The sequence below is a fragment of the Pyxicephalus adspersus genome, chromosome 2 (assembly GCF_032062135.1).
Source record: "Pyxicephalus adspersus chromosome 2, UCB_Pads_2.0, whole genome shotgun sequence".
NCBI lineage: Eukaryota > Metazoa > Chordata > Amphibia > Anura > Pyxicephalidae > Pyxicephalus > Pyxicephalus adspersus.
In genome coordinates, this window is record NC_092859.1 from 14,422,878 (window position 1) to 14,483,825 (window position 60,948).

At 39.9% G+C, this 60,948-nt stretch overlaps 1 protein-coding gene across 1 annotated transcript; it reads left to right on the plus strand.

Annotated features, from left to right (window-relative positions):
* The first annotated feature begins 6,268 nt into the window (after positions 1-6,268).
* On the plus strand, positions 6,269-53,672 carry S1PR2 (sphingosine-1-phosphate receptor 2). The gene is made up of 3 exons (XM_072399626.1): positions 6,269-6,851; positions 44,225-44,323; positions 46,550-53,672. Exon 3 carries the CDS (start codon positions 46,659-46,661, stop codon positions 47,700-47,702), a length of 1,044 nt encoding a protein of 347 aa, XP_072255727.1. The 5' UTR covers positions 6,269-6,851; positions 44,225-44,323; positions 46,550-46,658; the 3' UTR covers positions 47,703-53,672.
* The last annotated feature ends 7,276 nt before the right edge of the window (positions 53,673-60,948 follow it).

Below are 60,948 nucleotides of genomic sequence, written 5' to 3' on the forward strand. Positions count from 1 at the left end.
AAAATGTCATCTATGCAAAAATAAAAGCATCCAAATCCATCCATAAGAATCTGTATAACAGATGGGACGCTGGAAAGTTTAACTTAAAGCTGAACTCCAGTTGCACCAATGTGAATCTGGCCTGGTGAGGGTGAAACTTGCTAAGGGCAGAGCCGGCATAAGGCAGCAGATAGGATATGGAATATGGAATTCCTTTGGTCTTGGCACAATGTTGTCTGGCGGGACAGCAGATCAGATTTTTCTCTGTTGGGTTTAGGCCAATGCCAACAGGCTGTTGGGTTTGGCATTTTCATACAAGTGTATGAAACGGCATGACCTTTTTGAACCAGGTCAGGTGCAGGTCAGACAGCGGTAAACTACAGGTCAAGTACAGCTGGTAATGATGTCTGAATTATATCTTAATTTGATGCATCAGCATATAATGAAAGCTAATCAATAGATACCCCAATATTTATGGGTCTCCTCCACCCTCACCTTACCGGACAGCAAAAGCAGGAGCAGCAGACTTATTATCCAATTTTTATTCTCCTTCTGCAAACGCTAAGCACCTGGCCATCGTATGATCCCTGTACTGCAATGCTTTTTAACCGGGGTTTCTCCAGAGGTTGCTAGGAGTTCAGTTTGTGGCTCTCAGGTCATTCGAAGTGACAACAATGATCTTTTTGGCTATCTGTAAGGAGGACATTCTTCCCACTGGCCACCACACTAATATACTGTGAGCTGTGGATATAGTAATCATAGAACGGATTCCCTGAAGACATGAAAGTTATTTCAAGGGTTCCCCATGTAAAAACTTCAGGAAAGCCAACAATAATGCAAAATGCTAGACACCCGACCATCATGCTGATCCCTATAATCCGATACCGATGGAGACCTATGCACCGTCCAGCAGCGGGTCACACATTTGCACCAAGATCATTTAACAAATATCTAAAGTACACAACACCTACAATGGATTGCAATTTAGCTAAGGATTACCAAACCACTAAGCCATCAGATAGTAAAACAAGGCAAGGAGTAAACAATGACATCATTTGATGACTTTGCTGCTCCAGGAATGTGGCTGTACAATGACCCAGGCGGGTCATCGGCCCATCATGTGGCTGTCCAGCCTACCCCGAGGCCGCCTGAGATGTCAGCGACACTTCCTGTGCCGAGGCTTCACAGTAGCTCTGGCAGGCGAGACATCCGCATGAACTGAAATCAACTTGAATGTTTATATCATCGTCACTCATTTATAAACTGACAAAATGTTCTTCTTGTATTTTCAGCAGAACAATAAATTAGATTTTGATTGCTAATAAAAAAAATAAGCTGGAAAGATAATGGTGCAACAACTTCCGCTGTGTCTTGCAACACGTACAAAAGTAAATCCGATCAATGAAATGTCATGCTTTATTGTGTTATTGTGTTTTTTTTTTTTTTGTCTTTTTATATCTGTAGCTTCCATTTAATTAAAATCTGGTGCTTTTGCAGTGAAGATTCTTTGTGGTATTGTGTTGGGGTGACAACTGTCTGCCAGTTGTACTTCTGCATTGTTAGCGTGTCACATGTCCTGATAGCATCTAAAAGTGCCTGAAACATTCCATAGCCAGCTGGTCACATGACAAGAAGGATTCCTCTTCTACCAGGGTGAAAGGTCCTCAATGACACTATTCATTCCTAAAGCTTCATACACACGTCAAATGAATGTCATCCAAGAGGAAAGGTTGTGCCCATCTGACATGTGTACAGTGCCCCAGATGGTGTTCATCAATCCACCATGGTGTATTGATGAACAACTGAATGGAAATGTCCCATGTGCGTTCTTATATTGGATAATATACTGTGTTCCTATACTGGATATATAAAGCCAGGTACACACTTGCAATAATTATTGTTAGAAAATGAACGACTAACAATTATGCACAATTATTTTGAACGATCGTATTGTGCACAATTCTGTCTATGTTGTAACAAAACGATCGTTCAAATATAATCCACCAATAATGTACACACACTGGATACGATTGTTTGAACGATGCAGGAAGTCACATGTAAAGGAGAAAGTGTATCACAGAACAATCCACCATCACTGAATGACCATACACACAATTGTTGCTCAATCAGATCCGCCGGGGCGGTCATTCGTTTCCAGCAACAAACCTCGTTCGTCAGCGTCATTGTGCACTTTTTTTGTTAACGATTATCGGACAATCGGTCGTTAGTCGTTCGTTTCCAACTATAATTATTGCAAGTGTGTACGCAGCTTTACCCTTCCTGTGACTCTGACACTAACCCGATTATTAACCCTCCTTCTAACACTTACACTAAGCCTGATATATTCCCCCATAGTTATGACACTAACATTTATAGTAATCCTTTTTGTAACACTAAACCTTATCTTCTCTGTAATCCTAACACTAATTGTCATTCTCACTATTACCTAACACTATCCCATAACCTTCCTTTAACTCATACCCTTATATTAACCTTGCCTGTAATCCTAACACTAACCCTAATATTAACCCTCTCTGTAACACTAACCCCCCAGCCTCATATATTCCCCCTCTGTAGTTGTGACAGTAACCTTTATCTTCTCTGTAATCCTAACACTAACCTTCTCTCTCCCTGTTACCCACCACTATCCAATACCCTTCCTCTAACTCATACCCTTATATTAACCTTGCCTGTAATCCTGACACTAACCCTAATATTAACCCTCTCTGTAACACTAACCCCCCAGCCTCATATATTCCCCCTCTGTAGTTGTGACAGTAACCTTTATCTTCTCTGTAATCCTAAAGCTACGTACACACGTCAGATTTTTATCGCCCGATAATCGGCATCGGCCAATTATCGGGCGAAAATCTGCCGCGTGTACAGTCGGTGTCGTCCATTACAACCGATCCTAATGAAAGGGAAGGGGAGAGCGCGCAGCAGGGTGCCGCTCCGTCGCTCTCCCCCTCCCCTCTCCATAGAGCATTACGACAGCACCGTTCATGCATCGTGCACTCCCTTGTCGTTGGAAAGGATCGTGAAAGATCCTTTCCAACGACAAAAATTGGAAGTGTGTACGCAGCTTAACACTAACCTTCTCTCTCTGTTACCCAACACTATCCAATACCCTTCCTCTAACTCATACCCTTATATTAACCTTGTCTGTAATCCTTACACTAACCCTAATATTAACCCTCTCTGTAACACTAACCCCCAGCCTCATATATTCCCCCTCTGTATTTGTGACAGTAACCTTTATCTTCTCTGTAATCCTAACACTAACCTTCTCTCTCCCTGTTACCCACCACTATCCAATACCCTTCCTCTAACTCATACCCTTATATTAACCTTGCCTGTAATCCTGACACTAACCCTAATATTAACCCTTCCTATATCACTAACAATACTCATTCCTAATTCACACTTTATAGTTTATTTTTCATTATCCTCAGGGCAAACATTCCTGCCCTTACTGCACCAACTAAGACCCTGATTTATTAAAGTTCTCCAAGGCAGGAGAGGATACACTTTCATCAGTGAAGCTGGGTGATCCAGAAAACCTGAGATGGATTTCTTCAAAGTCCCTTGCTATTTGCTAGCAAGTGTTTTGAACCATGGACCAGATCCATTCCAGGAGTGCTTGATTATCCAGGTTCACTGATGAAAGTGTATCCTCTCCAGCCTTGGGGAGCTTTGATAAATCAGGGCGTAATACTTTATAATCTGTGGGGTGCTGGGACTTTGTGGTTGTATAACCGCTGTGTCTGGATAATAAAGTGTCACTGCGGCCCTCAGTGTTCCCTATAATAAAATCTGATAACTGCCGGACTTGTTGTTTCATCCGGGATTTGTAGGGACAGAAACAACCTTTAGCACCCTGAGAACCATCCCCCCTGCCGGGCTCAGAACTTGTTCATCTGGTCCAACCATGGGTCAGCGTTTGTTGCTTTTCATACCAAGCTTACATCAGATTGACCTTTAATAAAGAATTTTCTATTGATGATAGAGATAAATTAATGATCATAGCTGTGCAGGGTTAGGGTTGTACATGGCCCCATATAATATTAGGGAATATGAGGCACCCTAAGTGTAGCAGCAGATGTCATCCCAGGTGTTAAGGTCAGTCCGTGGTGTTTTGTATATTCAATAAAACAAATAGAAATCAAAAGGATAAAAAAAGATAGACTATCATGGGAGAACCTGGGTGATACAGCACAGCTGGACTGGATTTCATTTGTCATTTGTTATTGAATGGCTATTACTTTAAATCCTGGACCAGATCCATTCCAGAGTTGTTGGATCACCCAGGTTCTCTCATTATAGTCTATTTTATGCAATCTCTAGGGATTTTATAAAAACAGGCTCATTGTATAGGAACATATATAAATTTGGGGGTACCTAGATTTTGTGTTTATAAAGTGATGGTGGTAAATACATTATTATATATTGTAATAAACAATTTGTTATTTAAAATAATAAATGTTCTAGCTGAATTTCTCAGAAGATAAATACCTAGGTCACTGAGGGGGTAAAGTGCATGTCTGGACAAAATGAAACAAAGTATCTCTTCATTACAAGATCATTTCCTTTTTTTTTAATGCTGCAGGTACAAAAAGTTTATCTCTATTGAGCATGTAACTTCCTGTGTGAGCTGACAACTTTCCCTCTGCGGCATGAAAATCCCAAGCAGTGTTGTCACCCCTACCAGACATGTTTCATCAGTTTGTTTCCAGCAACGTACAGAAGCTGAAGGCGTATAGATGCACAGCAGGCATTTGGTGCCCTTGGTGCAGATTCACTCTGTGACGCTGTTACTATTGTTCATCTAGGAAGGAATATCACTCAGTTGTTAGAAATGTCGGCAAGTATTTTAATGGTTCGGGCTCATGGAAGTTGGGATTGCACGGTGGCTCAGTGGTTAGCACTCAGGCTTTTGCAGCACTGGGTCTCAGGCTGGGGTCCCAGGCAAGACAATATCTGCATGGAGTTTGCAGGTTCTCCCCATGTTTACACGGGTTTCCTCCCACATGCACATGCAAACATGCACGTAGGTTAATTGGCTTTCCCCGAATTTTCCCTAATGTATTAAAAACATATGACAATGGTAGGGACATTAGATTGTGGGACAGCTAGTGACATAACTATGGACTTTGTACAGTGCGGCGTAATATGTTGGTGCTTTATAAATGTTGTATAAGAATATTAATTCCGTTCAATAGAGGAGGGAGGACGAGTGAGCCGCAACATATTGCACTTTTCTCCATAGAAATGTTCATCAGTTATTCCTGATCGATCCTTTGAATTGATGCCACCCCTGAGCCACGGGTAGCATGGTGGCTCAGCAGTAGCACTCTTGCCTTTGCAGCGCTAGGTCCTAGGTTTAAATCCAGGCCAGGACAGTATCTGCATGGAGTTTGCAGGTTCTCCCTGTGTCTGCGTGGGTTTTCTCCCAGTACTCCGTTTCCTCCTACATTTTAAAAACATGCAGTTAGGTTATTTGGTTTCCCCAAAAAATTGACCCTAGATTGTAATAATGACAAGTGACTATGGTAGGGGCATTAGATTGTGAGCACCTTTGAGGGACAGCTAGTGACATGACTATGGACTTTGTACAACGCTGCGTAATATGATGGCGCTATATACTGTGTAATAATAATAATGAACGAAATCAAAAGATCGCTGTACACTTCTTAGATTTTCATCCAAAATGAGTACGATCGTTCATCTCGGATGAAAATAATCCGATTAACGTACAAAGCTTTATTTTGCTTTTTCATGATGCGTTGAGTATTTATTGGTTTTGGCCGTCCCTTGAATAAACACGTCAAAGTTATTTCTGCATCCTGATTTATTTTTATCATAAAGCAAAGTCTGTATATTTCTTGCAGTTACAGACAGGCGCTATCTGTAGAGGACAGGGAGTCCCCGGCATGTTGGGACTTGTGGTTCCCCTGAAGCTGATGAGCCATAGAAAGCTATGGAGGTGACTAAATCTGCTTTACACCACCCTGACTTTGCACTACTTTACACCACCCTGACTTTGCACTACTTTACACCACCCTGCCTCTGTAGCTCCCTGTGCTTGGGCTTTGCATGTAGTGAGATATAAACTAAGCAAGTTTTTGTTCTGTGAAAAGTCAGAAGCTCAGCTCAGAGGTCTGGAACCATCCCCCTTCCTCATCATAGCAGCTGCCTTGAAATTGTAGTTTCCATAATTAGTTAGATAGCAAAGAATAGTGAGTGTGTGCCTACAAAGAGAGGGGGAGGCTAAAAGAGTGAAGAGGAGGAGACAGACAGGGAGAGACACACAAGGGGAGTGAGATCTGAATTCTCTTCTGTCCTTCTGTCTAACTCTAAGCTATTGACCAAAAAAGACACTTTTGCCTTATTCCACTGCTTCTTTTTTTTCCTCTCCTAAGTTTTTTTTTCCCATTTGCTGATTTTAGTAAGAGCTGCCTCTCAGCCACCCCTCCCTTCCCTTCTTCTCTCCCAGAAGAGTCCCAGAGCCAAAGAGAAAAACATCTGGATTTTGTTTTTCAAGAAGAAGAGGGGGAAGGAGTCAGAGAGGGAAAAAAGCAAATCATGGGTGTAGTGAGCACACCCCAAAAACCCCCTACTTTGGCAGTGGTGAAGTGGGAGAGGAAAGGTTGATGGGTGTAAGATGCTGGCTTGGAGCAGATCGGGGATTCTAATACAGAAGAAGAGAACCTGTCTGCGTGCGGTGAGGGTTACAGGTCTCTTCACCAATTGGATCATATGCTCAGGGTAAAAGAGAAAATTTGCAGGTTATTTGGGCTGTGGAATTTACAAGCCTGGACGTTGCCCTGGTCTGCGGTCGCGCGCAGTGGATATTCTGCAGAACGATTAACAAGGTAAAGAAAATGTAATAGAGAATGTCATACGATTGTTCTTGACTTCTATCTGCGTCCGGTATGTCTTATCGGTCGTCCAAAAATTTGCTTGAGGGGTGTATGTATGTCACCTGGTAATTTTATTAAGAACCATAAAATTTGGGAATCAAGAACAAGGGCAAAGGTGACCTTTGGGGTTCCAGGGTTAGCCATAAACATGCTCAAGTCTGACCAAAAACACAAAGATAAAGGAGTTCTCCCAAATGTATCATTCTATGCTGCTGTGTATCTTACCAAATCTGCTGACCGGTTGCACATCTTTGTTTCCTTTACTTTTTTGAATTTATGTTGCAAAATCTCTTATATATGTTGGCTTTGATGGTTGTAGTATGCAATTGCAGAACTGTGGCTAAACCAGTCCCAGCTTTGGCTTTTATCGGCTAGCTTTAGTTTCTGCACTATATTAATGGGATACTTCTTCTTTAATAAATCATTAAGCTTTAAACTTTAAGCTATTCATATATATTTCCTTATTTCAAAGCACAGATTGCATATATAGTTGCACATATAGCGGCGTTTATTCTTAAACATGTTATCATATAATATGCAATAGTATGGCTATAGAACCCATGCATACTCCAGAAGACCAAAATATCCCTAATTACAATGGAGTAGTGTGTTGGTCTACAAAGGAAAGAACTTAACGATCGCTTTAACAATATAAACCTCAAAGACAATAGCATTGTTCAAGTCCAAGCTTAAATGTTCTACCGCAGCATTTATAGAAAGCGCTTGCCACCGTTTCTTGTATCCTGCTCTAAAGAAAGAATTGCCTGTGTGTTGTCACATTCACCTCTGCTGCAGAACTACTAATCCCAGCATGTCTGAGAAGGCTTGTACAGCCGCATGCCTCCAGGGCATGGTAAACATTGTATGGTATTAGGTAGTGTGCACCTGGGTGGGCGGCTCATGGATGCACACACCTCCGACGTACCTGAGTTACACCTATGAAATATTAGAAACAACAAAATGTGGACTTTAGAAGAGATTTCCAGGGACAATCCAGTTTTGTGTTCCTGGAAATGTTGCATTCTAATATCGACCAACCCAACGGCTAAATATAAATGGATTCATTGTGTTTTGGAGCATGAATGTGCTCAGCCTGAGCCTTTTATTTCTCCATCTGGGTAATAGAAGATTTAAGGAGCTCTGAAAAATACTTTTCTTCTACAATCTTTGTATATGTTATTATTATTATCATTACACAGTATTTATATAGCGCCAACATTACACAGCGCTGTACAAAGTCCATAGTCGTGTCACTAGTCAAAGGAGCTCACAATCTAATGTCCGTACCATAGTCATATGTCATTAATACAGTCTAAGGGCAATTTTTAGGGGGGAGCCAATAAACCTAACTGCATGTTTTTGACTGCAACTTTTCTATTGGAATCCTTTAAGTTGTTACCCCCCCTTATGCGGCTGGGTACTGATCTCCTGGTCACTACAGAAAGGCTTGGGTGAAGGACATTGACTAGCTGGCTTAAACAGCAATATTGGTATGGTCCATCTATCCCATGCCAGATCTAAGACCAGCTGCTAGGATTCCGCTGCTAGGATACTTATGGACGTATGTATATAACTCGGAGAGGCTGAAGGTAAAATTCTGCTTATAAGACTTTCCAGGAATTTGTTATTGAAATGAAATTCATATAACTAACAGGTCATCAGAATTAATGGGAACCCTTGCAGTCCTATGATAAAATATAAAATTATGAGAAAATCAGTTGGGAATACAGTTGAGAAAGAACGGGCCCCCATGGCAAGGAATTATGGCATTATGAAATCTTTAACATCCAAATGGTCAAAGCTGTGATTGATGCGATGATCATCAATGACGTGACAGTTCAGAAATACCTGCGCTGTGGTTTTGTAAACAGCTAAAGGCGGACTATGGGAAGATCACAGCCATGAGCAAGTTGTGCTCAGCTAGAAGAACTAAGATGTTTGGAAGGAGGTATGCAATATGGTGGCCAAAGATTGTACCATAGGATCTGTAGGTTATAGACTGAATTACAAGCGGGATATGGAGAACGGCCCATATGTTTAAACTTTCGATCCCATTTCACACAATGAAGAAAGATAAAATCTGGTGGTTTCCACTGACCACCAAGGGACTTTGCTTGAGCATAGTGCAAAAATCTAAAGACTTTTAATAAGATTGCAGTTATTATCTTGACTAATAAATTTCAGCCTATTAGAATGTGTATTTGAATGTACTTGAAGTTTGTAATTCCACATTCAATGAAATTGTAGAAGTCAATCAAATTCATGGGTGAAAAATTAGTTTCTGATGAATACTTTATGCTGTTTTTGGATTGAAAGTGGTGGAGCAAAACTTGCCAAGTGTAAGGCCATCAAACAACCCCATCCACGTTATTAGCATTATAGGGGTTAAGACGCATTACACGCAGCTCAATCATTTGGAATGGGATGGAAATGAACCGTAATGCATGGACCGACATACGGTCGTAATTGTTTTTTACCATTGTGCACCCCAACACACTACAAGAAATGCATTCCGCCGGGTGCCTTTTAGAATGAATGGAGCCACACATGGGTTCTTTGACTTTCATACCTCCTGGGATATACTGAAACATTAATAAGATCACAGGCATGATCAAAGCAAGATGGGAGAGAAAAAATGAAAAGTAAGGAAATAATAAATAATTATACTTTAATTATGTGAAAGTGGAAACTTCGTGTTTTATAGATACACAAGTTATAGGAATATACGGCTAATTACCTTTTTAATGTATGATAGTTGTATCATTTTGTAGTTATATGCAACACTGTAAGCTATTGGATCAAATGGTGTTTTTATCCAGTTCCCTCCCATAGTTCAAAAGCAAGTCGTAAGTTAATCAGCTTCCCTCTAATTTGGCCGTAGTGTCTGTGAACGTTGGTAGGAGCGTAGGTGTGTGAGCTGCCTTGTGGGAGGAACTGATGGAAATGGTATGATATGTTGTAGCTGTATACATTTGGGAAGTAAATAAGAAACTAATCTGCCTGCAGCATGTTATATATATACTACAACATCATGATAAGCATGGTATACAAAAAGCAAGCAATAGGATAATGACATTATAGGGAAGGATACTGTAAGAGCTGCGGTTACATGGAAAGCTTTACGATGTAATAGGAGAATTTTAATGGAAAGGCTGTGCTTAGACATTGGGCTTGATTTATTAAAGCTCTCCAAGGAGAGGATACACTTTCATCAGTGAAGCTGAGTGATCCAGCAAACCTGGAATGGATCTGGTTCAGGATTCAAAACATTTTCTAGCAAATAGAAAATAACTTTGAAGAAATTCATTACAGGTTTTCTGGATCACCCAGCTTTATGAAAGTGTATCCTCTCAAGCCTTGGGGACCTTTGATAAATCAGGCCCATTCTATACATTTTTCTGTGTCCAGTGTTTTTAGAGCACCAGTATATTGCACTAGACAACCAACCATTCACTACAGTCCATGGCTACCATGAAGTTTACCAACCCTACAATCTCATGTATACATTCCAGGGCCAATTTCAAGGATCCCATCACCACCCCGGCACAAGAAGAACATACAAGCTCTATCCATCTAGAAGCATTCTGCACATCTACACAAGCCATTCTCAACCCAGGGTTCCTTCATTTCCAAGTCTCCATTTTTATAAAGCACAGTCTACCTTCCATTTTGTTGTTTTTTGCACATTTGTTGTAGTCCTTTTACTTGGCCAATACCACTACTTCAGTGTTTCTCAACCAGGGTTCCTCCAGAGATGGCTAGGGGTTTCTTGAACAATTTACTCTTAGATCACCCACCACTGGTTCCAGTGATCTGTTTTGGTAACTGTAAGGGTGGCAATCTTCCCAAAGACCAGCAATGCAAGAGCCATTCATCCCATTGACCATTAAGTTATTCTACCATGAATTGGGCAAAATATTGTTAGTTCCTTGAGACCCGGAAGTTATTTCATGGGACGCCCACTATAAAATAGCTCAGAAAGGCTGATCTAATGTGGTATACCCCAGTGTCCATTCTATTCAATCCAATGTGAATGCTACTTATGTACATGTTCCAACATTTCCATAAAAGACTCAGTAATTCATCCATTCTACTGGAACTATAAGCCGATCCGTCCCAACTAGTTGAATGTCCAGGTAACTGCCCACCTTACGTCTTGTTTTCATCCTATCCACTCCAATGCCCATGCTTCTTATGCCCATTTTGCGTTATTTTATATAGGATTATTTCACGTTATAGTCCATTGTCCACTCTATTCTTACCTCAATCTGCACATTGTGATTGTTATGTTCCCAGCATAGGGAAAACACATTCTATCCCTCAAAGATTTCCTATTCCCAAACCCCCTTCTAACCCCATTTTACCGGTTTTCCTACCCCCCAGACTGCTCTTCTAGCCCCGGTACAGCTGTATTTTAACATAAGGGTTAAAGAAAGATGTGACATTGCAGCCCACATGTTTCATCTCCTGTGCATGCATAACTTTTCAGACCAGATGTTCTCTATCAGAGGAGCCACAAAGGTTCGGAGTCCTTTCTCACACACCACTAGCTAGAAGCTTAACCCTTTCTGCTTGTAACTTCTGACATATAGCATCATTGCAGAGCTTTAAGACTTCCGCAATCACTGCAAATATTTGAGCCAGAGAAAATGCCTTGCAACCGTACTATGTGAGGTTTCCGTTCACAAACAGATTGGTTCTAAGTATATTTTGGCCATGTTTTTAGAAACTCAATATATACCATGGTCTAGGATTACAAGGCTACCAAGGGTGGAACGTAGCCACACACCCCTCATGTTATTGATTGTCGTTAATACAGAACTGAACTTTGCTAGCATCTTCTGCCATCTCGATTGGCCCATGTGCAATAACGCGCGTAGTGTACAACCCATAAAAAAGAGCGAGAGAAGCCTTTATTGTAGAGAGGACATAGTATGTTTCTTCTGCAATAAAAAAACTTTTTCTTGTATTTTTTTCTATTGCCTAGATCTGTTTTGCCATGTTTCTATATAAAAAATAAAGTTCCAGACTGACCCCAATACTACCAGTTGCTTTCCCTTTGGACATTTCTGAGTTTGTAGCATGAATTGTGTTCTTTTCTATTTGCTGCCCCCCCCCCCCCTACTTTGTCCATTACCTAGGACCTAAGTCTGGGAGTTGTATAGCAGTATCCCTTCTCTTCTTTATTGGTCCCATGTATATGGATGCAGAATGAAAAAATTGGCTAGCCAGCTGATCTGGCATGGGGGCAAAAATTATAAATCTGTCTTTATATACACCTTAAATGGATATCCCACCCATTTGTAAAGGTTAATCGTTGGGTCAGATTAGGAGTATGACAGCACTTACTTTTCCTTACCCCAGTTGTTCATCCAATGATCCCAGATTTTGGTCTCTACTATGCCTCTTTACTCTGATGATTGATAAACGGTGCTGTTTGTATTATGTATGCACGGGAGCCCAGTGGCATCAGGTTAGTACTGTTGGGCAAGCAAGTCTACTACAAAATTATAACAATTTAAATTTTTTTAGTAAATCCCATCTAATAATAAAATCTTTAAAATGACCTTGCAACTAAAGGGCCACTTCTAAACACAAGGTAACTTAAAAATGAGTGACTATACTATTTTGGGCATATAATGCATTGAAAAGTCATCACTTTGCTGCTCCCCAGTAGGTACAGATATGTCACACTTCAATGTGTAAGAATATCTGCTCCCTTTCTACACACAGGGGCTCCTCCATTGGCTCCTACTCTACTTTAGGCCATCCAAGATGGTGGTATGAGATAGGGATAGCAAGTATTCAACCCATTATAAGGGTTGAATACCTACAGCAGTTTTTCAACACAATGGTGGAAAAAGGTAAATTCACTCTTATTCGACAGGCTGCCTTGTTTTTAGATGTTGACATAAAACCTTATAGGCCACCAAAAGGTCAAGTCTTGTTAAGTTAAGTTAGGACCTTATTTGAAACTATGATTTAATTTAAAGAATGCTAAAAACACTCTTCTGTGTGAATGGAACATATGTACATACCTAAGCAATCCATTATTGCCGGCACCAGTCTGTACCTAACTTTGAAAATCAAGTTACGGGGTAGCGCCCAGTTATTCATGTCATCAGTTTGTAGTCAATAAGAATGAGCTGAAAACCCTGTATTTTATGGCCTGGTGATCACATGGCTTTGTTGATAAATAAAGCCATGTGATTACACGCAATAGTCTGCCAGAGTTCTATATGGCCTGTTGGTTTATATTATCCGTAACTGAGGTCTATAGTAAGGCTTGTAAATTGCATGTGTGGTTCACCTAACGTCAACCAATAACTGAACTTGAGTGGACTGACCCTTTAACCAGAATGTTACAAAAGAATCAAAATGTGGCTAACGTAAGCTAAAAATACAAAAACACTGCCTGTATTCTTAGCTGACCCCTCGTATTTGTCATTCAGCTCAATGAATCCCAGATTTCTGGCTGCCTGGTTGATAGTAGAATGGAAGTCAAGCAGGTTTGGCACAAACGTGAGTATACTACATCATCACCGGCCACTAATTTCCTCCTGTTCCCGTACTGGCAACACTTGATTCACTTAAGAACGCCTTATTTATATTTTGATTAGAACCATTTCAGAGGGATGTGACTAAGGGAGGAAAACAAATGTGTTCCATGCCTGGAAAGGATTCAGATGCAGCTGTCATGGAGTCTGTCACACACCCTGCTAATATTTCATCTCTAAAGCACAATGTGTATTCTGGCTAGGAAATCTCACAATTAGTTATGCTCACAATCAATTCAGAGTCTTAAAGGGTCTAAACCAGGCATAGGCAAACTACGGCCCGCGAGGCGTATACGGCCCAATAGGGATGTTTCTCCGGCCCTTTGGGGGTCAGCAGTTCTGGCCGGTGCCACCCCGAACAGGGTCAGGAGAAGGACCCCACTTGGGGGGGGGGGTTGCACCAGCCAGAGTCGCGGAACACGTCCCTGGATCTGAGCCTGTGATGGCAGAGTGGGCGGGCTGTCACTGCATATAACCTGCCTACTCTTCCATCGCAGGCTCAGAGTGGGCCGGGTTATGCCATCATGACGTCACGTTCAGTGGCTTCATGATGGCAAAACCCTGCCCACTCTACCATCGGCCCGGCCCCTCTGTCAAATTTTATTTCAGATTGTTGCCTTTGAATAAATGAGTTTGCCCATCCCTGGTCTAAACTCTAGAGAAGTGTTTCCCAAGCTGGGTTTCGTAAAATCCTAGGGTTCCTTCAAAAGTTGCTAGGGGCTCCTTGAGCAATTTGTTCCATTCAGGTCATTTTAAGTGACCTCAGTTATCTTTGTGGCTATCTGTAAGGGTGACATTCTTCCCAACAGCCAGCAATGTAAGAGTTATTCTTGCCATTGATCTCCATGCTAATATACTATGAGCTGTGGATATAGTAATTATAGGACTGGTTTCCTGAAGACCTTAAAGTTTTTTAAATGGTTCCCCATGTTAAAAAGGTCAAGAAAAACTGCTCTGGTCTACATAAAAATCATTCATTGTCTGACATTTCTTGGTACTGCTGCCTATCACTGGTTTCACCAAATAATCCACAAGGGATGAAAGTGGACCTTCCACTACAATGGAAGGTCTTCTAACACTTTTCTATATTCCCTCCCCAAGTTACTTACTTTTAGTACTAAAAAGAACTTGAATTATGCTCACATTGACCCTGCCTACTGCATTGCTGGGCGTGATGTCTTTTTGATCTTTTCTGCAATATAGAACTGCGGAAATCCCAGAAGAAGACACCAAGCCCTTTTCAAACGTACCTGACTTTGGCAGGGTGGCCAGGAGTGCAAGTGGACCTTGTATTTTAGTTTAGGGTGCACTTAATCAGTTAAAATATATGTAAACCCAAACAATGTTTAAAGATTTTAGTTGATGACTCCCAGTTGTGCACCTGCATTGTTACCCTCTTCCATGGCATCCAATGGAGATAACAAATAGCCATTAGAACGCACATGACCCATATATGGTTTACTGTCAACATTGGGAAATTACCTTTATTGCAGTATATGTGACTGCAAAAATCATGAGAAGTTTTTTTCATTTTTTTAAATTGTAATTGTTTTTAGTACATGGTGCTTTAGATAATTAAATGGCCTTCAGTTGGGGTTCCCATCTACTTTAACAAAACCAAAATATCTTAGTGTGGCCCTTGTGCATTGCTTTACATATGACTGAATTCCAAATGTTGTCTAGACGCCTCTCTCATACTCCCTGCTGTAAGACCACTCATGAACTTTGGTTAAAGAGGACCTGCCAGTAACTTTAAATGAATTGCTGACATGTCACAATAACAGTGTCAGTGCTATCATTTTAAATAAACGTCCTTGTAAGAATAAAACATAGTCCTTGAGATACTTGTAAAAAAAATCACTCAATAAAGAACCATCAGATAAATGCAGTCAGCAGTGTGCAGTATACACTTTGAGCCAAATAATGTTTTCTCAATTGCTCTGAAAAAGGGGAATTGGGCATTTCCTTTTTCAATGGTTTACAATTTCATGTAAGCTGAAAATAAACTTTTGTTGTGGTTAGAATGCTGACAGTGGGTATTTTTTGTCTGACATATTCTGTTTAGAAAGACACTTTGCCTAAATGCTGAGCTTAAATTTCATTCTGCTCTACGTGCATAGGTGAGGCCTGGCTTAACAATAGATCATTGTAACATACGATGGCTCAGGAAACTGTCAACATTAAGGAAACACACAAAGACGATATCTAAAAAGAGAGCTGAACCAGAAAGGGTCACTAAGATCTTCTTAGTTTGTAACGCCGGAGGAAGGGTGTGATGTCATTTTCAAGTGCTGCTTAAAGCAGACTGAGATTTTATGTTCTTCGGTAGGATGGCTTCAGTTGGCCATACATTGGTCATGCATGACCAGGTAATTAAATAGTATCTTCCTGATTTCAATCAGTTATTTGGATTTCCGCCATGCTTCTATCAACCAGCACATTCAACATTCATCCAGGAGCACTCCCTATCGACCAGAAGCCAAAGGTGTCGCTCCCCACTGTTCACAATACCAATCAGTAGACCTGTTTTGTTATGGTAGATGGCGGAGGATGGTGGTTGTTGGGTAGTGCTCCTTTCTGAATGTCCATCTATATACAGAAAGATATGGCACCAAAAGTGGGGCTTTTTATATACCTTAACCAAAAAAAAAGCATATAAATACATTTTCAGAATTACATTTTCAAAATAATAACATACACACATACCCAAACAAACAGATCAAAGAACGGTATGGAGATTGGTCAAGGCACATATATTGATCAAAGAAACAATGGGCCTTGACCAATCTCAATACCATTCTTTGATCTAATAAAGCAGACATTGTTCTGCGAAACGCATCATCTATTTTCTTGGTATATGCCTTTGATTGGTCTACACTGAATGTATAAATATTCTTTTTATGTTTGGTTATATTGTTATTTTGAAAATGGTATTCTGAAAATGTATTTATATGTAATATTAATACTATACTAAAGGGATGGTTTAACTGTTTTTTGGTTGTGGTATATAAAAAGCTCCACTTTTGGTGCCATATCTTTCTATATATTGATTTATAGGGGTGCTAACCACACCAAAAGATTTAGATCTGGTTCCCAGGCACTATTCATCCATACTAATAATGTCCATATAACAAGGAATAGACATAGCTGATGTTCGAACTATATATTGATCATATATCAATTGAGAATGCCCTCATTTTTAGGTTTGATGGCTAATATCTATTCAAACATCTAATATTTCAATAATATTGTATAGTGCATGGCCATATTTTAGGGTGCATCCTCTGGTGTATTGGTTTTTGTGTAGTCAGCTCTCCTATATGTGTCTAAGGCCTATTTGTAATCCCTCAGTTGGCAGTCCTAATTCTCAGCACACCCACACAATATTCTGATCTTCAGATCATTGAGGGTAGGGATGAATTAAACCGCAAAACCATGACGGAATGTGCACATTTATTGCTATCCGCTCTTTTTTACAAATTAGCCCCTACGAAGCCATAAGGATGGTCAATTGTTTTGGAACCCAATGCTCCCAACCTTTTCTGATTTGGAGGTCCCTCATTTGTGGCCCAACCCTCTATCTCTTCTTTCATTCTCGGAAGTCCAACTCTTTAGCTCTGATGTAGAGACCATTCTAAGAAAATAGTACTGTACTAAAAAAAGTGATATACTACAATAAACTTTTCACCCAATATCTCAGTTTTACATATTTACTTATTTGATAGAAAAAATATTTTTGGTTAGGGTAACTGGGGGCATGGAAGTGGTGTGTCAGTGGTGGCTCAAATACTTTGTGGTACTTAAAGTTGTCATCTCAAAAAGTTAAGAGCTTTGGGAACTCAATAAACCTGATTTATTAAGTCCCTCCAAAATTTGAGGGGCTAGACTATCATAGGAGAACCTGGGTGATCCAGAAAACTAAGAAGGGATTTCTTAAAATCATTTGGTATCATTTGGCAGATGTTTTCAATCCTGTGCCAGGTCCATTATACGTTTGCTGGATCACCCAGGGTCACCCATGATAGTTCTCCAGCCTTGGACAGTGTTGATAAATCAGGCCAAATACCTTTTATATGTCTAAGATCATGGACGGATTTTACTCTATTAATCATGCAAGAATTCTACAAATCAATCACATTACAGATTGTAGTAACAAATGTGTCTTTGAATTACATTATTAGATGTGGTCATTTTTTTTTATTCACGGTTAGTGGTCTAGATTGTACTAGATTGTAAGCTCTTCGGGGCAGGGTCCTCTCCTCCTGTATCACTGTCTGTATTAGTCTGTCATTTGCAATCCCTATTTAATGTACAGCGCTGCGTAATATGTTGGCGCTATATAAATCCTGTTTAATAATATTAATAATAATAATAGTCACCATTACCGGTTTTTGTTCTGCAGCCTTTAGCCACTTTTCATGATTTTCCCATGTGACCCCATCGAGAAGTCAGTTTTCTTGCAGTGTATGAGTTAAAAGGGGAAGACAACTGTGTAGAGATAAGACAGCCGTCTGCGTGACAGGAAGTAATAGAGAAGAAGAACACAGTGATAGGGGTAGTGGGGAAGACACATGCGGGATATGTGTCTGTACAGATTGGCCTGCTAACACTCACGTAGTATGCAGCAAGACATTACAAATTAACACTTTATATTGTGCAACAAGTCTTATGAGCAGATAAAGAACTTTGTGTACCATGTGAATTTTTTATTCTTTCTTACAGCATTTGGATAGTCATACCAGAGGGCACCGGTCAGTCTATGTTATGGGGCCCCGACGTTAGGTGTTTATTACAAATTTTCATGTGACTGCACAATGACTCTCAAAAAGCCCTGTAGCAAGAAACCCTACGTGAGGAATGGAAGGTTGACTCTCCTTGGTTTATAATTACTTGAACCGTCCACCATGTAAAACACATGAGCATGGATAATGTCCATAAACATCCACATTCACCTTCTATGCAATCACTACAAGCTGAAATTACTGAAGTGAGAGGATGGTTTGTCAAATCCTAAAATGATGGCCTGGAACTCTATCTGTTTGATAACTGGGAATTTCCCCTAAGTTGCTATATACATTTATAAATACTTTTCACTTTTGCAGTCCACTTCCTCTTGCATTAAAAAAATATCCCCTTTACGCTCCGGTGCCCTCCACAACTTCTACTTCCATGCAATATTATCGGTGCACTAATTCACATTTATGTGCAATAAAAAAACTAAGAATGGCTCACTATGAGTTAACAAGAGCCTTTTTGTCATTTACACCAGTAGCTTTTATTATAAATGAATACAGAGCAGGATCCCAAACCTGTAGATTGCACATGAAGAAACCATCTTCCTTTGTTTAATCTTCGGAGTTCTTTGATGATCAGACACTGTGCTCTGTTTATTAGGTCCGTGCAGAGCTCCTGATGATACAAAGCAGGTGACTGTCAAGGATTCCTGCTGGTTACACAGGGAAAGCTTCAATCTCCTGTTGTGATTTATAGGACAGGTTAAAAGATGGGCCCTGTCTTCTGTCTAATTTGGACTCCAAGTTGGTAGCCTTGGCCCAGCCTTGATAACGAAGAGCCAGAACTCTTATTTTGCTGGAAGTACCAGGTAGCTTCTTTCTTTCAGGAATCTTTGTTTTACAAAAGGAGAAGTAAAGCTGTGCAATGTTCTACTATTTGAATTGTAAAAAATCGAACTTTTTGACCATTGGTTTTTTTTTAACCTTATTGACTGTGATGTATACTGTGCGTACTTTGAGCTTTTATAGGATCGCGCTCATCAGCTTCAATTAAATACTGGCTGTGTTGTCCTATAGCAGGGGTCAGCAAACTCCGGCCTTTAGGCCAGATACGGCCTAGCTGGTAGTTTGTTCCAGCCTAACGCCCCCTGGCCGATCCGTCCTAATGCTGGCCGGCAACCTGTGGCTCCAGAGCCGCGGGTTGCTGGCCTGATCTGCCAGGGGGGCGTTAGGAACTACCGGAGCTCTGGTGCCACCTCCTTGCTGTTGCTCCTCTATTTACCGCGGCCGGCATTGATATTCCTCTGGAGCGGTAAATAGGGAATGCTCCCTGAAGGGAAATCCCTCTCCTCTGCAATGCATACAGAGGAGAGGGATTTCACTTCAGCAAGCGTTCCCTGGTGGGGGCGGAGCCATTAGTCCGGCCTAGTGTACTCCTGCCCACCCCTGAAATGGCCTAGTGGCCATAAAAGTTTGCCTACCCCTATAGCATGTAAAGTGCAAATAAACCCTTGTTTTCTCACTTGTCCCTGTTCGGTCACGGCACCACTTTTTTCTTTCTTCTTTGTGATCGTTGGCCATCTTGATTGGCTGGATCAGGATGATGTAGTTACCGCGTAGGCGTAGAGGAGCTCATTCAGTGTCAGCAAGTGCAGGGGAAGCCGGGATTTTCCAGGAACCCTAGAAAACAAAGCTGATTTGCACATGCACAGCTTGAAATAAACAGGCAGGTAAAAAGGATTATTGCCGAAGGACATTGGACATTGCCTGATCCAACATTTTAAAAGTGGAACTAGTAAAGTTATGTCTTAAATAATGGATGGTTCCAATGAACCCAAGTGGGACTTTTACTTGGTCTTACCAAAATACATTTGGGTTGACTTACTAAAGGGATATATTCTGTTCACATTGTAAAGTATCCGCTTTCAAGGGATATTTCATGTAGCTTTAGTAAGAGATGAAGCTCTTCAATCATGTGCAAGGAAAAAGTGATTAAGTATTCTTTGCAAAGTCAATTTTCACCGCATTCACTAAACTAAGTGAATCGCAAGGTGATAACGAACCTTGGTAAGTGAATAGCTTAAAATTCCTTTAGTAAATCGTCTCCGTTGGATCACAACATGTTACAGTTACCTGCACTAGTAACCAGCTGGAGAATGAAGGAGGGAATACATACTGAATGAGAGATGAGGAGGGCCATGGTTGCTGTGGGCAGTACAAATGGATCCTAATTTAGAGTCTTGGAGAATAGAAGTCTTCCTGTTCAGTACCACCACAGAGAAGATTTCCACACACTGGTATAGAACCATCCATCAATGGGTTTCCAGGAACTGACAGTGTGTATTATAGTATCTATCCTTCTGAACTCTCTCTTATGGGTTTTATTGGGAAAAGTAATTGGTGCTGATCCCAGATTGGGTTATGATTGACTAAACATTAATAATTTTATTGTGTGGATCCTCAGCACTGCCTCTGAGAGAATTGGATTCTTCAATAGGGGATCATTCATGCTATGTGCAGTGCAGCACGGTGTCTCAAAAATTCCCATACACAGGATATCAGATATTGCATGGAAGGAGAAGTCTGACATTCTGATTATATGTGATACGACGCAATACTCCTTCCATTCCTGACAGGTTTTTGTGCTGCCCCATTTCATATAGTGAATAGGGTCAGCGTTATAATAGGTGGCTATACATTGCAGTCTAATGGAGGGCAACTGCATGCACTTTAGTGTGAACAAAGCCTATGAGTCCATTGTCACTTTTGTATTTATTCTTAAATGAACCTTGCCAACGCACCGGAGCTAACTGTGGCCAAGCACTGCTATGTGTTGCTGTGTGTTGTGCTTTTTGGAAGTTGGGAATCACAAAGTCTGGCATAAGGCAGCTCATTCAGATAAATGGGTCCTAAGGCAATGCATGCCAAAGGCAACTGGCTAGAGCGGGAACAAGTCCTTAGAGAAAGGTCAAATCTTTTTGGTTGCCACTATCACAACTCTTTATACAATGTAATAAAATATTAAAATGTTGTGTCAGTGTTTTCGGTGCTGCTGTGCAGATCTTTAATAGATGATTCTGGGATAGGCAATGACAAGAAAGGAAATTATTATTTATTATTATTATTATTATTATCTTGTATTTATATAGTGCCAACAAAATATTATTACATACTAATATTACTTTACAAAGTCCATAGTCATGTCTATATCTGTCCCTCGGAGGGGCTTACAATCTGATGCACCTACCATAGTCATATATCATTAGCACAAAAGACAATTTTTATACATGCACCCTACACTATACATTACAGCGCTGCGTAATATGTTGGCGCTATACAAATCCTGTTTATTATTATTAATGATACTATTAATAATAATAACAACATACATTGTAAGCCTAAAAAAGCCACCAGGAGCTGGGAAAAAGTTTTCAGCAAAATAGACTTTTCATATTTCTTTTGTAAAAAAACATCAACTTCCTTTTGTTTGGTTCTGCTTTAAGGTGACAGTTGAAAAAGTTCACCTATCTTACACCTCGTTCATGGAGAATACAACTCTTGTAGAACTGGAAGAACAACCCACTGTCCTTACAATAACATTTAGAGATAACAATGCTATAATAACATACATCCATCATTCACTGAATACCACTAATGACATAGGGGGCAGATGTGTGAAAAGTGTGCTATAAAACAACTTCTACTGGCTCATAGTGACCAAGCCACGTCCTTTTGTCATTTCTGCAGCCCAGGTCTCAAAATAAGGAATTCTGGCGATAAAGCAACAAAACAGTTCATTGTATACTGTTTATACATCAGACCATAGTGATTGATGTTTACTGTATTAGATATGAATGTCAGCTTTAGAACAAAATATCTTGTGATTATAATGGATTTATGCTGCATTCTAAGAGGGGTGTGCAGAACATGTTTGACACATAATGTATATGATAAATACATTTTTGTAAAATATTAATGGAATTAATTGAGCATTAGCCAGAAATGAAAACTCAATAAAGAGGATACAATATGCAGCAGCCTTTACAGAGTGCATAGTACACAGGAGTATATAATGTACAGCGTTGTTTACAGAATGCGATGGTCAGAAGAATATAATGCAATGCATACTTTACAGAGTGCAGAGGTCAGGAGTAAATAACTTAAAGCTCAGTTTACAGAATGCAGTGATTGAAAATATATTGTATATTGCTCTGCATAGTTTACAGAGTTCATTGATCAGAAGAATACAATGTAATGCATAGTTTACAGAATGCAGTGATTATGAGTATACTATATATTGTACAGCACAGTTTACAGAGTGCAATGGTTAGAAGAATATTATGTTATGCACAGTTTACAAAGTGCAGTGATCAGTAGTTTATAATGTAAAACACAATTTATAGAATGCAGTAATCAGATGTATACTATATATTGTACAGCACAGTTTATAAAGTGAAATGGTCAGAAGGATATAACGTAATGAACAGTTTACAGAATGCAGAGGACATGAGTATATAATGTAATACATAAATTACAGAATGCAGTAATCAGATTTGTACTATATATTGTACAGCACAATTTATAAAGTGTAATGATCAGAAGAATATAACCTAATGCACAGTTTACAGAGTGCAGAGGACATGAGTATATAATGTAAAGCACAGTTTACAGAATGCAGTATTCCGATTTGTACTATATATCGTACAGCACAGTTTATAAAGTGAAATGGTCAGAAGAATATAACATAATGCACAGTTTACAGAATGCAGTGATCAGGGGTATATAATTTAATACATAGTTTACAGAATGCAGTATCCGATTTGTACTATATATTGTACAGCACAGTTTATAAAGTGAAATGGTCAGAAGGATATAACGTAATGCACAGTTTACAGAATGCAGAGGATATGAGTATATAATGTAATACATAGTTTACAGAATGCAGTATTCAGATTTGTATTATTATTATTATTATACAGTATTTATATAGCACCATCATATTACGCAGCGCTGTACAAAGTTCATAGTCGTGTCACTAACTGTCCCTCAAAGGAGCTCACAATCTAATGTCCCTACCATAGTCATACGTGGGTATTGTAGTCAATTTTTAGGGGGAAGCCAATTAACCTGACTGCATGTTTTTGGGATGTGGGAGGAAACCGGAGTACCCGGAGGAAACCCACGCAGACACGGGGAGAACCTGCAAACTCCATGCAGATAGTGTCCTGGCTGGGATTCGAACCTAGTGCTGCAAAGGCCGGAGTGCTAACCCCTGAGCCACCGTGCTGCCCTATATATTTGTACTATATATTGTACAGCACAGTTTATAAATTGAAATGGTCAGTAGGATATAACGTAATGCACAGTTTACAGAGTGCAGAGGACATGAGTATATAATGTAAAGCACAGTTTACAGAATGAACATGCTAAACACATAGGATTGTTTGTCAAAGACATGTAGAGCAAACTGAACACTCTGCCAGGGTCATGACATTTAAATACACTGTGTAATGTAACTTGTTCTGCCTTCTGTGTTATGACATACTGACAGTGCCCCTCCTGACATACAGACGCCGGAATGACCTTGCCATGCAGGTATGTGGAAAGACTGGAGCACGGTTGTTTTTTTTTTACATCATTTCCATTACATTACAAATCCATCTCTTTCAATGAATGGACAGTTTTTCTTGTAAATAATACTAATAATTCACCTTATTTGTCAGAGAGGAGATATTACTCTTGTGAGTGTTTCTGCTATTGTATTAGGTGACACAATGACAGCTTTTATCATACTGCCTGCCAGAAAGCAGTAGAGGAATTATAAGCTGTGTCTGACGCATGTTGGCCAGACAACAATAGCGATCAGGGTCAGTTCTCTCTAGGAGACCAAACCCTTCTCATCCACAGCCTTGTTTATTATTGAAGGGCAGAACAATGGGCAGCAATGCTGGGCAGGGGGACTGAACTCTCAGCTGGCGCCTCCATCACACTCCTGTACTGATAGAGGGCTGGAATAGGGGACATCACTACTACTGATGTATCTGTGATAAGGAAGACATTATTACATTCTGAAATGATCAACAATACACAACATATCATCCACTATGGGCTAAATGACTGTTAGAGCTCCGCACGTTACTGGCACCGGTAGAACGTTTGCCAACTCATCCTGAACTGTTTGTAATAACTGTCACTTAGTCTGTTGGCTCAAACTTCCCATTGCTTCATCATCTCTTCCTCCTTCACTCTCACTGGTCCAGGTGGGGTGGTTACAGCAATTTGACAAGCCAGAGAAAGAGATATATAAAGTACGGGGCAGACAATGTATAAAGGCATTGGGGCTCATTCAAATACCAATGCAATCTGCTTTAATGCGTGTTGAAGTGCATTGCATTACGAATCCCATTGGGATGTCAACGCACCTTGACACAGGACATATAGGGAGCACTGCAAAACACAGAATATTTGCATCCATGCATTGTGGTTGAATGTAGTGTGCTGTATGTGGGTTGGGCGCAACTAACATCCAATGCCAACATAATGCAACACGCATATGCATAAATATGCATTGCTTGTGAATTTTAACAGTGTGAATTGGGGTGTGAATTTTAATTATTGGTCCACACCAGGCTAAATGTCAGAAAATTGTTGTGATACGATTATGGAACATGACAAAATTGTAAACCCACCCCCATAGGAGAAATATATGTAAATGCCAGACTGGCCAATATTATTACATTGTGATACCCCCACCACCACCATCACTTTCTTGAGCATAGTCCAAAGATTGATTGTTACGTCCAGAACAGCTATTCTTGATCGGGGTTCCCCCAGATCTTCCTATGAGTTGCCGAAACTGTTGCTGATTGACTTTCCATCTGAAGATGCCTAGATAGTTCTGGGGCCAACACCACTTGGTAGAGCCAGCTGCATGACTCTAATGATGTTTTTATTTGTCTATAAAGGAGGTGCTGTGGCCATCACTATAAGAGGAACATTCCCCATAACCCAAAAATTATTTCAAGGGTAAAAAAGTCGGGAAAGGTTGGTTTAGAATATATGGGATCCAATACAAAGTTTTGCTAATACTTACCGAGGGTCCCAGGGCAGTTGGGTATCCAGTCCTTTTCTTTACAGTGCCAAAATGTAGTCAGGGCCGTAAATTCGGGTCATCGTTTACAATGCACAGCCACTTATAGATACTGAATCTCTTTTTACTCAATGCCATTGGTGAGAAGAACAGAAACCTAACCTAAAAAGAAGAGTGACTTTGGGGACTGGTTTTCAGAACTAGAATCAGTAAAAGGCTTCTGGATTAGGGGAAAAAAAACCCTGGAAATACAGCCATTTTTATCTGTATCTGCGTTTGCTGGTGTATCAAATTTTGATGGCCAACCTGGACTTTAATGTTTGACGATTTGTTCATTTTTCTTCTAGACGACAGACTGGCTTTAATATCTCCACTTACACCCTCACCGTCTCAGCGTGTTAAGATGACACCAATATATGGAATAGATTTCAAAACTTTGCCTCCTTACAGCGAGCTAACAATTAAAGGGAACAATTATTCCAAAGGCAGACAGGATAGGGATTAGTGCTAAGCGATTTAGCGGCCTTTGCCTTGAAGTGTTCCTGTGAATCGCCTCCTCACATTTCTTCTCAATTGGCTGAGCACAGCCTCTCCACTTCTCTTCTTTTCCCTTGATGTTCCCAGTATATAACAATATGGCAGAGCTGCAGGAAATGGGTCTTCTCTGTTTTCGCATAGAGAGGACAGAGGCTGACGGAGCAGAAACTTCATTGTTTTACCAAGGGATACGGAACAATCTCATCCTTTGTTTTGTGTTTAATGAGGTCCATTAAGGCCTTGTCCTCCCCCCTTCTGCCAAGCTGATCTTTTTCACATTTACTAAAGCCTGTCAGCCTCATGCAAATGGAATTGCTGTCAAGTGGTACACCTTTAACCTCTTCTGGAGACAAACGGAAGGGTTGTTTGGGACCACACACGGTGCCATAATACCACCAGGCTCAGTTTCCCCTTTGTGGGTCACTGGTCATTTTGCAATGTAAGCAGGTATGATTTTGTAAAATACCTTCCAACTTTCTGTGATAGGAAAGAAAGACATGTTAAAGCAAAAAATATGTGGGCACTGGATATGCCCGTTGTTATTTAGACCATAAAAAATGACTGGTTAAACCCACACTTGCTTTTTTCATCCACAAACTTTCCTTTATGCTGTCTGTTATATGTATAAAAAAAACTAATAATTTCCTAGATTGTAAGCTCTTCTGGGTAGGGTCCTCTCCTCCAACTGTGTCACTGTCTGTCATTTGCAATCCTGTTTATTGTACAGTGCTCTGTTTTATGTTGGTGCTCTATAAATACAGTTTATTAATAATCTATGTATTTGGCCTGATTTCAATTTTACTTGAAACTATCACCATCCCTAAAAAGGGTTCAATAAAGGTATCCAAAAATATCAAAATATGGGACTTTCACGGCAGTTAGATCTTATTGAATTATTGCATTTTATTTACATCACTTTAAAAGAAGTTTATACATGCCTCTCCCAATATAGCAATTCAGGGGGAGTTAAATACCATCGTAACATACATAGGCTGAGTACATTGTACACATTACATATGTAGGGATCATCCGACGCGTTTCGCAGGCAAGGTCCGCTTCCTCAGGGATGTAATTAGTACAAGCAAACAATGTGATGTGCATGTACTTGATGCATCACAGATGATTGCGGTCTACCTGTGTCTGAAACTGTATGTCACCTGGTATGGAGTACCACTTGTAGATGAATAGCCTTTTGTGCTGATACACCTTGTTTGCTTCTACTAATTACATCCCTGAGGAAGCGGACCTTGTCTGTGAAACGCGTCGGATGATCCCTACATATGTAATGTGTACAATGTACTCAGCCTATGTATGTTACGATGGTATTTAACTCCCCCTGAATTGCTATATGGGGAGAGGCATGTATAAACTTCTTTTAAAGTGATGTAAATAAAATGCAATATTTTTATAAGACCTAACTGCCCATATTTTGATATTTTGGATACCACAATTAATAATAAAATTAGTAATATTAATAATAATAATAGTAATAATAATATTAATAATAATTTAAAGAATGGATAAAAAGGTTTAGTGAAAAAAAGAGTTTTGGTAGTTACCAGTACATCAGACCAAAAGGAGGGACAGAAGGATTTGGTTGCAAAACAGGGATCAGTTCCTACAAATAAAGAAAAGTTGGATAATAAAAAAATATAATATATAGAGCTACACATCCTACAGTTTTTGAGCACTAAAATGTTGGTCCGTCCAATGACATCATTGAGTGAGGTCCATACATTTAGCGTTAAGTCCTCGGCATTAGGAAGAAAGTCATTGTTTCAATCTTTTATGACGCCATTTTAATATAACAAAGGGACAGATAGCCAATGTTTTGAGGTTGCCCAGGACCCCTTCTGCAGAGACAGTTATTTATTGGTTGGAGGAGACTGTAAACACATGTGCACATAGGCCTTTTTGCTCCATGAAAGCTGGCTTCACCTACAGGTCTTATGAGAGGCAATATATATGAAATGCAAAGTGGAAGGGGCAAAGGTCAACATCGCCTATCTTTTAGGGTCCATTGAGACTACTGATGTCATGTTTATATGTACCATTTTGGCAAGGTACAGTATGTGCATTATATTGTGCCATGGTGTGTTGCATGGTATTGCAACTCTGGCTGTTGTTACACCAGGATTTTCATGATTGTGCCACTTCTTACTCGGCATTTTTCAATCCAGGAGGCAGACAGTGATCCTAAATCCTGGATAAAGATGGCACCATTCCATTAGAGAGAGGAGCTTTCCATCTGAAGATGCCTGGATAGCAAGCATTGTCGGGAGGAGTACTGAGATCCTTGTAAGAAGTAATATATATCTTTTAGACATAAGGTATCCCTCATTTACATCTCAATGTATACATTATTTTATGAAGTCCTCCCATGCCTGGCAATGCAATGCACTGACTCATATCTTTGTGAGTGAATAAAAGCCTGGTGAACACCGGCTCAGTTACAGACCAACATTCTGGATCCCATCTCCAGACACCAACCAGTATGTGCTTGTTGGTGATTACACTGGCTTGGTTGGTAGGACGCTTTCTCGGCACAGGCTCAGACATGGTGCGTAGGGGTTAATCTTGTCTTCCTGTGGTAAGACATGAAACTTCTGCCAAAATATAAAAATGAAAATGTGAGACGTGCACTGACAGCTACTGACAAACCACATCACAGAGAGTAACAGATGTGAAGAACATCTGAGATGTGTGAGTCAGGTCTGCTCGGGTATAGAAAAACCGTGACGACAGGGAAATATCACCCACTGGTTTATACAGGGGTGCACGGCTGTGTATACATTGACTTCTCTGCCATGGACAACCACTCATAGGGCTATTATTGTACATTTATTTACAACATTTAGGCATTTTACAGATTGAAGGCTCAAAGAACTTGCTATCACAACCATTATGTATTCCAGGATATATTCAATCATTGGGTATTTAGAGAAAATTCCAGATGATTTAACACCTAGAATGGTATTTCTTAAGTATTTTAAGACAGGGGAACCCTTTAAATAACTTTCAGATCTTAGAAAACCCCAGCTTTAATTACTATATCCACAGCTCCTAATATAAAAAATGTCACCCTTACACATAGCTAAAAAGATCATTGGTGTCAGTGGTAACTGACCTGAGAGGTACAAATTGCCCAAGGAACCCCTAGCAACCTCTGCAGGAACCCTGGTTGAGAAACACCTAAAGAGATAATTGGCCTTCACTTCAAACAATAATCATGATTAGCAGAATAATTCCTGCATGTAATGGGGCGTGAAAAAAAAAACACATTCTCTAATAGAGAAATGCCTCAATCTTTACTCAGTCTTTGTGTCTTGACATGCACTGAATGCCAAAGGGAGATGGAAAATGAGAAGAACTTTAAAATTAGGAATTAGGTGGTTGGAAAAAAAAAAAGTTTTTGGAGCCGGATCCTTCTGTTATGCTCGTTCCATCCCCACCCCTGCACTTTTTAGGTTTAATATAATATGTGAATTTCAATGTTGACCAATAAAAACACAGTTAAAACCAATGCCTAAAAAAAAGTAATGTGATTAGCTCATTTTGTTGGTGTTTGATTGTTGTACGTTCTCTGAAAATTGCTAGGCATGAATACTTCTTGTTACCTATGGATCCTGAGAGAACATGGGAATGGAACAGACATTCAGAAACTAAAAGGCTCAAATATGGTCAAAGTATATTGGATAAAAAATTTCAATATTCATGAGGACTAGGGAATTAAAGGTCTTAAATTGCAGAGAACAGGGTCTAGGATAACACTGTAGTAGTGTCCATTCACTTTTTTTCACCTAATGTGTCCATTCACTTTTATTGCTTTAGCTGGTAAGCCCTGCCCATGAGGAGTATGTTTTTTCAAATTCAGGTGCAGTCTAGCTTGGAGCCTTTTACCAGGCCTATGGGTGTTTTTCCATTAAAGATTGGTGAGAAAGGATCTGTCCATTATAATGCAGTTTAAAGTGACACTATTTATTTAACCTTTTTAATATGAAAACCCTGTCTTGCAATCTTGCAAGCCTAGAAATCATAAAATGCCCATAAGTACCTTCGTTCATTTGTATTTCAACCTTTGTGCAGCCTCAAACTTTTGTTTCCTCGGTGCTGCTTCCCTTTCTGAAGATTGTACACCTAAAACAAAAAGAAATCTTATGATTCACCATTAATCATTTTGCTTGGAGGAGGATAATAGGATGTAATACTTTGGAACATCTGAACTTATTGGCCGAGAACACATTTTCAGAAGAACAGCTTGGAAGGGTGGCTACAATGGGGCTTCATAGGACACCGTGAGGCATTGTAGCCACCATCAAACAGGAAAAAGGATAATTAATAATTTTTATGTTTTTCTATTAAATAAAAAACCTGAAAAAGCAAAGCAAGTTGTTAGGAAGGGAAGTCAGCAACAACAATTTTTTTGCAGAATAAGGGTTTAATAAAAAAGGAGTGGACAGAATTAACGGGTGCACTAATAGGTATCACCAAGATTCTCACTGAAATCTGTGTCTGATACCATGCATTTGCAAGAGTGCAAGATTTTTTTTTGTTCCAAGCAAACATCGCACACAGGCTGTCAGACTGGATCAGGACTGGCCTGCCCGTTAACTGACCAAGGCTGCCAGACTGGATCAGGACTGGCCTGCCCGTTAACTGACCAAGGCTGCATTGCTGACCACTGCACTACCACAAAGAATGTCACTGATTGTGCCAGAGTTCACATAGATGGGAAATACACTCAATGGATCTGTTAACTTATGTTCATCCTTTCTTAATAAAGAGAACAATGAAACCTTGTTCCAGCAGGAAACAAATCACTGGCCTCTCATTGAGGATTCTGTGGTATCTTTAAGATACAATCTTTGTCCAATATAGAGTTACCATGTAACTAAAGAGAGCATCCAGACATCTCGATGGTCTGATTATAACATAGCAACTGTGCAGCTAATTCAAACACTCCTCAATGGCATGAACACGGGAAATATTACACTTTAATTAATGATGCATGCTTTCTGTAATAAGTGTAGCCATAAATGAAGATATATGAGCTTCTATGTTCAACTATATCCAGAATATCTGCTGAATATTAAAGGAGGACAATAACAAGAAAACTTTGTATTCCGATATTTATAAAGTTAGCACATATAACAAAATTATTGATCTTTGAAAAATATTGGCCTCTAGCAAATCGATATGTAAGGCTACTTAGTTGACAAAAAGATCCAAGATTCTTGCCTCTCATGGGACATTCACCTCAATGGTTGATTCTTGCCTTGTTTGGGACATTCATTTCATGTGGTGATTCTTGCCTCTCATGGGACATTCACCTCATGGAATGATTGTTGCCTCTCATGGGACATTCATTTCATGGGGTGATTGTTGCCTCCCATTGGACATTCATCTCATGGAATGATTGTTGCCTCTCATGGGACATTAACCTCATGGTGTGATTCTTGCCTCTCATGTGACATTCATCTCACGAGGTGATTGTTGCCTCTCATGGGACATTCACCTCATAGGGTGATTCTTGCCTCTCATGGGACATTCACCTCATAGGGTGATTCTTGCCTCTCATGAGACATTAACCTTATAGGGTGATTCTTGCCTCTCATGGGACATTCACCTCATAGGGTGATTCTTGTCTCTCATGGGACATTCATCTCATGGGGTGATTCTTGCCTCGGATTGGAATAAATATGGGTGCCAGTCATTTTAGAAAGTTTAAATAAAGAAATAGTTTATTGCATATGGCTCTACTAGAAGAAGAGTGAGGTGCAGATCTGGACAACCCCAAAAATGCTAACAGTCCAAATATCGGACTAGATGGTGACCTCTTCTGAATCTTTCGGGCCTCTTTTTGTAACTTTTGCCAACAGCAGCCAACAGTTTTTGAAAGACCACCCAGAAGGAATATCTGTGCATCTTTATTTTCTCAGGGCCCAAGGTCTGGAGGAGTGAGAGCTCTTCTTATGGTGACATCTTCACAGGACAGAAGACCATGATGTGCCCCAAGTATTTAAAGCCTCCTTAAAAATAAATAAATTTACCCAAGCAATGGGGCCGCATTTGCACTGCTAGGGTTACATTCTTGTATGTTTAGGCACCTATAGGTTAAACAACCGATCAGATAGGCAGTGGACCACAGAGGGAGTGCATTGTTTTAATTAGTGGGCAGACCAAGAGATGCACTGAGAAAAAAATGAGTAAAGCACAACAATTTTAAAGCACTGAAAACAGAAATCAGAATCTGAAAAGAGCACCTAGGTACTAATAAAATGATAATGCACCACTCAGTATGAATTCCTTAAGATTGCACTGTAAGAATATCTTTCTTGCACCCTGGACCATGTTTGCACCTCCACTCATTTGGCAGCCAATCACAAACCTCATCCCATAGCAAGAGGGGCCACCCTGCCAAACCTTTTTCTGCTCTGTTGTACCTTCCATGTCAATAAGCCAATCAATGAGGTTGCAAAGAGTTAGGATGCATGTCAGGAGAAGAAAGGTAGAGCAGAAGCAGCAGCTGCATGAATTACTGGGGGGTCTGTCATATAGGATCTATCACTTAGGCCATATCATATAGGATCTATCACTGAGGGTCTGTTACTGGGGGTCTGTCATATAGGATCTATCACTGAGGCCATATCATATAGGATCAGTCACTGAGGGTCTGTTACTGGGGGTCTGTCATATAGGATCTATCACTGAGGGTCTGTTACTGGGGGTCTGTCATATAGGATCTATCACTGAGGGTCTGTTACTGGGGGTCTGTCAATGGGGGGTTGGTCACTGAGCGCGTGTCACTGGGGTCGGTCACTAAGGGGTTCTACCATCTAGAGTAAGGAGTCTTTCACTAATAGGTCTATTATTCAACGGTCTTTCATCGAGGGGGTCTGTCATTGCAGAGGAGGTGTTTCTTTTATGGGTCCTTTACCAATGGATCTGTCATTATGTTAGTTTCAAAATTTTTGTATTTTATTTTTTAGGTAATATGCAATTGTTATGTGCTGAGTACATTTTGTTTTCAATGCACCAAACTCTTGCTCAGAATGTTAGGTGTTGCTCCTTTCATTAATTTTAGCCTGGAGGTGCCATGAACTGGAAAATTTCAGGAACAAGGGCAACCCAATTTTTATATAACATATACCTGGACACTTTGTATTTAATTATTATTCTCCTAAACAAATTGCATGCATTGGATAATGTAATATTGCTTCTAGGTTTGTGTATTACACCCAGACAATAGCTGATATTTACCAAAGCTGGAGGGGGTTGTTGAGTATAATCAGGAGGAGTGCTGAGTATACAGAACATCTATGATAAAACTGTAGAGTGATAGTTTGTCAGTGATGACATTAATTGGTGACTGTTCCCATAGCCAGCCAGGACATTGTGTCTGTCACTTACTATATCAGTGGGCCTCTCGTTGTCTCTCTATAACCTAAACATAGAAATGCTCCTATATAAAACAAAATGCACGTTTCAACCAATGGATGGAATCTGCTGGTAATTCTTCTGGGTTCAGTTTACATTGCTGTGCTGGAAAAGTCAAACCTGACCTCTGATCTTTCCCAAAGCTGGATGGGAGGTTTCCTCTTTCAGCAGATGCAATTGGCAAAATTCCTGCAACTCAGATCATCTTGGTGTACAGTAAGCCACTGCAGGAATGAGGTCAATTTAAGACCCCCTGTGCTATGTAAAGAATAACTAGACAAAAGACCAAAAATGTCAAATTTTTGGCCTTAGATATAGTGATTGCATTTATTTTTCAGGCTAAGAACATTTTCAGCTTCGAGAATTCGAGAATGCCAATTGTTCTTGTTAGAAATGCTGACCTCTTGTCCCTTGAGCTAATGCTGAAGCATAAAATTATAACATATATATATATATATATATATATATATATATATATATATATAGTTTTTACTCCTTCTGTAAACAACTAACCATCCCAAGTTCCCTGGATGGAAGACAAGGTTAAAGTCCAGCCTAGTGACAACCATGGCTTCCTCTACAGATGAAGTGTTGTCACCCTAGCACAGGAAGAGGGTTTTTGCTGGATTACCAGGTAAAAATATAAGAGTTAAAAAGTTAAAAATACTGATAACTGGGTACCTGACCTGGGTACAACCCAGCCTGATATATGCCATGGCAGATCAAGGTAGCACTGGTGGGTTATATTAGGACAAAGCAATCACCTCGGACCCCAGACTCCAGATTGCCCAAATTGTTCACACTGCAGAATTAGAATTACAAAGACTTTCTTAATATTCAGTAAAGGTTTCCTATACTGTTATCATACACCATATGCATGAACATTTCCTGTTTCTGAAAGCATCACTTCGAGATTATCTGTCACAACCTGATGTACATTTTTTTTAACTATATAAGAACAAATTCAGAACTCAAACACTGCTTTACTTATCCTGCAGAAATGTTATACAAATCAAAAGCAGAACACATCTCTCTGTATGCATTGACCCTTATGAGTGATCCCATTAAGGTGACAGGGGGCCCATGAGCTAAAAACGGCCCTGGGGGGACATGGTACTATTAATCAACAGCTAAGAGGTTGAGTGCAGCCAAGTCTTTAATGGGGCAGCTATCGACTTCCTAATATTATCACAACAGCACTTCTATGTGTAGACACAGAGCTGGCCTCTGGTGTGCTGTACAACATCAAGATATGGCGATTAGTATAGCAGCACTATTATGACCATTGCTGAGCTGATAGTATATACACCGCATGGGCAAAAAAAGTCACATAGTTTATTATTTCATATATTGGACCACTATTAGCTTTGATTGCTGTGAGGATTTGCCACAGTTTAATTTTGATAAGCGTATAAAATGTCACAACATTTATTTCCATCCATAGTTACATTATTATTATTAATATTATTATTATTATTATTATTAATAAACAGGATTTATATAGCACCAACATATTACGCAGCGCTGTACATTAAACAATTACCCCCAAGATCTTTGATGATGGGAGAGTCAGACCGCTGTGTAAAGTCTCCAGCATCCCAAAGATTCCCAATGGGATAAGGTTGGCTCTGTGGTGGCCAATCCATGTGGGACAATGATGTCTCATGCTCCCTGAACCAATCTTTCACTTTTTGAGCCCAATAAATCATGCCATTGCCATCTTGATATGGGAATATGCCCATGCTATTAGGGAAGAAAAAATCTATTGATGGAAAAACCTGGTCATTCAGTATATTCAGGGAGTCAGTTGAGCTTTTTTTGGGCAAATGACATTGCTGAACCTGAACCTGACCAACTGAAGTAACCCCAGATCATAACACTGCCCCCACAGGCACCCCAGATCATGGCACTGCCCCCCACTGGCATCCTGAATCATACCCCCCCCCCCCCCCCCCCCACAGGCAATACAGATCATACCACAATCCATTCCCATGTCCCATTTTCTCAGAATTTAGTTCTGCACTTAAATTAGAAGTCTACTTAAGAACTTCTGACCGGCTAACTTTCCCATGGCAGGAGAGAATTTGACTTCTTCATAATATGAATATGAAGTCTTCCCTGCTATGGATCTTTCTATTTTCTTTTTCTGTACATGGATGTCCGGCTTAGTGTATAGGCTTGATTTTGTGCCAAGGTAAAGTGGTTCCCATGAACATAGTCTGGGTATCACCATTCCCACTTGGCCATTGAAGATGGCTGAAGACCAGAAGACTGGGAGAAGATGACAGAGCTAGTGATGGAGCAATATGGGACCTTACATCCCTTGCAGCACTGGAGGGGGCACTTTGTCATGTATAGTAAGTGTGCCAAAATGTACAAATAATTGCAAGACATTGAGCGCCGGCGATGTATATATCCAACATAACCTGTGCACTATTAGCAGTCCCTTGTCCTTATGACCCCTTTTGCAGAAGCCCAATCTGTCCAGGCTGTACGAAAGTCTCTTGTATTCCCTGTAAAACATTTCCTATGCAGCACGTTAGTTAAAAAAAAAAGCCATCAAACAGGAAAAGAGTAAAAACATAAGATAACAGAAAAACCAGATAATCCAGCCGGTAGTAGTTAGCTACTGAATGACTTTTCTCTGGGAGGCAAACAGCTTGGAAAGCCGCAAGGAAGCGGAGGATATGGGAGAGGGACAAAAATAGCTTCTTCTCCCCTAAGCGGAAGATGGGAACAGTAAGCAGATGTGACCTCACGCCTCTCTCTCCCTAGTAGGGTCCCTTCCCACTGGGGACACGTCTGCTCTTTTACCCCGTTTCTCCATCCGGACAATTCACAGACACAAGCTCGGGATCCGCTGGTGTGCTACGCTGCCGGATGTGTCCCTTTGTGCCCTGTACATCCGCACCAAATTGTTTTATTGTATTGCAGCCACTCATGGTGACAGGCTGGAGAGTGGAACGCCACATGGGAAGAGCACTGTAATGTCATATAACATTGTGTATGTCACAGCGAGGGTCAGCACCGGGGAGGAGAGGGGCGGCATGGGTGTCACCGGGGCTAAATAAAAAGTAGACCCTAAATGAATGACATTTAGTTTGTGAAAGTTTATATATACATGTACAATACTATAAATCATAGAATATTTTTGGAGCTTTTTTTAACCCATTTTATTCTTTGCAGCTGCTTTCTATCTACATGAACTCCAGCAATGATTGCATGGCAAACCGGGCCGGGTTTCCTGATGGTGACCATGGTGGTCTGGGCCTGCAAAACATTTGTGAAAAAGTCTATCAGCAGCACAGGGTGACAACCATGAGCATAGGTAGGACAAAGAGATAGAGTGTTGTCACCCTCCAACAGGAAGTACCTGCATAATTTTTTTTTTTTTAATGGAAGGATTACCAGGTGGTTTTTTAAAAAAAGTCCTCAATTTAAAAAATTTTTAAAAAATCAGCTATTTTTTTAACGTGAAAGTTTATGAAAAGAATGGATCAGATAACAGATTTTTACGTCTTGTTTTCTTTTTGTCACATTTCAAACCATGGCTTTTATAAAAGGGTTGGTTTTACTTCACAGTGGTAATTAGTGATTGATTGCTGCACCGTACGTTACCATCGGAAGCAAGCCGATGACAGTAATGGAAGTCTCAATACTTCCTCATTCCTCAAGGGGGTGTAAAGAGCAAGGTTACTTACAGCATCTATTGCTCCTCCCACAACTGGTTTGGCTCCTCCTCTATCTGTCCTCTAGGTTTATGGGTGGGTCTTTGGTGTCATCCACTTCCAATTCCAGAGGGATCTGTAGAAGCAACAGAATGCAAATCCAGGAAAAAGCCTAAAACCTAATTTTAGGATAGATGACCATCCCATAAATTTGCTCCGCCCTTTGACTTCATGCACCCACCTCTTTCTGATGTCATCACAATGACAAACTAGTATCCTCTTCTGTCCTGCACTATATACAACGATTAGCAAAGGATGAAAGCAAGAAAACTATTTTCATAAAATTTGTGTAAAATAAACTTCAAAAATACAGCTCAGAAGTTCATTGCAAAACATGGCTCAAGTGAAAATAAAATTATCTTCTGTAAAACATAAAGTCAGGAAAAAACAAATTTAAACCCCCATTTTTTAAGATAATGCAAAGCCCTTGAACATAATATTATCACCAATATTCCTGAATGGATTGGGAAAGAGGTTCTAGGAAAATGTCCCAAGTGAAACATACAAATACTCCTGCTGGTTTTACAAAAGCATTTGTATGTGGTTCTTTATTTATTTATATTACTTGGGGCTATTCTCATAATTCCTTGACACCATTCCCCAATTAATACTAGTTGCAAATAACTTAAAAAAATGGCAGCCCACCGTGTACTAAAAAAGTCGATTGGCTTGTACATGGTATTATTTGTGAATGTCAGATGTTCAGGCCGCACCACTACACCCACGCTAATGTCTTCCCTTATGGATATGATTAAAAATTATATAGAGAAACAAGTTGTTGTAGTTTTTGTCTCCTTGGTATCATTGTATACATCTTGTACTGTATATCTATATATTATCTACATGACATTTCCTTTACCTTCCGGATTGTGAGGAAATAATGACAGCACACAGCAGCAGATGAACTTGTTACATAAGCAGAATTTCCATCCCACACAGTCTACAAGAAGATTGATTGATGGAGCTGATATACAACGTCAGCGGCTGTCTGATCAATCACTGGGTACAGCTCACCTCCAGCCTCACCTCCCGTCCCCAAATGTCCTCATCAAAAAGTTCCTTCTTTCTGCAACAAACGTAAAATGTAGGCTTTCCTTTCTCTTTGTGTCTCGGTGGCAATAAGGTTGATTTACCATGTCGTTCACATAGTAAAGTAAATATTCATCTGTTTAACTTAGTGAATGAGTTGACTTCAAACATCCAATCACAAGCAAGGAAAAATGAAATTAAAAAAGGATTTTTTTTGCACATGATCAGTTATTCTTTTCAACTATTACACTGGGGAAACATGTTTTGTTGACTTCAATTTTTAAACTTATTTACACTAAAATAGGTATGCTGATCCTGAAGTTGGTTTTCTTCTATCATGTCAGGTTTTTTCCCTACCATTTATATTAATGTGATAACTGTAGCGTGGATTTGTATAGGCTATTTATTTACACACAAGACAGTGTGGTCAGAAGTTGCACGCTGCTCTACGTAGTGAATAAGCAAAATTTGGCATATTTGGCATATTTCAAAGTTAAACTTGGTGATCAAGATAAGTCTTGGACCCCTCATAAGGTGTGCAAACAGTGTGTCGAGGGTTTACCGACGTGGACAAAGGGAACATGTGATAAGATGCCATAATTATTTTTATTATTAATAATTATTGATTAATTATTTAATACATAATTAATTATTAATAATAAACAGGATTTATATAGCGGCAACATATTATGCAGCACTGTACATTAAATAGGGGTTGCAAATGACAGACGAATACAGTGACAGTGAGGACCCTGCCCCGAAGAGCTTACAATCTAGGAGACTATCACCACATTTGCTTGCAGGGAGTTAACTCCCTTTGCTATGTGAACAGCCTAAATTCCTTTAGTAAGTCAACCCCAATTTTCAGTGGAAGAAATATGATGAACCAGTAACAGTGGAGTCACAGTGGAAATATGACCAACTTTACCAGTTGTATATAATACTGAATTTATAATATATTATTTTCAGTCTCCCCAGACTCTTTTAGCTAGGTGCACCACCCGGCTCTTTTCAGTGACCACCCGCCTGTTTTTTGGTGGTTACTGATAAGTTGGGTCAAAATACAGGGGCTGTCACCCGCCTACAATTTCTTGCCACCCAGCTTTCTGGTTTGAACACTGAATATAATATGAATAATACTTCTATATAATACTGAAATATCTATGAAGGGGTTAAAGTTAGGACCGGATTGGTTGATGTGATTACCAGCGCTGTAATTAATAATTTGGCTGCTGTATTTTCCTGTGCAGGTCCCAGCATAGCCATAGATTCATCTATATGATACATCCTGTCTAGGGTCTGGAGGGATCGGGATGACAACTGCAGATTTACCCCATAAATTAAACTCTTGCAGTAGTCACCTCAGCAGTGATATTCCTATCCTGGCACTTGGCAGAAGGAGACTCCCGGCTCAGTGTAAGTGGGATTTATTTGTCATTAGTTTTCGTGTACACAAAGTACCTGGATGAGATTCATGGTAATCTCTCTGTTAGTCTCTGCATATTGTCTGTTTATATCACGGTCTCCTTTATCGCTTCATCACCCGGTACGTGTTGGGGTTAGCTCGCATGCAAGCTCAGACTCAGGGATAGATCTGTCTAGCACATTATAATTTAAAGCTGAACTCCAACTGTCCCTCCAGTCTTGCATGGTTCTAAAGTCTCCTCTCTTGGACTGAAATAACTTTAAAAGCTGCAACAAGTCAAACAGCAAGTCATTTCCTGGCTGCAGGACATTTGGGGTCATCCAGCCCTTTCTTTCCCAGCCTGGCCAGCTCTTTCATTCACTGGGTTTCATTTTTTTATTAACCTTTTTTTTTGAGGTTTTTTTTTTAGGTTATGTACAGAACTTTTCTGGTTCTTCCCACCATTTATGATTGTACGGAGACCTACTGATGGGCCTAATAAAAAAATAAACTTGTAAAAGCAAAAATATTAGTAGAATAACTTCAGCTTTATTAAAATGCTTACTGTATATGAGAGTAATTTTTTGGATATGTATTTCTGTCCTTCCAGTCCTGAGATGCCATACAGTACAGTTTTGCCTAGCAGGCCAGAGGACCTGATTTTTCTTTGCCACAAATAAGTCCTGTCCTTCCCTGACCTTGGATTGGCCAGTTAAGAAGAAACAATGGGCTAATAGGATAAAGTCTTTTTTATTCTGCTTATGGAAGAACTTATGGAGTTACCCAATCTTATTTTTGTGTGTTTCTCCTTCGGTGTCCATGGTCTCTCTAACAGCCATCTCAACCTTTTTTACCATTAAGGAGCCCTGGAAATTATTTTTAGGTCTTAAGAAGCCCCCACTTAAACCAATTTTTGGGACGCCTTGCTAAAGCTTTCTATTTGGGATCATGTAGCTGGCTCTTCCATGTGGTGTTGTTCCCAGAACTATGAAGAATTCATCAAATGAAAAGTCAATTTACCACAGTTCAAGGAACCTCTAGAAGGCAGGTGTCAAACACAAGGCCCACGGGCCGAATCTGGCCCATCTGGTCGTTTTATGTGGCCCACAATGATTGTTCCACATCCAAGGGCCTACATTTGCAGGCAGGCACAAGTGCCTGGCCACACCGCAAGGCAGAAAGTCCCCAGTTGCTTCTTCACACTCCTGCCGAGACCCAGCACTAAGAGCGAGTATGCCAGGGTCCCGATCCTGCTGCCAGTAGTATGCCGCTGCTGGTATGGAATCTCAATGGGATGCTAAATTAGCAATGTCCACAGACTCATCCCCTATAATGTTCAACAAGAGAAAAGTTGATGAAGAAGGGAAATAATTTAACGAAAGATGGGAAAGTCAATATATGTTCATGCTTCACAATAACAAGCATGTTCTTATTTTCAGAATAATGCACAAGGATGGCATGTGATATGGTGTCTCAGGGTGAGGAAGGATCTATACTTCTACTACGACTATGTATCTTAATAAAGAGTTTGGCCTGCGACTTACATAGCCTTTGTTTTGGATTTCGGCCCGTTATGTGATTTCAGTTTGATACCCCTGCTCTAGAAGAACCCTGAGGTTCCACAGGACCCTGGTTGAGAATGGCTGCTGTTTACTAAGATTCATCTCTTTCTTATCTCAGAAGGTTAAGAGGAATGGCTTCAAAGAATCTGAAAATCCAAGTAAAATTTAACTTGCAGTTATAAGGAGAAAAGAGTTGGGTTGGAACCCCATTAATGTCTACACCTCCCATTGAGTTATTGGCCTTCACTTCACCTCAGTGCTGATACAGTAACAAATAACCCAATCAATCCATTGTTATGTTTCTGGTGTTCCACCTTAATTCTAAATGCAGAAATAACGTAGAAGATGTTCCCACCCAACAACCCCCCTACCCTCACATGCCTTTCTCATAGTATGTAAAACATTCGAGAAGATGAAGCCTTTGATATGGAAGCTGCCCGAGCATAATGTTGACACATGTTTACAGCGGCACAGTAAACAGTTCATGAGTAAAAAATAAACGGCAAGACTTTATCAGAAGGGCTGGTTCCCACGCAACCCCTGAAATGTGCTACATCGTCCATTATCAAGGAAATTCCTTTTCTCAAAACCGTCATCTTATGTGGAGGATGCTCTTCTGGATGTAGGACTGTGTATAAACCAAGATCACTTATTATGGAAGTTAAACATTCTTTACACTGAAGAATGTTACTCATAATAAAAAGGTCCGTGAAATACGTAGCTTATAATCGGTGTGAAGGAAGATTTGTGGGATGCCCATTAAAGTTCAGGCCTAGGGCAGCAAGACTTTACCAAATCTACTAGGGCTGTAAGACTTTGCTACCTCTACTAGGGCTGTAAGACTTTACTACCTCTACTAGGGCTGTAAGACTTTGCTACCTTTACTAGGACTGTAAGACGTTACCACCTGTACTAGGGCTGCAAGACTTTACTACGTCTACTAGGGCTGCAAGATTTTACTACCTCTACTAGGGCTGTAAGACTTTACTACCTTTACTAGAGCTGCAAGACTTCTCTACTAGGGCTGTAAGACTTTGCTACCTCTACTAGGGCTGCAAGACTTTACTACCTCTTCTAGGGCTGTAAGACTTTGCTACCTCTATTAGGGCTGTAAGACTTTACTACCTCTACTAGGGCTGTAAGACTTTGCTACCTCTACTAGGGCAGCAAGACTTTACTACCTCTACTAGGGCTGCAATACTTTACTATCCTTACTATGGCTGCAATATATTACTTCCTATAACCTTTCTTCTTGTGTTTTTCTATTGTTTATTGGGCTGGTCTGTGTTCAGAAATCGTAATTGAATTCCAAGACTCAGATAACGTACATAAAGGGGAGCTTTCTTACCTACCATGGGACTGGTGGCCTGTGACTGTAAAAAAACACTCCTGGTCACATTCCAGCTTCCAGCTTGTGTCTGAACAGTGAACAATCCGCAGCAAATAGATGGGTTCATCTCCTTCTTTCTCAGCACCTTCATACTTGGCACATGTGCATGCCCCATTCCAGAATGGCACTTTACCACTCTTCCTTCTTCCCATTTTTGATACAGGAGGTTCACAGCAGGCTAATACCAAATTAAATCCAGCTACTTCCTCTATTGCTTTTAAAAATACAAGGAGAATCCTGGAGTCAACCTGAACTGGTGACCACCAGATCTACGCTGCAGTTTAAATATACTACGTGTCAGGCTTGACACACAGTAAGAGTCAGGACCTTTTGCCTAGCTAAGGAAGGCCTTTGCTTGCAACTGAACCCTGAATTCACCAAGACAACAAGACAGAGTTAGTGGTCTTGATATCTGCCGCCATAGTGGTTAAATCTGCCAGCATCAGAGAGCGAGAGGTGGTAGAGCTGATGTTGTGCAGGTTGTCTGATGCTACTGAGCGGGATCTCAGGGTCGGCTGGCTCTCCAGCAGTGGCAGAGAGTCCATGTTAGACTCATCAGTATTTTGGCACCATCTTGGTGGGGGCTACCTCCTGAGATGCCACTCGTTGTGAGTGGAAAAGCTCCAGTGGATTGCTGTCCATGCTGTGAACTGGTATGGCCAGTAAATGCTGTGTTGGAGCCAGAGCTCACTAGCAAGCAACCATTTTGGTTAAGCAAGCCAGAGTTAGTCAATTATATGGAGATACAATTCTGTCCGCCAACCAAGTCTTTTCTGTTGTGGTGTTTCTTATACTGAACCTTTTTTCCTCCATATAATAATATTGGGTAAATATGTCCACCTGGTCACTGGTACTGGTGATCACATAGCTCACTCATAAACATTCAGGGAACCTCAGTGCCCCCTATTTGCTCACATGTCTACTGAATCAACCCTGGAGGCACTTTGCTAGAACCACCTTGCAAATGCAATGAATGAATGAAATTCAATTAATGAAAACCCCCTAAAAAGGACTGGTATTTAACACACACTAAAGAGTTACCTGTGGCATCCCTTACTTACAAGATTTTGTACAAGCATGACACCCAATCGTTGAAAAAACCTTGCCTAGTTGCTGCTGAGAGGTCAACTCCATTCATATAGATACACCACCAGCACCACATCTACCAAGAGCCTTCATACAGTGTATGGGCAGGTATTTGGAAACCAAGGTAGCATTTTTAAAAGAAATAAATCAATATATGTATATAGCATGTGGATTGAAACAGAAAAAGTTGGGGGAACAGGCGATGTTCTGTAGTCCAACAGTCAGGGTTAATAATTTGCTTTCAGGGCAGCATTTGAGCAGTGTAACCCACCGTTTGGTCAAAATCTACATTGCCAGAAATCAGGGTATTTGTGGTCAGTGAATCATCGATTGTTAAGAGGCAATTCGGCGGCTGTTAAGATTCACACTTTTAAAGCTGGTACCTGTGAGTCATTCTCAAACAGGGCACCGAGTTCTGGTATTATGGTTGGCAGCCAGTGTGATAGAAGCTTGCCAGCTGCCTGGGAGTCACTTCTTTACATCACTTTTTATTATGTGCATTTTATCAGCAGCAGTCTTTACCTTGTCCCACAGAACCATGAAATCAGAATTTTTGTTCAAAGAGAAATTAAAAAGAACCATAGCCTTACGTGAAATCATTTGACCTACTGTAACCTACGTGTGTGATGACAGCTGTTTATAAAAATGAATAAAAAAGAAATGAGTGTGGGGTTTTTCCAGAATGTGATATAGCGTAACATGTATTCAAAGTATAGGAAGTATACGTAACTCCAGTCTTATTTATTAAGCATCTGTTTCCACTTTGTACAGGTAGCGGGGGCTGATATATCGTACACCCACGGATGATAAAAAGGAGGCAGCCTACTCAACACCAAATCACATAACACCTTGAAGACGGACGGATGACAGGTAAGTCACTGAAAGATAAAGTATTGCCCTAGCTCAAAAGAAGAGAAGAATATGCCAGCATCAGTTCTTACTATCTATCTATCTATATACATATATATATATATATATATATATATATATATATATGAATATATAAGAGTATACTATATACAATAGTATTGTATATAATATATAGTGGGAATATTGTGGGAAGAATAGTGTGAATGTGAATTATTCATAAGGATAATAGACTCTGCTTGATTTAACAAATTTATGTATGTGAATGTGGTCAGTAGTTACCGACACAATACTTATTCATAAATTAGATGATTTTTTGACAGCATACAAAAGTTCCTTGACTTATACTATACCTTGCATATATGTTGGGTGTTGTATAGTCTGTGTGATTGAAGTAGCGCAAGCAGCTGTTTTCATATCAGTAAGAACGCCCCACATGGGTGGGAGGAACTAAACCATGTGCTTACTACAGTATCAGCACTCCCATTAGTAAAACTAGTACCTCAACATGTTAGATCTCTTTACAAGGGAGGATGAGTTTGTAGGTAGTTGATGCCTGATGGAGAAGTGCCATGGTAGTATGGACAATAAAAATATGGAGGATTCTTTGTGTCAGTCCTTATTAGGGTCAATCAAAATGTTGGAGGACCAAGGCTGCACACTGCATCAACACTCCCACTGGTATTTGGTAAAATAGTCTTAAATGTCATAATGTATGGACAATACAAAAAGATAGATGTCTTCTGTGTCCAATGCAAGCCCTATTAATTCCAATCAAAACGTTGGAGGGTCAAGGCTTGCTACACTGCTCAGGGCCAAATTCTGCTCCTATTTAAGATCAGAATTATACAGGTCTTCCAGCTATCAAGGGCATTGTCAATGGTCTTCTGCAGTGGTGGTGCCTCTTCAGAAGATATCTTTACCTGCCCACTTAGAACTCATTTCAGGGTTTTTTTTTGCTGTCTGTGTTCCCATAGATTCACCCTCTTTGTTTTTCCCGGTGACAACTGTAGAACAACTGTTTTGATGTGGGATATGCCATTGTTTTAATATAATAATATAGCAACTAATAATATTAAGCTTTTCCTTAAACAATTTTATACTACTTTATTATACTGCTTTTACTTTCATTGTACTCATGTTATTGGAAAGGCACAACTATTTTCAATCATTACTCAAAATTATTGGGCCACTTAGGTAAGATGACACATCTACAATAGTCAGAGGGTTTTGTCATAGCACTGAGATTTCTCACAAGAGATTTCCCAACCTGTCTGGAAAATTTCTGTAGGTACGTAAACAGAAGGAGGAACAAAGTCTGTGTACAGTTATTGTAGTCAATCAAAAACCATGGTGAGAAAAGGTCTTCAAGGACCTACAGATGTCTCTCGAATTCAGAAACAAGCCTACCTGTCTATGGCTACCTTAAGCCTGGAAACGTTGTGGCTTTGTAACATTACCTTTCACTTGTAATAACTCTTCCTGTGTACCGTTTCCTACACATTACCCCATGCAGAAGTACCGGTAATAATATTCTCCTTCTTTACAGTTAGGACATGCAGCACTCCCATTGCCCTGCTGTGATGAGTCTTAGAGTTATAGTCATGATAACACATAATGAACCTAAATTAGGAGATCTCTCTAAGACTGAAGAAGATAGATTATTATGGGAGAACCTGGGGGGTCCAGCAAACCTGGAATTTTTTTTAAGGTTTTCATTCCAGTACCAGATCCATTCCAGGTTTGCTGGATCACCCTTGATAGTCTATACTCTCCAATCTTGGAGAGATTAACTAAATCAGATCCATAAAGTCTCTGCTAAGTTAGGTGTGGGCATCTAGACTTAAATGATCTCTGGTTACATTCATTTTTTTTTAACTTAAACTGAAAAAGTGCTAGAACCTTTTATTTTTTTACTATTATTTCCTATCTGACTGGCATGGTACAAAAGAGAAAGTAAAGGAAAATTTCACCACTTCCTGTCTGACTGGTATGAGACAAAACAGCAAAATAGGGAATTTCCCTTACCCAGGAAGTGATAGAACCAATTTGTATATTCTTTGTATATGAGGCGATTTAAAACCTCTTTCGTGATTGTAATGTGGGTCTTGCCTCAGTGATACGGCAGAATTCCCCCGACCTGTGTTGTATATTCTCATTAAATTACTTTTTTTGCAACTGTTCCTTTGTCATCATGCTTATTCTTTCTCATTTTATGTCTCATTCCAGACTCTTCAAGATATTTCCAGAATAGAATGGACTAAATATTTCTTTGATGGCTCAGTGCTGATCTGTGCATGGTGTAATCCCATACACCAGGCATAAAACAACAGTCAAGATGAGCGTGTACAAGCAGTATCTAAATGTATCCAAAATTTGGGAACATTATAACTATACCAAGGGGCTACATAAAGATAATCCTTCACGTTCAGTGATGTCCATCATCTTTATCATCATCTGCTGCATCATTATTCTGGAGAACATTCTTGTCCTGATCTCCGTATGGCGCAACAAGAAGTTCCACTCTGCCATGTTCTTCTTTATTGGAAATCTGGCATTCTCAGACCTCCTTACGGGATGCGCCTACATTGCCAATATTGTGCTGTCTGGCAAAATGACCTTAAGCCTGACTCCGGTAGCATGGTTCATCCGTGAAGGAACTGCTTTCACAACCCTGGCTGCTTCTGTCTTCAGTTTATTGGCCATTGCTATTGAAAGACACGTGGCCATCACAAAAGTCAAGGTCTACAGCAGCGACAGGAACTGTAGGATGATCATCTTGATTGGAGCTTGCTGGGTTATATCGATGGGGATTGGTGGCTTACCTATTATTGGCTGGAACTGTATTGGAAATTTGGAAGAGTGCTCCTTTGTTTTTCCATTGTATGCCAAAAAGTACATTCTGTTTATAGTAACTATCTTCACCGCCATACTTCTATCCATCGTTATTTTTTACGTCCGTATATATTGTATTGTTAAGTCCAGCCATGCTGAGATAGCAGCCCCACAGACTCTTGCTCTCCTAAAAACAGTTACGATAGTTCTTGGAGTTTTTATTGCCTGTTGGCTACCTGCCTTCACTATCCTCCTCATGGATGTGTCATGCAAAGTGAAATCCTGCTCCATTCTTTACAAAGCTGACTACTTTTTTGGGTTGGCCACCTTGAATTCGGCACTGAACCCTATCATCTACACTATGAGGAGCAAAGACATGAGAAGAGAGTTTCTGAGGGTTCTTTGTTGCTGGAGCTATTTACGTAAAAGTAAGACTCCGGACAGGTGTATGCTACATATACGTAGTTCTAGCTCTCTGGAACGCTGCACACAAAAACACTATTTTCCTACTTCGCCTATCATAAAGGACTGCAATACTTTTGTATGAGAAAGATGTCTAAAACTTTTCAGGGGTTTTGTTGATATAAACACCTCAACATTCTGATGGAAGGTTGGTTGAAAGGAGGTGACAACCACAAATGTGGTGTCTGGGCTTAGGTACCCATCAGAAGGCAGTTGGCTTGGAAAGTATATCGGCGATGTCTAATTACATTTCCTCACGTATCTGGCTTGACTCTTCTACTTGCCAGATTTGAGGGCTATGTCCTGTAAAGGAAAAGTTCTTAAAAGTATTTAGCACTCTGGTTTACTTTTGTATATATTACAAAACAATCCAGTATGACAAAGGCCTAATGTGAAAAATATGTAAGTATTGTGAAGTCCCTATAGGCACTTTATCCAGAAATGAAAAACAAGTCATTATGTTGTATGTGGTGGAAACAAATGATTCTACACTCCCAAAACCAATGCACATCTAAGTGTACTGTTTAGTATCTTTCTTTCATTATTAAGTGCCACATACATGTGATGCAGTTAGTATGAAGGTCACAAAAATCGAAGAAACTGTTATTATTCAAAAACTAAAAAATTGTGTTTCTGGCAGAGAAATACATTAGGTAATATAAATTGTTCTCCTCAACAGAAGAGAGCAAACTGGTACCAGTCCTACAATGTTCTTCTCAAGTAGCACTTTTGGGTTATTTATAAAAAAAATGATTCTGGCTGATAACATACTGCACTTAGGACACTGCTAGATAGATTTTAGGAGCCAGTTAGCCAGCTCTAAAAGTCTAAACAGTTATAACCCTTCTATTGTTACAATAAAGGACTTTCTTAATGACTTTTGAATGAGGGAGCCTGCCCCCCACCTAGTTATAGATGTACAATATGGCATACACAGCTTTATGTTTTGTACATCTTGGTTGTCCATTGGCTGGTGCAAAGGAAATGCTGTTGACCATTGTGGCCAACAGAGGTTGTTATATACGTGAGGTTTGACAAAGCAATTGTGTCTCAGTGTACTTCAGGTGGGAATATTTAATCAATATGGCATCCTTACAGAGGGACATGGAGACATCTGAAGATTTTACGGGGTAGGGCACACATCCCATAGTGTGTAACTTGCCTCAATACTAAAATTAACTAAGTGAGCTGGTGTCAATGGGCTGTTTCAAAGAGAATTGGCATACTCATACTATGTCTATAGGATTTTATCTGGTATATGTTTATTTCCCTAGTAGGTGAACTTGATTGACTTTTTTAACCTAACTAACTATACCAAATCTATGGGAATGCAAACTTATTTGAAATAGTTAAAAAGAAGGTAAACTGCGTCAAATGTTCTTACATTGAATTCTGAATGATCTTTGGAGCATCTCCTACTGATGTCAAACTGCCATACACAAGTCATTGGCAAAAGCCCTTACTTGTATTTCTCAGTCAATCATAGTCTCAGCAGGGCAAATATGTATTAATGGGGCCCCCAAAGTATTACATTTATCATCCCAGTGTGTTGTAGATTTTGTTATAGGTGATACCTATCAGCTTTGAAAGCCAGGGCAGCCAATATACAGTCATGGTATTAGCAAACAAACAACCTCTTTTCATAATTCTAATGCTTTGACGATGGATTCAGACTGTTTTAAAAAAGCAAGAGAGCTTCCAATGTATATTTTATATGAGTAAATGTAAGTGCAAAAGTCAAGTAGGCTGCATCACTGAAAAATTTTATATTACGTATAGCAGGGCCATATGTTTTGGCTGAGAGTTAATTTAGTATGATCACTTGCATGTACGTTGTTATCAAGTGAAGGTATTAAAATTGTTTACACTGGCCAGAAAACCCATCAGTGAAGAGGTTCTGAAGTAGAAAATGAGAAAATGTTGAAACCAGATGATATTTTACTTAGTTTTTTGATTATTTAAAAAAAAAATAAGCTTGTTTTTTATGGAGAGACATAAAACAGACCCATGCTTGCTTTGACTTCCTGTGGGAATGTTTTCGTCCCAGCAGGAAGTGGACCTGCAAGTCTCTAAGTGTCAACAAACCTAAAACAACAGAATTATCATGAATTATGAATACTGATATTGACTCTGCAGCCTTGTTTTCAAAGAATAAGGAAACCTTTTATAGCCCTTTATCTTTCTTGCGGAAATAATACGCAATCCAGGAATTTAAAGGCCAACTCTAGGCAAAGAATTATTAGATGGAAAATGTTCGAGCTTCTGAAGGGTTTATAGTTTTGTTTATCTAGTCCTGAGATATACACAGCCCTGCCATCCCTAAGTGCAGGAAGTGAAGATTTGTATGTAATATGTAGATCACAGTTACCTTACACCAAGTATTCCTAACATGGAGGACCAATCAGCTGCACCCACATCTCCCTCGAAGTTGGAGACAGCCAAGTTTAGGTGGTCATCAAATCACTTTTGGCTTGGGACTTTGGTCTCTGTGTATACATTATGCACACTCACAATTAAAATCAAGGGAAGAGTGACCATTGTTCCACCAAAAGCCCTTTCTCAGCTTAAGGGGAGCTGCTATATCTGGGTCTAATCCCACCCCAATTGGGTACTGTCCACTAAAGCCAAGGCAGCTGTAGAAAAGTGATGGTGATTATCAGTTTTTACCAATATTTGTGGTTAAAACAAGCCCGTGAAATGATATTATTCATTCAAATTTGAGAATTAGGTAAAATTACTAAAGGTTAGAAGTTGGGAAGTCACATTATTTATAGATGTTTCCTTCAAGTCCAGGGCAAAAACTGGCCAGAGTTTGTCATTTATTCCCAGGCAGTTGTACAGTGATGAGTTTGTCGTCATAAGAATTTTTTTAACCTCAAGTCGAAGCTAAACTTAACATGCAGATATTTTTACAGTGACCTATCTCGCCCAAAGCAAAAATCATTCAAATTCTTAAGTGTTATGAATTTCATTATTAAATAACAGTTTGACAGGTAGTACCAGAACATTTTAATTTTCTACGTAAAGATATGCCATGAGAAAAAATGAGGTATTTTCCTTAGCAGTCAACAATATTAGTTTTTTAACAAGAAAACAATCATCCTATTGGCTGTTCTTGGCAAAACCACTAATTTTCTTAGACATCATTTGTTAAGCCAACTATCTGCTGGACCATCAATACTAAAGAAGATAGACTATCATGAGAGAACCTGGGTTATCTAGCCTGGGTGATCCAACCTGGAATAGATTTCATAAAAACATTTGGTATTAGTTCACAAATGTTTTCAATTCCCCAGATCTATTCAGGTTTGATGAATCTCCCAGGTTCTCCCATGATAGTCTAAGGATAGTTTACGGATTACATTAAAGTCAACCTTAAGACGTATAATTTGTCATTCATCCCAATGCATTTTACAAATAGAGGCTCAGAAAATAATGGATGGACTTTAGACTTGGAAAATTTGCCAAGCATGTTGTTCCATTGGCAAGCTACAAGTGCTATCAGTGCTTTTCCCAGTCTGGGTGCTGCTGTGTTGGGGTTAGAAGAAGGTCAGGGACTACATGATAGGCTTCAACTATAGACTATTAGACTATTTGTCAAGAAGGTTGCTCATATGGGCAATCTACTTCATCAAAAAATGCCCAGTGATTTCAGAGTTCAATCTTTTAGTTCCTGTAATAAAGAATGAGAAGAGTAATATGACATAGAACATTGTAAGCAGGACAATAATATGCTTTTTTATAGTAAGATGGATTCATATATCAGTTATAGGAGCCCTGTTGGTGGGTGACATGAACCAGTGGCTTCATATTCATTTTTTTGATACTCTGTGTTCCATGTCCACCTCCTGACATGCCTTTTGTTATGGAAATCCAATTCAAAAAGACTCCTTTAGGTAGTTTTACTACAGTTCATATCTAACAGATGGAACAAGTCAGCAAGTATATTAACTCATGAACATCCACACATGCCTGACATTTTTAGGAAAACTGAAGTCCAATAAGGCAAAGATCAACATACCAAGTGCAGAATTGCAGATCAACCAATAGGCAATCATCCTAGTGAACTAGGCCATCTGATTGGTTTCTCTGGATTATATGACTGCTGTTAAATGAATTTGATTGGTTTTGTTGCTTTTTATTTACAATATAATCTGTCAGAAAGTTGCTGACGTCAGTTTCACAAACTGGCAACCACATTCATTCAATAGCCGTCTTTCTTTCTGTGTGCATACATACATCTCATATATTTGACTTTAATAGGCTCTTAATTTGCTTTGAACGGTACAAACATTTCCACTTTTTTTTTTTTTTTGCTTTGGCATTAACGGTACTAAAAATTATTGCCATACTTTGGGTACATTATTTGCATGTCCCCTTCTTTCAAGTCAAAACATGAAGCTTTGTGAAGGGTGGATGCATTGTCTACAGCCACCATTTGCAATTAAGTTTTTTTTAGATCAGTGGTAGGCTACCTGATACAATACTAAGATCTAAAAGTACCCATACAATTGTATTGTACAATTATTTTGTCTATCTTATAAAGATTTGCCAACAGTTATGAAGTGTGAGGGCTCCCTAAACAATCCATTGTTGGTATATCCGGTCAGGAAGACCCTCACTCTACACAGTTGTTGGCAAATCCAAAGGATTTTGCACAATCAGACTGTAATATGTATGACCAGCATAAAACCTTAGTTGAATATGTCACACTTTACATTTTTTATTTTTCTACAAACACTTTGGAATAAACAGCATTGCTAGTAATTTAATCTGTTTAATAAATTGCCATGCTTTAAGATTGTAACCCAGCTTCTTGTTCTGCCCATTGTCTTACATTGCATATGGCGCTCTCCAGAGAATAACTGAATTGCTGCCAGTGTTATGTTATGGGAAATCCTTTTTACTTTCTGTTCTGTCTGACATCTACCATCTAGACAGAAAGTGAGGGGAATTGTTGAATTTTACTTACCTGGTCCTGTCTTCCATAGTACTAGGTATGATGTCAATGTATTTCCTGGAAGATTTCAATAGAACGCAGACGGGTGACCTTCTCACTAGATTTAATCTGCTCTGTACTTCCCAGGACCTAACCAGAACCAGAAGGATGACATGCACCTGATTTAATAAAGCTCTCTAAGAATGGAGAAATTATCATAGAAGAACCTGAGTGATCCAGCAAACCAGGAATGTATTTACTAAAATTCTTTGCTATTATTTGGCAAATGTTTTAAATCCTAGCCCAAATCTATTCACGGTTTGCTTGATTACCCAGGTTCACTCGTGATAGTCTATATTCTCCAGTCTTGGAGATCTTTAATAAATCAGTTTATTCATCTTCACTTGGCACCATGGGTGGGAGATGGGTGAGTTAAGTAGTTCTTTTTAAAGTTGACCTTGAGGCAAAAAAATAACCCACCTTCAATCCCCTTCAACCGATTCCTGGCAAACAACAAACTTTTTTTTAATTTACCTAAAGGTGCAGTTACGTAAATGTCCATTGCCAATTCTTCTCTCTTTTCTTTATTATAGGAAAAAGGGTCATTTTTGGGGTGTCCACATTACACCAGAGTTCGGCTTTAAGAAATATGCCTAACATCTGACTAGTTGATGACATCCATTCCCTCTACGCCCAGGTATCATACCTAGGGCTTAGTATTATCCATAAGTTCTCCTAACTGCAAAACATTATAGCACATTGACCCATTCAGTAAACAGTTTATGAAGAAATTGGCTATGAGCAATGCACAGCTACTTACATCAACCAATCAGAATTTAGCTTACTGAAGTCAGACCAGTATAAGATAGATTCCCAGTAGGCATCATTGCTATTCAATGTACCTTCTGAAGTGACCGAGTGACAAGTTTCAGAAGTTTTTAACTTTATTCTTTAAATGTGTGTAAAATTCTTCTTTTATGTACACTACATGTTTTATTGTATAAATGTAATATCTTTCCCATGGTGCAATTTTCTTAAAATGTTTGTTACAGTATTTCCTGTGTATATTAAACTTTCTGGAAATGTATATTAAACGTTGTGCTTTTTTGTACAAAATGGTTGCGTTTTTTTTTCATGCATGTGTCCTTTTGGGTTAGGACCATGGTGCACAAATCCCAGGGCTGGGCTCACTAAAAAACCTCCTGACAGTCTTTTTGAAATTGATTCCTTGCTGGGGGCTAGTAGGTTGTTGTTCTATTGCCCACTGCTAGTAAGAGAGATTTGGCAGGTAAATAGAAGCCTCCCCCCTTGCCTCTGCCCTTTCCAACACACATTTTTTCCCATCCAACAATAACCTTATTTTTAGAGGGTACTTTAAGTGTTTGAGGTATTTAAATAGAATAGTAGAATAGGAATCTTAATCAGTTTATCCTGATCATCGTGGCATTGGAAGGGTTTCAACATATCTCCAAAACAGGAAGTGAGGTGAAATCTCAATGAGAGACTAAAGCTACATACACACGTCCAACGGTTCTCCCCCGATAATCGACTCAGGGCCGATATTGGGTGAAAATCTGGCGTGTGTACAGCTCCAGTCGTCCATCGTCCGAACGACCATCCCAGCGGATCCACGGACGATGGACAACCAACGATCCTAATGTAAGAGAAGGGGGAGAGCTCGCAGCAGGGTTCCGCTCCGTCGCTCTTCCCCTCCCCTCTGCATAGAGCAGAACGGTGCTGTATGTACAACACTCGTTCATGGATCATGCAGCGCTAGTCGTTGGAAAGCACCGTGAAAGATCCTTTCCAATGATTCTTATTGCACGTGGGTATGCGGCTTTAGAGAGAGTTAAAGGAATAGATTGGGGAAAGTTGAAACTCCTATCAACATTTCTTTGCTGCCCATGCCCCTTGCAGATTTTTCTTGTGTTTCCTGTCCTGGAGACATGTCACCAGGGACAATTTCTCCAATAAAGCTTCAGATTGCAATAGACCAGGTCTTCTTGCCTAACATTGATGTTTTCTTCTTAAAATATTTTTTAGCCTAATTGAGCTTAAATGTTTACAATCACACTGCAAGTCTTGTAGAAAGGCTTCAAAAAAAACTGGAGGCTTTTATAGTTGCAAATGGAGAGCCACATCCATATAAATGTCCATGGTTTTAAAATAGTTTGTGTAATATTTGTGTCACAGTCAGATGTTCACAATCCTTTAACTATAATTATTACTTAATTGTTAGGGGCCCTGCTGAGTGGTAATGTAGGATGTTTTTAAGTAAAATCAAAGGGAACCTTCAGCACAGCACCCTGCAATAGGTGAAAATGACGGACTGGATACCCCAGTGGTCAACAGACTTTTTGCTGCAAGGGGTCACCAAGTTTTGGCACTCAGGGTTGTCCCACCAGAAGAGGATGGACATGGGCTTTGGTGCAGAAACAGGCAGGATGGGGCGAAAAACCAGGCGAAAGGCTGTGAGACATTGACTGGCTTCAAGCAAAGGTTGGGGACAGTGGCAGGAAGCATAGTCAGAGTGCAAGCAGAGGTCTAGGCAGGCAGCAGATAGAGGTGTAGTTGGGGTTCCAGGCAGAGGTCAGATTTAGAAGGAGGCAAAAAGGCATAACCTGTGTTCTAGGCAGAGGCCTGGGTAGGCTGTAAATAGAGAGAGTAATAGTTGGGGGTCCAAACAGCGTTCTGGGCTGGTGGGACGCAGAGAGATGAAGGGTTCCAGGCAATATGTCAGGAGTCAGGGACACAGAACACTAGCAACTAGATGGTGCAGAGATTCTGCTTAAATCAGTCCCACCTCCTAGTACAGAAATTGTGTGTACACAACTATACTCGTCCATGCATACCCATCTGCTCTACTCAAGCCTAGTAAGGTATCCGGGAACATGATGAGGGGGTACATGACCCGGAAGCTCAGCAGTACAGCAAACTCAATTGGAGGGGCTGCAGGGGACCACCATGGGATGGCACAGGTCCAGCTTACAGTATACACTGGGCTATATGTTTTGGGCAGGGAGGGTGACATTAATAGCAATTCATAAAAGCAAGTTAGCTGCCATCCATTTCTGACAATTTTGAATGTTTGATTTGTTTACAGGTGAAAATAGAACATGGCAGTCCCCTGGCCAACGAATTATGAGGAAAAAACCTATGTGCGTGTGATGGATGTCTGCTGAATTTTGGGACGTTCTGTCCTTGTATAGGTTTACTGCTACTGCTGTCTACATGTTTTTTTGCCTAAAAAAGGTCATTCTTAGATAACGGTCACAAAACTGCTTAGAGCTGGGAAACAGGGAAGTAACATGAGAAGTCAATAAACTGTCCTAATTTCGTAAACTTAACAAATAATAAACACTACCCCATCAGGAAATTCACTAGTAAAACACATTGGTTAGGGTTTTGTGTATTTACAGGGTGACGTGTAGCATAAAGTGTCTTCGTAATCTTATTGCCATCATTTGGAAATGTAGGACATGTAAGTTAATTATTTGAAGAAGGATGTCGCAATGTTTTGTTTAAGACATGAATTGACCCTGTGTCCTTTTGCTCTTTGTTAATGAGTTGGACCACGTCTACTCTGCTTTTCAGTGTGCCGGGAATAAAATGGCAATGATTCATTCAATTAATAGAGTTATGGCCAAATTTCTTGGGGTCATGGCTGAATAAAGTGCTCTGAATGTCACTGTATTTGTGTGTTTGCTAGATATCTGTATTTCAAATTAAATGACATCATAGACCGGAAATGGGGGAGAAAAGTACACTGACAGCCTGACCTTTGTAAATTGAATTACAATAACAGAACAGACAGTATCTTAAAATAGATCTCAGCAAAATTCTTGTTAAACCTGCAATTTTCATTAAAATATTAGCTGGTGATTTTGTCATCACGATCCATGTTCAGGCACTTGTGTTATAGGATGACAACTGCTTTCTCAATTGCTTTTGAGTGCTGTCACCCAGTCATGTGTACTTCGCCATTGTCTAGATTAGTGTTTCTCAATCAGGATTCCTCCAAAGGTTGCTGATTGAGAAAGCCTGGTCTATATCAACAAACCCATCCAGAGCAAGGATGTGCAGCTGACATTGGCGCCTGCGCATAGAATGGAAGGGACTGAAAGAGGCTGGAGCAAATAAAGCAGCAATTAGTAAAGGTAAAAACAACAGTGTCATGGCCCTTAAGCTGCGTACACACGTCAGATTTTTCTCGCCCGATAATCGGCATCGGCCAGATATCGGGCAAAAATCTGGCGTGTGTACAGTCGGCGTCGTCCATCGTCCGAACGACCATCCTGGCGGATCCACGGACGGTGAATGACGACCGATCCTAATGTAAGAGAAGGGGGAGAGCACGCAGCAGGGTGCCGCTCCGTCGCTCTCCCCCTCCCCTCTCCATAGAGCAGAACGGTGCTGTATGTACAGCACCGTTCATGCATCGTGTAGTCCTTTGTCGTTGGAAAGGATCGTGAAAGATCCTTTCCAACAAAAAAAATTGCACGTGTGTACGCAGCTTTAGGGTCACCCCACCAGAGGAGAACAGACAGATGCTTCGGTGTGGGGACAAAATATGTTGATCAGCTTCAGGTAAGGGTCAGGGACAGTGGCAGGAGGCATATACAAAGTGCAAGCCAATGGAGATGGCGTTGCTCTTCGTAAAATGCTGTTTTAGTCGTGGTGCACTCAGGTGTGCAGTTTGTCTTAAGGTGCAAGTATACACAGAAAATTTGCTCATTACAGGTTTATTTATAAATCAGGGAATCTGACGTTCACTGAAACATTTTCTGGTGGAGAAACAATTACAGCCAATTAAACACATGGAGATGAAAGATTTTCCACAAAGAATGTTTCAGTGAATGTAAGCTTTACTGCTTTATTAAAATACCCACGTACCTGCCAAAACACCCTCACTTGAGAACACTGATGGCTATGATGTCCCTTGTTGCTGTTTCTGACATCATCACCCACTTATAGGTTCACTTTCTTTAGGTTTCTTCATTGGCCAGGTCAGGATTGGCCAGGTCATTGATGTAAGTCCTACACATGCGCAGGGGAGTGACTTCATCCCAGCATACACTGACCAGAGTAAAAAAAAAAAGAGTCAATGCTTTATGAAACAGAACTTTTTTAATTTCTAGATCTCTTCTCTACCCTCACCCTGCGGCTGGACTATGAAGAAGCCGCAGTTAACTCTCTGCTCATGCTTTTCGCTCATCTTGTCAGTATGTACATAGTCTGCCCATGTGTATGCAGTACACTATATTGGCTCAGTGCTGCAGGGTGTTGCACACACATGGGAAAACAAAAGGCTGATACAAAGTCAGATTTTGGCACTAACTACATTACATTAAACTGCACTACATTAAACAGATTTTATTATAGTGTATTGAACACAAAACTGCATTAATTCATCTACCTGGAGTGCAGCCTTAAAGTAATGAAAATGTATCAGTAGATCACCAGTATTGCTGGGTTTGGGGATCATTTCATTAAAGCACTTTTGTCCTAATGTGTGTCTTATACCAAACAATTCAGCTTCATTGTGTATAAAAAAAAAACAACATTTTAATACGATGACAATCTTTCCCAACCCAGGTCCTTGTGGTTTGTTACTACTTTACAGAACGCCAGGGCAGCACTAAAGTATTTTTATTAAGTCAACATTGCGTTCCTTTTAATCGGTCTGTCTGGCAATCATGTCGTCCTCCCACAATCCCAGGCTCTGGAGGAACCCGTTTTAGGCTGTATGTGGGACTCATGATCTCCTGCAATGACTCACTGTCAAGTCTAAACAGATTATGGCTGCTTGGTGTAGGAGACACATCTTGTCCTGTTTTGTCTCCTTTGTTTGCAAATCCTGATCTGATTAGAACTAAGAAAACATGGATCACATGATATTGTTTTGAATATGATTATCTGTCGGTAAATGGATTAAAGTTTTGACTTTGCTGAAAGTAATAGCTAAAAGAGATCCTCTACCCAATAATAATATTTTTTTTGCTAGGTGTGAGAAAGATAAAACAGTATTGTGGCCAGACTGGGTATATATAAAAGATCAAGTGTAATATCTGTTCTTATCAGTTTTCAGTGAGAATAACACTGCCGTACTGCCTGAAAGGACATGGGACCAGATAGTGATGTTCTGTATGGGTGTACCCAGGTTAGACCTCCTTGGAAAGGGAGGGCAAGGGATCTCCCAGAGAGGGAGCTATGGGACAGACCCAAATCCAGCTGTTAGGGGCAGAGAACCCAACGATCTGGCAAACTGGTCTCAGGAGTTGCAGGAATCCTCTGTGTTTTAGACCCCTGGGGTGACGTTCTAAAACACCAGAAAAACACAATGGGCTTGGTTACCCAAGCATGGATTTTATTGCACTGGCACAAATCACTGATGCATTTTCTGCACTACGCCTCTTATCAGGGTTAGCTGCGGCTAGCTTTAAATGGTCAAGTGTTTATCATCTGCCCATTGGTTACCAACTTTTTAGTTCTTTTTTTTATTTCCTTACACATTGTAACTTGTGTGTTTTTATGTTCACGTGGAACATAGGGTACATAGGGTGGCCCATTTACCTTATGGGCCAAGCCCTGTTGTTCTCAGAGGAGCTTCTGGGCTTATTGTTTGTTGCTCTCCATTAGCGTTATTTACAAATATTTACAAAAAAAAATTATTCATGCTTTACTCTAAACTGCTGAACTGTAAATTTCTTTTATAGCATTATCTATAGACAAATTTGGGTATCATACTTTGCCTCTGTATTGCAGCCATACGCAGTTTTTTATCTTCACATATTTTTAATTTATTTACTTGACTCAGTTTCTGTATTTGGGACTGATGAGTTACAAAATGGAACAAAGAGGACTCTGTGCTCTTTGGTTTACTGAGCAGAGAGCATTGTGTGGGACTTCAAGGCCTAAGATTTTAATGAATAGGGCCGCCCATGGTATGCGCAGCGTAATGGAGAGCAGACAGCCATATCCACTTTCCATTATAAATAGGCCTCTAAGGGCTCTTTTTATAAGAAGTAAATCTGACACTGCAACATTGATGAGAATCAATTACTGCTTTATAAACAGACCTCTAAGTGTTGGCTGTTAGGCAGCAGGTTTATAATGTATCCCCAGCCCTAACAATGGGCTCAAAGCCCATTCAACATTAAAAGCTGTGATGACCAAAACTTTAACATTTTTACTAATTTCATATTTTTACAATACACATTTTTACAAATAATGCTGCATTTTGGAAATTTAACTTGTCAACTTTAGGAGCTCATTGTATGGTCCTAGAATTGCTGAAGAAGTCAGGGGACCAATGAGTATGTTACAAATAAAACATTCTTTAAAAAGCCTGTAGTTATTTTCAACTTGCAATTTTGCAATTTTGATAAAAATACTACTTTAGTGACAGTTGGTTGGTGGCCTAAAATCATACTTTCACTTTGAATAGGGAAAAACTACATGGTGTCAGGGGTACTGGTGACAAGTTCCCAACAATTTTGATGAAATACCATGTCTAGGTTTGCAATTAGGTAAATTTGTAGTAAATGGTGAAATCAACTTCACAAATCGCCTACCCTTTCCTAACGAATGGCACCACAATAAACTGTCATCCTTAGATGGCTTGATTTATAAACGTAAAAATAAGATATCACCTTGTAAAATTATATATGGGGAACAAGTGTCAACATGGAGTCCAGTGACACGTATAACCCACCCAGTGCTTGGTATTTTTTTTTGGCTACAGGGATCCCCTGTTACCTTCTATATAAACCCTTCATCATTCCCATCATGGTCCACATAAAGGTGGTGCAGCCAAGCTGTGGGTGAATATCAGAATGTATGTGAATATCAGTAAACAGAGGGATAATTAGGTGGTGAGAAGTGACAGTCCACATGGAGCAATACCACAAGTCTTTGGAGCAATGGGTGACAAACTGACACTTGCGGTGTTTATTTGGAAACAGTGTCACATTGTGAATGTCCACATCTCAGGTCAGACAAGTTCCACCACATTTTATTCAGGTTTAGAAGACTTCAGTACTAGTGTGATAATACAGACTATGAGGCTGTCACTGTACAGTGAGGTGTACTCTATGTATTACACTGACAGCCTCGTATTTTACCCTCAGGACATTTCCCAATACTCAGCTGGTATACAAAAACATCAATGTTCTCATAGAGGCTAAAAAAAACTCCTAACCAATATTTACAATTACAAGAATGTTATTTTTGTACCCTTATTGGAAATGATGAGACTATTTTAGGATTTATAAACATCTACCAACAATAGCCCTTAGGAAACTGTATATATGCTGATATTAGGAGCTAGCAGATGCTCAGGCTGTCCAGGATTGCAAAATCGTCTTGAACATCGGATATTCAGTTTGTTTTG

Bases quoted from the DNA above. Each gene is read 5' to 3' on its own strand.
- S1PR2 (XM_072399626.1), top strand. From the start codon at position 46,659: ATGAGCGTGTACAAGCAGTATCTAAATGTATCCAAAATTTGGGAACAT.